Source organism: Schistocerca nitens, chromosome 3 (genome assembly GCF_023898315.1).
Source record: "Schistocerca nitens isolate TAMUIC-IGC-003100 chromosome 3, iqSchNite1.1, whole genome shotgun sequence".
NCBI lineage: Eukaryota > Metazoa > Arthropoda > Insecta > Orthoptera > Acrididae > Schistocerca > Schistocerca nitens.
The window spans coordinates 786,054,329-786,126,417 of record NC_064616.1 but is presented as its reverse complement, the minus strand read 5'-3'; positions in this window follow the sequence as shown (position 1 = coordinate 786,126,417).

The window sequence follows — 72,089 nt, the reverse complement described above, 5'->3', positions numbered from 1 at the left end:
CTCCTGCCCAAATCATGTATCATTTCAATTACACTCTCTCCCATATTTCGTGATAATACAAAACGTGCTGCCCTCTTTGAACTTTTTCGTTGTACTCCGTCAGTTCTATCTGGGAAGGATCCCATACCGCGCAGCAGTATTCTAAATGAGAACGGACAAGTGTAGTGTAAGCAGTCTCCTTAATAGATCTGTAAAATTTTCTAAGTGTCCTGACAATAAAAAGCAGCCTTTGGTTGGCCTTCCCCACAAAATGTGTTCTTTTCAATTTAAGTTCTTCATAATTGTAACTCCTAGGTATTTAGTTGAATTTACGGACTTTAGATTTGACTGATTTATCGCGTAACCGAAATTTATCGAATTCCTTTTATCACTCATGTGGATGACCTTACACTTTTCGTTATTTAGGGTCAACTGCCGTCTTTCACTTCATTCAGATATCTTTTCTAAGTCGTTTTCCAATTTGTTTTGATCTTCTGATGACTTCATTAGTCGATAAACCACAGCGTCACCTGAAAACAACCTAAGAGAGCTGCTCAAATTGTCTCCCAAATCGTTTATATAGATAAGGAACAGAAGAGGACCTATAACATTGCCGTGGGGAACGCCATAAATAAATTTTGTTTTGCTCGATGACTTTCCGTCAATTTTTAGAAACTGTGACCTCTCTGACAGGAAATCACGAATCCAGTCTCATAACTGAGACGATATTCCATAAGCACGCAATTTTACTAGAAGCCGCTTGTGTGGTACTGTGTCAAAAGCCTTCTGGAAATCCAGAAATACGGAATCGATCTGAAATCCCTTGTTAATAGTACTCAATACTTCATGCGAATAAAGAGCAAGTTGTGTTTCACAAGAACGATGTTTTCTAGAGCCATGTTCACTGTGTGTCAATAGACCGTTTTCGTGGAGGTAATTCATAATGTTTGAACACAATATATGTTCCAGAATCCTGCTGCATATCGACGTTAATGATATGGGCCTGTAATTAAGTGGATTACTCTTTCCACCTTTCTTGAATATTGGTGTGACCTGTGCAACTTTCCAGTCTTTGGGTACGGATCTTTCGTCGAGCGAACGGTTGTATATGGTTGTCAAGCATGGAGCTAATGCATCAGCATACTCTGAAAGGAACCTAATTGGTATACAGTCTTGACCAGAAGACTTGCTTTTATTAAGTGATTTAAGTTGCTTCACTACTCCGAGGATAATTACTTCTACGTTACTCATTTTGACAGCTGTTCTTGATTCGAATTCTGGAATACTTACTTCGTCTTCTTTTGTGAAGGCATTTCGGAAGGCTGTGTTTAGTAACTCTGCTTTGGCAACACTGTCTTCGATAGTATCTCCATTGCCATCGCGAAGGCATTGATTGTTTCTTGCCGCTAACATACTTCACAAACGACCAGAATCGCTTTGGTTTTTCTGCCAGGTTTCGAGACAAAGCTTCGTTGTGGAAACTGTTATAAGCATCTCGCGTTGAGGTCCGCGCTAAATTTCGAGTTCTGTAAAAGATCGCCAATCTTGGGGATTTTGCGTCTGTTTAAATTTGGCATGTTTGTTTCGTTGTTTCTGCAACAGTGTTCTGACCCGTTTAGTGTACCAAGGAGAATCAGCTCAGTCGTTTGTTAATTTATTTGGTATAAATCTCTCAATTGCTGCTAACATTATTTCTTTGAATTCAGGTCACATCTGGTCTACACTTATATTATTAATTTAGAAGGAGTGGAGATTTATCTCAGAAAGGCGTAAAGTGAATTTTTATCTGCTTTTCTGAATAGGTATACTTTTCGTTTATTTCTGGAGGATTTGTGGGTTATAATATTCAGTCTCGCTACGACAACCCTGTGTTCACTAATGCCTGTATCTGTTTTGATGCTCAGGATTATTTGTTGCTAAAAGGTCAAGTGTGTTTTCACAACCGTTTACTATTCGCGTGGGCTCATGAACTAACTGCTCGAAATTAATTTACCCTCGATTATGTTGGCGAAAATACATGTTTAATTCCAGAGGTACGCATAAAACATCATCCGAAATTGTGTTAAATGCATTCTCTGAAACCAAATATAATCGTATGCGTCGGGTACGTGTTTGAAATCAAACTCAAGTTTTCTTTGAACCTTTCAGCAACTGTATCATCTGAATTGGGAGGTCGGTAAAAGGATCCAATTATTATTTAATTCCGGTTGCCAACAATGACCTCTGCCCATACTAACTCACAGGAGCTATCTACTTCAATTTCGCTACAAGATAAACTACTTCTAACAGCAACAAACACGCCACCGGCAACCGCGTGTAGCCTATCCTTTCGGAACACCGTTAGGTTCTTAGCAAAAATTTCGGCTGAGCTTATCTCCGGCTTTAGCTACCTTTCAGTGCCTATAACGATTTGAGCATCAGTGCTTTCTATTAGCGCTTGGAGCTCTGGTACTTTCCCAACACAGCTATGACAATTTACAACTGTTTACCGATGGTTCCAGTATCTATGTTCTTCCTGTGTTCGGCCTGCACCATTTGTGACTGAATTCCTTCTTGTGTTTGCAGGCCGGCGTGGCCGAGCGGTTCTAGGCGTTACAGTCTGGAACTGGCGGCCGCTACGGTCGCAGGTTTGAATCCTGCCTCGGGCATGGATGTGTGTGATGTCCTTAGGTTAGTTAGTTTTAAGTAGTTCTAAGTTCTAGGGGACTGCTGACCCAGATATTAAGTCCCATAGTTCTCAGAGCCATTTTGAACCTTCTTGTGTTTTCCCGAGACCATCTAACCTAACAAACCGACTAGTCCACGCCACACAGCCCCTGCTACCCGTGTAGCCGCCTCTTACGTATAGTGGACACCTGAACTATTCAGCGGAACCCGAAACCCAACCACCCTTTGTCGCAAGTTGAGGAATTTGCAGCCTACACGGTCGCAGAACTGTCTAAGCCTCAAATTCAGACCCTCCACTCGGCTCTGCACCAGAGGTCCGAAATCGGTCCTGTCGACTATGCTGCAAATGGTCAACTCTGCTTTCACCTTGCAAGCAAGACTGGTAGCCTTTACCACTTCTTCTATCCGCTCGAAACCAGAAAGAATCTCTTCTGATCCAAAGTGACATCATTGGTACCGACGTGAGCAACCACCTGCAGTTGACTCGACCCTGTTCTCTTCATGGCATCCGGGAGCAGCCGTTCCACATCTTTAATAACTCCACCCGGTATGCACACGGAGTGCACATTGGTTTTCTTTCCCTTCTTGGCAACCATGTCCCTAAGGAGCCCCATAACGCTCCCAACTATCAATAATCCCACCCTCTGGGTTAATTCATGTTTGATCTGCACATCCGAGTTTGACCTCCAGCTTTTTTAAATTTTTTACAGAAGTGCGGGTTGTGTAGGGAAAGTCGCCCAATACCCAGCATAGTAGCCAGTCAGTGCGTTGGGTCAGATACACGCACAGTGGTAGCGGAGCAACTACGAAGTAATGCCCGAGCTGTTACCTCCTCGTGCAAGCCGAGGATTAGGTCCAGGGGTCCAATGCTATGGTTTGTTAGGAAGAGACTTGGATCGGAAGAGGCGCCTTTACGGCGGATATTTCGCACTGTGAGAAATGTAAGTTATCAGCCGTTGGCCGGAGGCTCTGGCAACCTCTCCAGACAGACCTGACAATTTCCATGCAGATAGCTATGAACGTGAGAATTTTCCTCCATTAGCAACGCCATTTGAGGAAAACAAAGTGAGGTCATCAGTCCCCTAGAACTTAGAACTATTTAAACGTAACTAACCTAAGGACATCACACACTTCCACTCTCGAGACAGGATTCGAACCTGCGACCGTAGCGGTCGCGCGGTTCCAGACTGAAGCGCCTAGAACCGCTCGGCCGGCCCGGCCTGCGACGGAGGTTCCTTTCTCAATACTAAGCCTATAATATTTAACATGTACAGGGAAAAATCTCTACCCTCAATAAACTACAAATTGGTTGGATAATGATGTGCTTCCGGGCATACAGTCCAGTTGTTTCCATTTCATGCGCAGAATTTAGGCTAGCGACCCAGCCATCTCCTTCAGGTCCGAGTCTTGCTGGAGTGTGTACTCACTCTCTGGACGCCAACTAGCAAGACTCACAGCGCCTGAAGATGATTGGGTCCATCGTCGAAATTTTGTCCATAAAATGGAAACAATGACTCGGCTTTCTACGCTTAAGCACACCATTAATCATTCACGCGGAGGAAATCTAAAATATTACACAGTGGTTCTGTTGCAATTATAGTAGCAGCTTCTACTCTGTCCGAGCGCCAACCTCTTGCAAGAAACATGGTTACATATCTGTAACTATAACGCCCCATAAGAATCAGAACATGGCAAAGGATTTCATTTTTCACTGATACTTAATGCTGCGGACGGATGAGGAAACAAGTGCAAACTCAATGAAGTGATAGGCCAATTTCGTGCGTCATGTATGTCGAAGCACACGAGACAACACGGTTGACACCGGAGCTTTCATCCTCGCTTTTGAGGGGCATTCGCTTTCTGAGAAAGTTAAAATAATGATATACCATTGCGCTGTGAAGGCGATAATTTCCACCCTCGATGCGGTTCTTTAAAGACCAATGTTTCAAGTGTATGCCCTCCCGTCGGACAAATAACCCAATTTATGGCCGTCTGTTTCACGAAAACCGCCATCAACAGCAGAGACGATTCCTCACCCCACTCCTAATTCCCGAAGTATGCTAACTTAATTACGGAATGTAAAACCTAGGAATTTAATGACTCCGATTGTCTCACACTTTGAAATTCGAAAAATGTGTGATCGCTTGTATCCGGTCCCAATGGATTAGGTTTTTCCCATTTCCGTTGCCAGGCAGCGGCATACCTCGAGTACGTTCCTCCATTCTCTCGCCGTCGACATCTAGTAGTCAACAAGTATGTTATCCCATGGTGAAGATTGGTCCTCCCCTCTTCTTATTCCTGCAGCGACACCTTTGGGGACATCGACCCTGTCCGTGGCCTGAAAAGTAGCTCATACCAGTGAGTCGGCTCAATTTAGGGAACCGTCTGTCCGAAATCTACATATCAGTGATCCAACACCATCCAGTGGCTGAAGGAACCACAGACTGCGGGTCACAGGGCTACTCGCTCCTCTTCAGTTTCGTCCTCACCGTGGATAAGCCCTCACAAGAGTCTCTACACTCTAAAGTACGAGGTTTACTTTCTTTTCAACCTTCAATGGTCGCGAAATGGAAACCACAACGTAAATCAAAAATGTTTTATTTGTAACATTTAGCTAGACCTTCCAGCTACGTCTCTACACAGTTGCCGCTCCCACTTAAGGAATTTGTCGTAGCGTGGTACCAACTTTCCGATAGCCTCGCCATAGAAGGCAGCCACCTGAGATTTCCCCTACGCCAGTCTGCCACTCATTGTCTGTGCCAAAACGCTGCCCTCGTGTGAGCGAAGAGATGAAAATCATAGGGAGCCAAGTCCGGGCTGTATGATGAGTGATCAAAGACTTCCTAACGAAATCGCTGCAAGAGCGTCTTCATTGCACCTGCCGTGTGCTGGGAATTGACATGAAGAAGGAAACGCCTGACAGTTACGTTATGTTGTCTGCATGAAATCAGGCAAAACCCCTCAGAAGGCACTTCACAGTTGGAGGGAGACATCATTGTTGTAGGCCTCCTTACATGCTCGCTGTGCGCTCGGAACAGGACGTGATAGACGGGCATACTAGAGACGCTGCCTATGCAACACATCTGCAAAGTGCTTCGCCAGATTCTGAATGCAGTTTTTATTCGCGACCGGTCGGAGATTGAAAAAAAAATATAAAGTCAAGAAGGAAAAGTATAAATATCAGGAAAAAGCTACTCCGTTGACTCTGGAGGCGCCAGATCTCCTCACGTGGTAATTCAATGGAACTTCGCGAGTATTACTGTCACCTAACAGAAGTGCAACAAGTGCTGTTCCGAGAACTGCGTTGTTCTACAAGAAACGCATTTCCCTGATTACTGTTCTCCAATGCATCTAGATTACCGTGCCTTCTGTCTGAACTCTACTGGTGAAGAGAGAGCCTCTGAAGTGGTCTGTATGTTGGTTCGCACAAATGTCGTCAGTGAGTGGATTCCCCTGCATACTACATAGGAAACGATGGCAAAGCGAGTGCGAACGCCCCCAGCGATTACTATCTGCGATATTTGTTTAACCATGAGTAGGGCACTTACGTATATTGACATGGATACCTTAATGCGACAACTCCTTCTCTCCCCTTTCTCCTAGACGGGGATTTCAATGCAATGGGGAGTACCACGCTGTCTGATAGGGGCTTTACGATTGACCAACTTTTTTACGATCTTGATCTTTGTGTTCTCAATTACGGTACCCCTACCCAGTTTAGTGCCACCTATGGAACCTTTTAGGCTCTTGATCTTACGATCTATTCCCCCAATCTCGTAGTTACACGATAATGGTCGCTATACCATGATCTTTGAGACAGTAATCACTTTTCGGTGATCCTCTCACTTATTTTTCACCGCTCGACGTACTAATTGATACGTTGTGTTCTTCGAAAGGTCATCTGGCAGTTGTATATCTATTATGTCATTTCCGTCCCCTTCCCATCTGATTGTATCGACGAGGCTGTTGGCGACGTCTCCACCACTATCACCCGCGTCGCTAGGACTACTATCCCTCTTTCTAAGGACCAACTCTACCGGCGGCCAGTACCTTTATGGACCAAGGCATTGCAGTAGCTACTCAGGTCAATCGAAGTGCCCTGAAACGTCTCAAGCGACAGCCATCACTTTAAAGTGGGTTCCTGTAAAGGCTCACTATCTAATTAAATATAGTAAGAAAAAACCCTGGGTGCACTTTGTCTTCTCCTTGAGATCTTATGTCTATTCATACCATGTACGGGCCAAACTCTGTAGTCCATTGGGCCAGCAAAGATGAACAATTGGCCGGCCGCGGTGGCCGAGCGGTTCTAGGGGCTTCAATCTGGAACCACGCGACCGCTACGGTCGCAGGTTCGAATCCTGCCTCGGGCATAGATGTGTGTGATGTCCTTAGGTTAGTTAGGTTTAAGTAGTTCTAAGTTCTAGGGGACTGATGACCTCAGATGTTGAGTACCATAGTGCTCGGAGCCATTTGAACCAAGATCAACAATTGTTTTAGGTCTCCTTCTTCATGGAGAAATTTTTACTGATGCACCAATCCTTTCTGAACACCTCGCAACCAATTTTGCGACGGCGTCCTCTTCTTACATGGCTACCTTCCGAACAGCGAAGGAGAAGTTATCCTCATAAGCGTTACTCCCCATAACCCTGTATTATATAATGAACTTTTCACTGACAATCAGCTGCTTCAGCTTCTTGACTCGTCTCATGATATGACCCCATGTTCTAATTTGATTCATAGACACATGGGCCAATATCTGAATGCGACTCAGACTAAATTTACTCTCAGAATCTCCAACTCCATTTGGATAGAAAGTGTATTGCTATGGAGAGATAGTGTCACCATCCAAATCCTTAACCCAGGCCAAAGTACGATGTCCGTGGACAGCTACAGATAGATTAGCCTCATAAACGTGCTCTGAAAAGTACTTGAAAGGATGATAGCCTGACGATTATGCTGGTTTCTCGTCACAGTGCCTTTTGTCCTCCTATCAATAGGGTTTCCGGTATGGACAATCTACAACCTACTACCTGTGTAGATTGGAACCAGAAATCCGGCAGCTTTATGTAAATGCTAACATCTCATTGCAAACTTTTTGACTCTTGTTAGACATATCACACCGCTTGACGTTATCAAATGTTACTCATCCTCCATGATAGTGCTTTCGTCAGTTTCATCCTCCCCATAGTTTCTATCCCTCAGAGTTCCGTACTGAGTGTTTCACTCGTTCTAATCGCTACCAGTGAGCTAATGACGCCCGTCTGACAGTGAATATCCATGCGCTGCTAGTCGATGACTTTCGCATTTGCTATAGCTCTCCATTTGTAGCACTGGAAGAATGCCAGCATCAAGGAGCCATCAGAAGGGCCTCTGCTTCGAACATTTGCCATGGCTTCCAATTTGCTCACACGAAAAGTGGATTTTGCTTTCCTGTATACCACGATTAATCCCGATCCGGAATTCTACTTGGAAACCCAGCTCTTGGATGTTGTTACGCTGATTTGATTTGATAAAAAGCTGACATGGCTGCCTCACACTCGTCAACTCAAGTCAAGCTGCATGTGAAAGCTCAACGCTCTCTACTTCCTTGCCCGCACTTTTTGGGCCCAGATTGCGCTACTCCATTCCATATTCACGGGGCCGTAGTCTCCGCGCGACTGAACTACGGGTGCAATGTTCAAGGCTAAGCGGCAATTTTGGATTGGTACATCTCCGTGGTGTGGCTACCGTTATTTAAATTACTTGAAACCATGGATCGAATGGAATATTCTCTTCAAAAAATGGCTCTAAGCACTATGGGACTTAATATCTGAGGTCATCAGTCCCCTAGACTTAGAACTACTTAAACCTAACTAACCTAAGGACACCACACATCCATGCCCGAGGCAGGATTCGAACCAGCGACCGTAGCAGCAGCGCGGTTCGGGACTGAAGCGCCTAGAACCACTCGGCCACAGCGGCCGGCGAATATTCTCTTATATTTCCCGCCGGCCAGGAACAGCATTCGTCGCTGGGGACAAGTAATGTTTTTATGGAGGAACTGATAGCCATTAGAAGAGCGCGGCCATTTATTAAGCACATCTGCTAAGACCATATTTCAGGTTAATGATCAATCTTGCTCTTCTAACGCTGTGGTATCTGCTACTCAAAATCTTCTCTCTGACTTTAGTTGTACTATCTGCTCAGCTGTCTCTCTCTGGGTTCAAGTCATTTGTCTATCCAGGGAAACGAACTGGCCAACCGTTTAGCTATAGAAGTGATTACTCACCCAACGTTCGCTTTAACAATACCAGGTGCGGATTTTGGTGTGCAGATAAAGCCTCTAGTCAGTCAATGATGGAACAACATTTGGTGGGCCACTGGCTTCTATAATCTACTCCGCACTACGAAGACCACGACTGCATGGCGTTCCTGCTTCCGTTCCTCTCGGAAGGAATCCACCGTTCTCTGTCACCTCCATACGTTGTGGTTGCGGAGCCTTACAGACATTACTTCACATCCTGGTGGAATGTCCCTTCCTTCTGTCTCTTCACTTGCATGGTCTATCGGATTGTGTGCCTCCAGTGTTGGTGAACGACGAATGGACTGTTGAACTGGTTCTTCGTTTCCTCCGAGAAGGTAGTTTTTGTTCTAAGATACAACGTTTCAAACTGCTCTAGAGGCTGTGTCAGAGACATTTGGATTGGGGTGCCTCGCACCACATACTGAGCCATAAGGCCCTCTAACCTACCTCCGCCCTCGACATCCCTTTTTTACGATGTTTTTTAATTGCTTTTAGATGCGATTAGTATTACTCTGTCACACACTACTTTACTTTTATAGTAGTGCCTCTTCACACCCTCCTACGATGAATGTAAGACCCTAAGGATTCTTTATCCCTGATATTTGCCGATGTTGAAGAACAGTGGAACAGATTTTTAAGCTTTTTCCTAAAGAGTAGGTTCTTTTCCCGTCTTCAACACTTTGAATATATTGGGTCGGGTATGGGGTGCTTACAGGAGGAACACCTCTTGTCGCATGCAGATCCCTGAGGGACGTTCAACTGTACCCACTCATCTATTGACCTGATTATTTACCTCACCTAGTTTTAAAATTGTCGCTCCTGCTGGTACTGCGTCGAGTCAGCGAATGATCAGACCAGGCTGAGATGCATTTCGTCACAGATGAGCCGCGGGAGCCCTCATCTCCTCTCTACATAGTCTCAGATACTTCCATCGGACGTACAACAAATTTTCTTCGTTGGCATCAACGTTGCTTTTAACGTCTCGATTTTAGCTCTCAGAATTCGACCATATTGCGGGCTGATGTCACCAACTCCAAACGGACAATCTCGTGAAGAGGGGAATGATGACCTCGCTGTTTAGTTCCTAAACCTCCAAATAACCATCCGTAGTCATAACCGAGCTTCTTACTGGCCACCGTATCAATGATTTACCGTGAGTTTCATATGAAACATTTTCCTTGCCAGAGTCAACAGCTGAGGGTTATGTGTGGGTAAAAGTTGCTGCCATCAACTAGCTCAGATTTTTACAGTTTAGGAGGGTCATAGAACAGTAGATTAATTGTTAGTACGAAGTTCCACATCAAAAACACATAGATAATCGTACAATTGTACTTATTATTTACAGTCCGCAGCTCGTGGTCTTGCGGTAGCGTTCTAGCTTCCTGCGCACGGGGTCCCGGGTTCGATTCCCGGCGGGGTCAGGGATTTTCTCTACCTCGTGATGACTGGGTGTTGTGTGTTCTACATCATCATTGACTTGCAAGTCGCCGAAGTGGCGTCAATTAAAAAGGACTTGCAATACGGCGGCCGAACTTCCCCGCAAGGGGCCTCCCGGCCAACACTGCCATACGATCATTTTTTATTATTTATACAACGTACAAACCACTGCCTTGCGCCAGTACTTCAATTAAAGGTATTTCATAGGACACAGAGTTTATTAGGCAAGTAGAGACTCTTAGACAGGTGCTTTTAGGGTAGGAAATGATCACTTGAACTGATGAACCGTCATAAATGTCGTTGAAATGAGAAATGTTGGCTATGGTTTCGTCGAAATCCTCTTGTTATTAGAATCCCATGCAGACGTGCTACCGCATAATGTATATCTTCTCTCGCCTGCACAATACATCTGCAAACTTTTAAATTCATAAGACAATACGTCACCACCTCTCTCCCAGTGGTTCGATGGATGCAACGTGGACATGATGGAATTTTGCTAGTCCATAAATTCAAGAAATCTCCATCGTCTTAAAAAAAAGCGATGCGAGTGGTTTAAAACTCACTGCTACAAGTCTTCTTGTGAGCAGGTGTTAAGTGACAGGCGAGGAGCATGGCTCGCCAACGTAGCTATCGGCTTACCGAAGTCATGCCACTATAATTTATCGATATCACCGCTTTGGAAAACTCTGCTGAAAGCCTAGCTGCAGATAATGAATTTATGTTCGAACTTAAAACATATTTGGAAAGTACGGCGGCGTGCAGAAAAGTAATGCCTCCAAATTTTTTATTCTCTTATCAATATTGGCTGAGATATTACAATTTTTTATTCTCTTATCAATATTGGTTGAGATATTACATGACATGCATATTACTTGGTCGACTTTTCAGCTTCGCTGGTGCAATTTGCCACCTTCCGCCAGTAGAGGGCTCCGTATTGTAGCGTGTAACATCGTAACTATGTCGGTGCGTGAGAAACAAACTGCTGTAATCCCTCAGCAAACTGAAAGCACGAATTCGAAAAATTTATCCACGCATGGAGCACGTTCTCCTTCAGCACAACAATGCCAGGCCACACACGAGTGCTGCCACATCTGCATCAATCTGACGCCTTGGGTTCGCTGTCATCGATCACCCTCCATACAGTCCCGATTGGCCCCATCCGATTCTCATATGTTTCAAAACTTAAAGAACAGCTTCGAGGACTTCTCCTTGATAGTGATAAGGAGGGGCAACCAGAGTTGAGGTTCTGGCTCCGTCAACAAAGGTAAACACTCAACAGAGATGGTATTACAGACTGGGCGCTCCTTGGGAGAAATGTGTTCCTTTTTTCTTTATATGTTGTGTCTGTTCTTCCGGATATATCCAAAAGAACAGACAGCACATATAAATAGAAAAATATACGCTTCGACTGCCATTAAGATCATTTCCATGTGGATGCACTTTCTGTTGCGAGCTCTTGCGGGAATCGGATTGAGGTAGCGAGCAATGAGTATGGTGGGCGGGTGGCGCTAAGTAAGTACTGTGCGAAAAATTGGGGTTGGACGGGAGGTGTGCTCGTATAGCCGAAGACGTTAAAGCGACCGGTCACGTGGGAAATCCAGGTTCGAATCCGGTCCGGTTCAACTTTTCACTTGTCACGATTGAATTCATTTCAATGCCCCATTGCGACCGACGTCGCAATTTCTATTTCACTTCATCAAGGAATGTGTTCGTCGCCAGGGTGACTATGTTAAGAAATAACTATGTAAGCATGAAGAATAAAGATGTGGAACGTTAACAAAGTTTTCTTTATATTAAAATCATTAAGTTTCCACATAAAGAATTCGAAGGTACTACATTTCAGTAAGCTCTCGTACAAAATACGCCGTCAGACATAACACTAAGTGTTCTTATCGTTAATAAAAATATGGCACAGTCAACGAAACGTAGTACGATTGCGTTTGAAAGCTTTATCTGTTCTAAACGTCACTATCTTGAGACTCCGTGGCCGTGGTGGTCTAGCGGGTATAGCACTAGCCCCGTGCCCTGAAGGCCCAGAGTTCAACAACAGGTAGGGGCTGGATGTTTTTCTCGTTCCAGTCTCTCCACGTCCGGAAGAACGGCTGTGCTCTGCCTGTAGTTGAGCTAATAGCCCGGTCACAGGCTTGTGGCATAGACTTTGCTTTACCTTTATCTTAAGAAGTCATATTCTGTACAACCATCTGGGAAGGATGGCTGCAAGGAGCACTACTGTTCCCAATAACATGGCAAACACGTGCTAAATTGTTGAAAATATCCGTCCAAAAGGCGGGACGTGAAAGGTCGAACATTGCTGTGTAATCGAATAAAATTGTCAAGTGAGGACATATATGCACATGAGGTATGTTGTCTTTATAGACCTGAAGAGTTAACGTTCTACGCGAAGAAATAAGAACGTCGATGCGACCAATTAAGGATGCAGCACACAATACGGGTGGCTATAATTAAACTTCCGATACTTCAGAGGGCCCCATGAAAAACGAGTGATCGTAGGACAATGAAACTTCGTCGAAACATTTGTAAGGACGAGCAGAAAATATATAACGAATAAACCAGTGAAAGAAACGCATTTTAATTTCCAAATGAGTGGGTAACATTTGTTAACTGGATATCTTCGTTAATTTGTGGCGCAGTTGGCCTTCGACCTATCCCAGGAACAATCCCAAATCGTCAATTAATTCGAACTTCCGAATCACGTTCTTCAATATTCTATTGTTTTGATAAAACACTTTTATGAGTAAATCCTTGCTCACCCTGTCCAGACCCGTCTTGACTGTCTGCAGATGTAATGCACTGATGCTTGGGTTACAACCCTACTTCGCCCTACCAGTATCGCCCCTAGAGGCAAATCATGACACTAATACTACTAAAACGTAAACCTTGCAGTGTACACACTGAAAACTATTCCTAGAAAGCTGGGTACCGACGGGTAAATAGTTTTCCGTCTTCACAGGCTGAAATAGCGACAGTTTGATTACGGATCAGTATCCAACTTCTCGCAACATCAAAACACGGTTGTCATTTTGCAGACTAAATGGAGTTTCATAACTGTAGATAACGATCTACAGTCGAATGTATAGTTTCGCACGCTCACAGAAAATGCCCCCTGTTTGACGAGAGTGAGTAGTACACACTTAACTAGTCGCTTCCCACAAATTTCTTCGAAAAGCTTTCCAGTCACATCACTCGATGCTATCACTCTTCCAGTGGCTGCAACAAGGGCCGACAGTAACTGGGATCGGTTGACTTCTTACTTACTCCTGTGTGTACTTAATAGCAAACAACCATCATCGACATACGTTTGTTTGTATCTCTTTTGTGCCGACAGGTATTTCGAAATTACTGCCACTTTCGAACAATCTAAAGACGAACTTTTAAGCACGTTTGTTAGCTCTGAGTTTCATCCACCACCACTTGATAATGGTCCTTCATCATGATTCGTCCAGTAAATGTGTCGACACCATTCGACTAAGCTGTTTATCGCAGCTGTTTTCTCTCGCTCTCGCAGCATTAACTGCCGTACTTCTCACAAACATGCAGCGGTCTGCTGTTTGCAGATGACGCAAGCAGACTGCCTTTTTAAGGACTTGATATTTTGGACTTCACCGATGGGGTAACTCAAGTCTCGGCAAAATTGCTTTTTCTTTAATTGAGTTACGCCGGTTTTTCTTTTTTATTTCTCTATCATTCCCATAAAGCAGTTTATTTGTCTTTCAGAAATATCATTTTAACGAAAGCTTAAATGTTTGATTAACGGATTATTGCTGTAAGCCTTCTTCGATGCAGGCTAACGTACTGCGTGGGAGAGACCCCCACAAAACATCTTCACGAGATTGTAAACCGGCTCTGGCAGAAGTTCCGTAACTTCCTCTAGTTCTAAAGTGCCGTAGTCTAGGAAGCAGACTAAGTGTTCTAGTGTACAGGAGCGTACGTAGGTGGGCAGCTTTCCATACTAGTAGAAGGAAACTCTAATCTAGAATACAAGCCACACCCACACAATCATCACTTTCAATCCGTTATCCATTATGGGGTAGAATCTGAATCTAAACACCGAAAACAAAGCAACACTTGCCTTGTATTATAAAACAGTTTGGCTCTTTATTGTTTCTATCCACGATGCAGGGTGTATCACAAATAACAGCGAAAACCGACGGGTGTAAATATAAACGATAACAGAACCAAAAACGTTGCCGTAAATATGGGTCAACAAATGAAACATTTGCGAAATAATTACGGATTTGTGTCTACGATCCACCACTGAATTCAGTATTTCAAACGAAAACTTTTCAATTAAGTTCCCATCTCATCGCACGCCAATTTCACTGATGGCGTAGCTTCACGAGAAATTCAATATTACTCCAGCACGTTACATGTCATAATTTACTGTACAAACATACCTAATAAAAGAGGTATTTGAACTCTTGTTCTCGAATTTGGGTGGACCTTTCCAATTAGTTTCGTATACCCCGGATCATATCGTAAGTCTTGAAAAAACTGTACAATTCTCAGCTCCATTCTTCAACAGTATCAACGAGAGTGCTGGACATTTCACTTTTGAGATGATCTCAGATAAAAAACATGCAGATGAGTGAAGTCAGGTGATCTTAGAAGCGACGGTACAGGCCCTGCTCAACCGACCCATCTTGGACCATACTGTGCGTACACCAGACTATGCGTAAACCAGTTCTGGATGACCGGGTTCTATATATCCTGTAGAACCCGTTCTCCAAGTCTGGTGTACGCTCATTCCGCCGCCTCCCAGCACATAAGTCTGTCTGAAAGGACTCATGATCACACAAACGGCCAAAAAAGGCTTGAAACGTTGTGTGATGTGGTTGGTGTCTGTGAGGTACTTGTTTTGGTATAACCGTGCTGCCTCTCGACCGTTTCCATCTGTTTGGCTGCAAACAAACACCATCTCAGCTTGTTCCCGACATGAAACTGCACCATTCTGCTATCTACGCTGCGTTGCGTCAACCACACGGCCTAAAACACACACAGGGAGCACACGGCACGTCAGAGGAACTTTCAGTCATCAGCTCCACCTGTCGTGGCAACGATGCATATCCGGGCACATGTTCATACGATCGTTTTTCCTCCATTACCTGTTAGGAATCCGTCGCTACAGTTCGTCGGTTTTATTAATGTTCACAATGTAGTTATGAAAGCTGTAAGTCTCGTGAAAACCTGTACATTTATATACTAGTAGAACGTGCTGTTTTAAAAAGCATAAAGACGTAGAAGCAAAACCTTTTGCTTCACTTACGTGTCTGGAAACGAGAAGGGTGAGGGAATTTATTTTTGATGAATGTAAAACTTTCAGCACTTGCAGCAAATAATGAAGGCACTAAAAATAGACACGTTAATTCACCGGCGCCCTCAGAAATGTTCTAAAATTATTTTGAGTGCTTTAAGTATTGTAGTACGTATAACACTGTTTTATTTTTATCGAATTCAAGCCACATAATGCTTCGATGTAATCTTATAGTGTCAGCAGATCAAAATGTTCCCAGAATGAAATTTTCACTCTGCAGCGGAATGTACGCTGATACGAAACTTAGTAGCAGATTAAAACTGTGTGCCGGATCGAGACTCGGACTCGGGACCTATTGCCTTTCACGGGCAAGTGCTCTACCATCTGAGCTACCCAAGCACGATTCACGACCCGTCCTTACAGCTTCAATTCCGCCAGTACCTCGTCTCCTACCTTCCAAACTTCACAGAAGCTCTCTTGCATCCCGAGTTCGAGTCTCGGTCCAGCACACAGTTTTAATCTGCCAAGAAGTTTCAGATAAAAACGTTGTCGTTCTCGTCATGTTAGTGTATGACAAGCCTTGGAAACAACTGAGATTCGACGTGACGCGTGTTGCACAAAATTCTTGAAATCTACCAACCTCTGCAGCACCACCTCACAAAAGTTGTTTATTGAGCGCTTGCACTCCCTGAAGTTTGAAATATTATTCTTGGGCGTCCCTGAGACTTCAAATCCTGGAACATTTCGGGTCACTCTGAATGTCTTAATTACTCCTGAATGTTCCTCATGCACGGTCATTACTTTTGAACCCAGTGGTCACGAAATTGTCAACGTGTGTAACACGTTCTCGCTGAGATGATGGGCAGCAGCAAACATGGTTGCCCCACTATCGACTCACTCAAGCCAGTCTGACTTAAAGTCTCTCTCTCACTTCAACTATACGACGCATTTTCGTGGAATCAAAATATCACGGGAACATTAGGGTGTTCTCTAGCTAGCGTGAAGTCTACCTATGTAGATCTAAAACGGTGCTAATCACACAGAGAAACATGATTTGTTCGACTAGATAACACGCTAAGTCTTCTGAATTCTACCGTTGGTGCATCTTTACTTCCTGTAATCAGGTAACGTCGCGAGCAGTGAGTGAATGAAGTTCTCTTTTGAGCAACTCTGCTCCTTTCGGACGTCCTGCAGCAATTCCTGCCTCGTAGTGAAGTGGTTTTAGCCACAAGCCAGGACAACAGCGAGATGTTCTGGTCCGTCGTGGTTCTGGTTCTGACGCAGTTTCCTTGAAGATCCGTGTTTCTCCAACTTCTGCTAAGCCCGTAGGACAGTAGTCAGCAATATATTTGAGAAATCCGCCTTTTGCATCACAGGATAATCATAGATTGCCGGAAACAAACTATTATTTTGGCCATTCCATCGCATCGGTCTAAAATCACATATACACAAAGCGAAAAAGACGAGTGCAGCGTAATACGACTTTCTTGAACACTGAAAAATAGTCTACTCGAACGGAGCAGTGATCTCCAGCTCCATCTCGTTTCACATCAGTTGCAATCGCTTACGGAAGTCACTAGTTTCGGCAATAGGCTGAATAATTTTGTTTCTGTGGTCAGCTTATGGTGATGCTCTATTGCACGAAAACATATGAGTGAACATTCTAATCAGAATACTCAGTGTTCAACGTTATTATATACTGCGGATACAGAGCTCACTTTTAGGGTGATTTCTTGTGACGTTCGTAATTCAACGAGTCTGTCCCTCCTGTCTTTGTCTAACAACTTTCTACGAATGAAAAAAAAATATTTGTAGCCCTGAAAAAAATCAGCCAGTCTGCTTTCTACGAAGGGTAACTGACCAGAATTTTGCTGCAAATTGTTCGTGCATATTTTATAAGAATTTTGCTAGAAATTGTGCTTATTTTATCCGACTTAACGACTTTCATCATGATTTGAACTTTTTTCGTGCAATAATGCTCTGGTAACGTTGCCAACTAATGATGAACCCGTTGAGGCTAGAAATCTAACTGTTGGACAAGTACACATTTCGAGCATACATGGTTAGTAGGTCCAACGTCTTAAAGAACTATCTGTTTTACATTTGGACAATTCACCATTTACTTAAATTAATATCTAGGAGAAATATACTCATTTATGTTAATGCAAGCATTTTTCTGCATGAAGATTAATAAACATTCAAAAAGCAGGCTGAGGGAAAGATGCGGCGAATAAATTCATAGAGTGTGACGACACAGTGCGTAAGTGGAGACTCCACCCGAGAATTTAATATTCTTCTACTTTGCCAGATACAACCAAATTTTAAGATCCTGTATACCATGTAAAGATGTGACAATACCCAACTTTTGAAGTCCAGAACTTTATCGAGTTTTGAGTTTTCAATTTTAATATGATTTTGAACGATATTCTTGAAAACCAACTTTTGCTGTTGACTCCTCAATTTCCAAATTCCAAATTTTATGTGAATTCACAAGACATAATTCAACAGTTCTATACATTCATTTTATGAAAAACGTTAGTAATTTATTTTCAGTACTTTTTCAAGTTTCGGACTTAGATTTTCTTTAACTGTCGGTACATAAACGTAGTAACAAAACATACAAAGTATGTTTTCGATAACATTAATGCATAGAAGTATGGAAATACCTCAAGACTACTTCCTGCAAAAATTTCGTTGAAATTAGTTAGTGTTTAGCGTAAAAAGTTGGCATTGAACTTAGAAAAACAAACTTAGCGGAAAATGACTTGATAGAAGACGCACCCATTTAAATTCACCAGCACGATACGTTCTCCCTTCGTGGTCCTGTAAGTTTTCTTCTTATTGTAATTTCAAAATCGCGGAAGCCTTTTTCTTGAATTTTTCCCTCTCCAGGCAGCTTCTTGTGGTCTGCAAATCTTCTTCTGGTGTGATGATAAAGGAGTGCTGGGACTCTTGCACTCTACAGTCTTCAAACATCCCATACTGAACTGAGAAACAGCTTCTATAAGACCCAAAAGTAACTTCTGTTTAGATACTAAAAGTTATAGACAGGTACTATCTTCACCACAAAATCCGTACTATGAGGGGTGTGAATTTTATCACTGTGACCTCTCCGGCTCTGAGCACTATGGGACTCAACTGCTGAGGTCATTAGTCCCCTAGAACTTAGAACTAGTTAAACCTAACTAACCTAAGGACATCACAAACATCCATGCCCGAGGCAGGATTCGAACCTGCGACCGTAGAGGTCTCGCGGTTCCAGACTGCAGCGCCAGAACCGCGCGGCCACTTCGGCCGGCTTATCACTGTGAGTTCCTGGTACTTCACCTAGTTCTTGCAATTCGAATACTGCCAAATATGTTGGCATCTAAGAGTAAACCTACAAAGGTGTGTAATACTCATTAAATTATTCTGAAAAGAAATTTAAGTTTTGAGGTGGAGTCTCCTCTTAGGGCACTGAGCTCGCACTGTGTAGGAGCGCATCTCAAATTCCAGTCCAGCCAGTCCATGGTCGCACCTAATTACTTTAGACATGATATTTCTGAAGAAGTCAATCTATTTCCTGTTCTCAAATACGAGCCTATGTCTCATAGCTAGTGACATTGAAGGCCGGCCGCGGTGGTCTAGCGGTTCTAGGCGCTCAGTCCGGAACCGCGAGACTGCTACGGTCGCAGGTTCGAATCCTGCCTCGGGCATGGATGTGTGTGATGTCCTTAGGTTAGTTAGGTTTAAGTAGTTCTAAGTTCTAGGGGACTGATGACCACAGATGTTAAGTCCCATAATGAAAAAAAAAATGGCACTGAAGTTGGAATGTTAAGCAATGACCTCCCTTCTTCGTAGGAGTTCGCCTCTGAAAACACATGTCTTTACCAATACATAGGTGATCGTTAACAATTATGTTACGTGTGGGGCTGAACTGAAAGGTATCTGCTTTATATGCCACTTTGTTTGGTTGCCCCCAGTAAGATCAAACCTGTGTGGTTTTTAATTTATGGGACAAGAAGTCACTCTGCTGTACCAACGTGGCCGGCCGCGGTGGTCTAGCGATTCTGGCGCTGCAGTCCGGAACCGTGGGACTGCTACGGTCGCAGGTTCGAATCCTGCCTCGGGCATGGGTGTGTGTGATGTCCTTAGGTTAGTTAGGTTTAAGTAGTTCTAAGTTCTAGGGGACTTATGACCTAAGATGTTGAGTCCCATAGTGCTCAGAGCCATTTGAACCATTTTTTTTTGTACCAACGTGATCGCAAACACCTCGGCGTACAAGCAGGAACAGTACTTTATGCAATCAGTTCCTTTTACTGCCAATTAAAATAGTCTCTTAAACTACACTATATTAACATGGCCACATGTTTAAATTACAGAGAAATCATGCTAGACTCACATTTACCCACAAAGGGGGTAGCTTAGAAAACACTCGTACGGCTGATACTTGATTATTGCTCGACAGTCTGGAACCATTTCAAAATGGGATTGAAATGGAGAAGTTCCATAGAAGAGGAAGCGCATTTCATCACAGGCTCCTTTATTAAGGATACAGGGTGCTTATAAATGGTGGAAAACTCGAAATTTTTTAATGAATTTGTTAAATTCTATAGTCTTTCCTGATTACATTGATATAGAAATTATAGGATTTCAAATGAAAAATGGCCTATATATACAAAATTTTAAAGTTACAGTCATGTATGCTGCCACTCCCTCTTTATTTCTGTCAGAGAAACCAGTATTATTTCGAAAATAACTGTGAACTTTCTGTTTCCAGCGATTGTACGTATGTTACAAGGTATATGTTGGTAACAGTGCAGGTTTCTAGTGTCTGTAAATGATTATCTACGCTAGTATTTACTTTTTTTTCGCTGAAGCAATTTGCCCTCGAGTTACTGAATGTTTGTTGCCCAAGTGCTACATATATTTCTGGAAGTACATATCCTCTAGTGTGCAATAAATACGAACTATGCCACGCATCAAGAAATTCAATAAAAGGAAATTTCGTGGTAACCAGTTAACAAACAAAGCAAGCCACATTGTTTAAAGTAACCTATGTATCAGTTCTTCATTGAAGAAACTCCCACATGGCACGCCACCTGGTGATTCAAATTTTTGTGTTAACAATGATGCTGTTTGTAGTAGATTTGTAGTTGTTGCTGTGGACATCTTATCTTCTTTGGTAAAGGAAGTGGCGAAATGTTAAACAATGTGATGGTGTAGGCTGTCTGGAAATAAATGAACAACAAAGTAGCAGGAAGGGTTTAGCGTCAAAATTAGTTGTTCCGTGCAGATGCTGCAATAAATATACTTCGAAAATGACTTCGAACATTGTGAATAATTCATATGATGTAAATTTGAAGTTACTGTATGCAATGCGTGCAGTAGGAAAAGGAAAAATGGCTGCTCAAACGTTTTGTGGTTTGATGGACCTTCCTCCTTCTCCCAGTAGGTTCAGCAAGTACATAAAAATACTTTAAGGTGCCTTGACGGTTGTGTCTAGAGTATCTATGAAACGTGCAATAGAGGAAACTATAAATATTAGTGGAACCAGGGGCACTGCTGTATCACTTGATAGGACATGGCAACGTAGAGGACATCGTTCCTTGAATGGTGTTTTAAGTGCTACTTCTCTAGAGAATGGAAAAGGTGTTGATGTTGATTGCTTATCTAAGCGCTGCCACACCTACCATGGTAACACTGAAGTACATATTGAACATCAGTGTTCTAAGAATTATAATGGTTACAGTGGAGGTATGGAATGTGATGGAGCTCTAAAAATATTTCAGAGGTCGGTGCCCGTTTATAACGTTGGATAAAGCTTTCAATAAAACTAATGAGTTCAACATTTATGGTGATACCTTGGTAACAAAATTGGAGTGTTGTGGACATGTGTAAAAGAGGATGGGTGCTAGATTGAGGAAGCTACGAAGAGAAATGAAAGTTGCATATCTGATGGAAAATCTCTGTCTGGCCGAAGCATATTGACAGAAACTGAAATAGACCTTCTTCAGAGTTATTATGGATTGGCCACTAGACGAACTGCACCTCTGAATGATGTTACAGCAATGAGATAAGCTGTATGAGCCATCATGCTTGGTGTGGTTTCAAAAAAGCAAAAGAATGTGGTCAAATATGCCATCATGAGTATTCTCTTCCTGAGTCTGTTATGAATGAAACAAAACTAATTTTTAGAAACCTGAGTGACCCTGTTTTGCTTAGTAAATGTCTTCATGGAGCCGGCCGCGGTGGTCTAGCGGTTCTGGCGCTGCAGTCCGGAGCCGCGGGACTGCTACGGTCGCGGGTTCGAATCCCGCCTCGGGCATGGGTGTGTGTGAAGTCCTTAGGTTAGTTAGGTTTAAGTAGTTCTAAGTTCTAGGGGACTTATGACCTAAGATGTTGAGTCCCATAGTGCTCAGAGCCATTTGAACCATTTGTCTTCATGGGCGCACTCAGAATACAAATGAAAGTTTCAACCATTGCATATGGGAAACATTACCCAAAAATGTTTTTTTTAGGACTAAATACATTAAAATTTGGTGTACTAGATGCAGTGATATGTTTCAGTGATGGAGTGATAGGAAGGTTGGAAGTCCTGAGAAATTTAGGCATAAAATGTGGCTCTAATATGGAAGATCAATAGCTTGCGTGTGACAGACAACGGGTGCATGAAGCTGAAAGATTCGCTCTTCAAGTTACCAAAGAAGCAAGAAGTACTAAATGGAATGCCAAAAGGAAGCTTGAAGATGAAGAAATGCTGCAGGATGAAGACTATGCTTCAGGAACGTTCTGAGGCCCAGTTTAATGGCACTCGTATCTTCATTCCCAATTTTCCACAAGTTGTATTTTTCAGAATTCAGGTTTTTCCTAAAGTTTATAAAGCATTGCTCTATTTTTTTCTGTAACTTGAAACAGACTATCCTTATGCATTAGACCAAAGCTTTATTGCAGAATCAACAAAATTATAGAAAAAATAACATTTTTCTAGGAAAAAAAATTATAAAAATTAAAATGTAAGATGCGATATATTTTTATCCTTGTAATATACATAATAGGTGGAATCAAACAGGTCTAGTACCTCAGCCATCATGTCATGCATATCTGGTAAAAATTTGGTCTCCTTCAAATGTACAACATTGGATGAAATGGTACCTCAATTTGAGAAAGCATTTTGGAAAAAAATTGCATCAATTTGTTTGTAACTTTTTAAAATAACTCTTAGCAGGTTCAAAAATAATGAAAATACTTCTAATTTGTTTAGAAAGTGTGCTGCATTACCTGATATCAACAAAAAATCTGTAAAACATATACATTATAAACAGTGCCTGAAAGAAATAAGTGTAGATTTTTACATAATATTGAGCCAGAAAAATACCCTATATCCTTAAGCACGAAAGTGTCCTGCAGATGCCCACCCAACTCCAGTTGCCAACACTAAAAGCGGCGGTGTGCATCATTGTGTAGTTTATTGTACAAATTCCGAGAGCGTTCGTCGCTAGAAGTCAACCAACACACATTGAGAAGTCTTGAAGTTTTAATTACCAGTTACTAAAAAATAAAGCAACGTGATTTCTTTTAGTTTGTTTGTAGGTACGTTTCTGTAAGCGTAGTGCACACTGAAATCCCCGCGGCACAGTACCGCAGCACGCCGCTAGAGGACCCAAAACAAAATGGCGTAGCCAATTGACTGAGGGGTAACCTACAGTTCACAAGGCCTCGTGCAAACGTGACGTCATTTTGACCTCACACGCACTTATCGGAGACCGCAGAAACTGCTGTCGACTTTCGTTTGGCAAACAAAATATTGGATTCCGTAATTTTGAATCACAACTTGGTTGTTATGAAAGCATGCCGTTTCAAGGTAATGTCACATTGAAGATTTATAAAAACACGTCATTCTTGGTACGGTTGGTTGTAATTAAACGCCACAGAGTGACGTATTGGCCGTTAAAGCTTTCATGAGATCGAAGAAAGGCAAGATTACGCTACTTCGTCGTGTAGTCCAGTGAAACTGTTTGAAAAAAAGCCTGTACCTTGCAAAAGGTGGGGTAGAAGATTTTATTTTTTTAACTCGTTCATATTGTTGGAGAGGTTAGAAAACCAAGTTTTGTCAACAAAATTTCTCTTGGGAAAACTTTCTGCAGTCAAAAAACTTCGAAAATTTCGGACTTTCTTCAGTTTTTTCAAAATATCTCAGTTTCATTTGCTCCTGTCGCTTTGACGTCTATTTTCTTTTTTAAAGAGCACAAAATTCTCTACAAATTTGATTTTTATCATTTTTTTCTACTCCCAATATCTAAGGCGCTACAATTTTTCAAATTTCGAGTAAAGTGGCAAATTACCTAATTTTTGAACACTGTTACTTCAGTTTCTATTTGTGTGGTATAAACATTTTACTCATCATGTTATTCATTGGAATTTACCATCTTACTCTGCTGCGGGGCCAGGGCAAACAGCATCATATTCAGTAACTACGAACACATTCACGTCGGATTGCGTGAAGTTTATTTGTGTTACAATATGTAATACGATTGCATGCCGGTGCCGTACATTTTCTACAGTTGATTGACGTTAATGATCAGTTATAAGAAAAAGTATGTAGGAATTGTTCTTTAGCGGACAAAAGCGTATTTATTCTTTGGCGGGCGGAAGGCGATTATCTCTAGTGATTGGTCACAGCGCGCTGACAGCTATTAGCACACAACAATAAGGGTCCTACAGTTTGGAGTCGCTTCCATTCAGTATATGTTGTGGTGCTGAAAATGAGTATGTCTGACATGAATTTGTGTTTCATTTGCGAAAAAACTGTGGTGGGTGGTGGATGCAATGTGAAAAAGAAAGGACTGAGCACACTTATCGATTGTAGTGCTAAACGCAGGGAGTCTGCTCACACCCGTTTTTCGAAAACGCTCAGTGAAGTGATGGTGCATGAAGCATGCTACAAGAAGTACATTAATGAGAGAATGATAGCAGCTAGCCTTCGACATCCTCAGGAACCAACAGGCGTGCTACGTCGGTCGCAGGAAAAAGGTCAGTTCAAGTTCAAAGAGAAATGCTTCTTATGTGCAAAAGGGAATTCTGATGACTTTTTAACCAAGCAGTTAAGACTGCCATATGCCAAACGAAATTTTGATGGAGGGTACCTTATCCACAAAGTGACTTGGACTCGAAATGTTTGTATCCCAAAGCTATGTTTCTTATCTGCAACGTCAATTTGGATCTCAATTTGCTATTGTATTTGATGGATATCCATGTGAGGGAGACAAATGTAGCACAAAGAGTGCTGAGAGGATTCGTAGGTCCGAAAAACATTCTTCGGTTGACGTTGTGGTTGAATCAGAGATGGTGAACCAAGTCCCTCAGGACAAGTTCTTGTACAACGAACGAAACAAGATACGTTTGATCACACTTCTTAAAAAGGAATTTCTGGAGTGTAGCGTTGAAGTGCACCAGCCACAAGAAGATGCTGACGTTATGATTGTAACATCTGTCATTCCAAGAACCAAAGATTTTGGAAGTGTTGTCATTGTAGGAGAAGATGTTGACCTGCTTGTGCTCATGACCGATTTGGGGCAAGGCAATGAAAACTTATTTTTCTTAAAGCCAGGAAGAGGAAATGCAGAAGACAAGTGGTTTTCCACTGCATCTTACAAGTTTGACAGCGAATATATTCTGCTCACTCACGCCTTTAGCGGATGTGATACAACATCCGCTTTTTTTGGTCAAGGAAAAATTAAGTGCTACAATATTGTTGCGAAAAATGAACACCTAACCTCAGCACTTTGCACGTTCAATAAACCACATGCTACCCGTGAAGAAATAATAACAGCAACAAAACAGGTTACTATCGCATTGTATAGTGGAGGTGTCAGCAGTTCCCACACACTAGACCATTTGCGGTACCAGCTATTCCCCAAGTCTGCCACAAAAAGCAAACTGAATCTTGCACGGTTGCCACCTACACTCGATGCTACACAACATCATTCGTTGCGGACTTACCAACAAGTCCAAAGTGGGATGGGAAACTGGAAACCTCCTGAGAAATGGGGCTGGAATCACAGTGACTACGGTCCAATACCCGTTATAATGAGCCAAGATCCAGCACCTGAAGCACTTCTTCACATTGTTTCATGCTCATGCAAGCTGAACTGTGGCGGAGCGTGCTCCTGCAGAAAAGCGGGTTTGAAATGTTCTTCAATTTGCAAGAAATGTATTGGGGTCAACTGTGAAAACGTGCCAAAATTTTTATATGAAGACAGTGAAGAAGATGTTATGGAGGATGTTGAGGAAACCGCTGACGAAATCAACGAACTTGCTGAGGCTGACTCGCTGTTTAAAGAAGAGGTCAATCTGGGATCAACTCTAGGTACAGACTCTGAATCCGTAACTCAAGGTATTTCTGGTGACACTGAGGAACCTGGCCCATCAAAACGTTGGAAGTGATGCTCATATCTATCTCAAGTGCGCTAATGTGCGATATTACAAGTATTACACACCCAGAACTGTCAACATTTTTTAGTAACTGACAATGCATTTTAATTGTAATAAATCTACTTATTTTTAATGTCAGCTGTGTGGCTTTTATACATAAGAATAATTACCTACCTAATTAGGTTGCCTATTGCAGCTAATAATAGTTCAGTTTCCTGAGACAATTTATTTTGTGTGTGTGTGTGTGTGTGTGTGTGTCTTAATGATGTATTTTTATATTTATAGTTTTACAAATACCAGGTTTGAGGTGGCCCATAGTGAACTTCAGGTAGTGATGTAAGAATGACAATAGTTGGGTGCCCAGCAATTCTCATGTTGCATACAGAGAAATTGAATACTTGAAAATGAGGTGGTAAATTCCAACATATAACATGATGTATAATGTATTTATACTACACAAACAGAAAATGAAAAAATAGTGTTCAAAAATAAGGTATCTTGCCACTATGCTCAAAATTTGAAAAATTGGTATTTTTTGAGGCGCTGTAGCGCCTTAGATATTGGGAGTAGAAAAAAATGCCAAGAATCAAATTTGCAGAGAAGTCTGTGCTCTTTAAAAAAGAAAATAGACGTTAAAGCGATAGGAGCAAATAAAACTGAGATATTTTGAAAAAACGGAAAAAAGGCCGAAATTTTCCAAGTTTTTTGACTGCAGAAAGTTTTCCCAAGCGAAATTTTGTTGGCAAAACTCGGTTTTCTAATATTTCCAACCATATGAACGAGTTGAAAAAATAAACTCTTCTACCCCACCTTTTGCAAGGTATTTCTGCAATTTGACTGGACTAGTGGTGTAGTGGGCATAAGAGTTAAGTAAGGAAGGGAGTGTACAAACTGCCTGCTCGCTTCTATCTCGGGTTCTTCCGGCCGAAGTTCGTCTGATGATTTCTCTGACGTTTCGCCAGCACGAGTGGCTGGCATTGTCGAAGTTTCACCCTCCATTGCTGGTGGTGGACTGTAGCCGAACTCGCGGCCGCACACTATATGTACCTGGCGCGCCAACGTCCAAGGGCGGTCATTTTCGGGGCGGTTGTCTTGCTACCGGCGACGATCGTTCGCTGCACCAATAGTTCAGTGGTTGTGCTCTTGCACACCAAGTTTACTTTAGTACGGTCTTCCTGGTCCATGTTCCGGAACTTTGCGCCGGTTTAAGTTTTGATGCCTCGCCCACGTGCGCGCAAATTGTAGAGAACCAACGAGGCCCTGGAGTGGCCCCTCGTGTCGCTAGCGGACGTCCGTGGGCTGTTGCGCCTTTAGCGTCCAGACACTAATCTGCACACTCTACTCAAGCCTTACAGCTTTTGTAAGACATTTCCAGCGGAAATGTTCAAGCAGGACGTTGCCTTGAAAGAGTGAAGGGGAAAGTCGCATTAGGCGTGTCAGGTCTTCCCTCTATGTGGAGACAAAGCGCTGAGCAGCAGAAATGAGATCGAAATACTTCCAAGTTACGAAATTTTTGAAGAAATCCTTACCTCGCCGTGCATCGTTTTTTCATAAAATACAGTTAAATTCCATATTTTTTGAGTGACTCAAGTTTTCGCCTAAACCAAAGTGAATATTATTTTCAGGTCAACATTTAGATTGTGTTTTGCACTCTTAGTAGGAACGTTCAATTTTTTTTATATCACGTTCGTCAGTAAATTCCACTATGGTGCTTCTAGAATTACTGGAAGATGCCTGAATTCTATAATACGTATGGACGCGGACGGACCGGTAGCATAAATGTTTCTTAACTTAGTATCAAAGAACGGCGATCGCACAAATGTAAACAACTATTTTGAAAGGCATCTATCGGATGTCAGTAGCTGTGGGAATGAAGGGTGCCAAACCTAGGTCCCATTAACATAATACCCAGAAATATTCTGAAAAGTAAAAGAAATACTTGTAACTAAATGCAATGAAAAATCTGAATTGCTAGTGTACCTCTCTGTGAATAATGTGTAGGAAGTTATTAAAGAGCGAAAAGAGAAATTCTGCAGCAAAAACGAGAACACAGGAAGTACCTCCAACAAAGTAAAGGAAATCGAATTGACTCCGTAATGAAGAGTGATACGTCACTCCGAAGCGGCAACAGGAGGAGCAGGGGTTTCTCTGATGAAGTTATTCTTCAGCTGAATAGGTTCCGCTGTCCGCGCCAAATGAGCCACTTACAGCCATTTCATCTACCTGTGAACAGCAAAGCGACTCTCTGGGCAACGAGCACGACACTAAGTACGCAAGCTTCACCGTATTTAACCGAACAGTACAAATGAATTTCGCGTTCATGATCGTGAACCAGCGGGCTTATTGTAAAAGAGACTCTGGAATTTAATCGAACTTAAATACACAACTAATGAATATCTGTAACTCTTAGTAGCATGCCCATTTTAAAATGAGGTTGTCTGTTCACAGAACTAACTCTGTCTAATAGAAAACTCTCAGTTACTGTTACACTGACAGAAAAAAGTCGCAACACAAAAAAATTAATGTAGCGTAATGACATTTTTGGAATACATTTGTCTAGGTAACATGTTTAAGTGATTAACATTACAAGATCATATAAGATAAGCCACTGCAAACGTGAAATGGTGATGCATTAATGACCGGTGTAACCGGCAGGGTATTGAATGCACGCATGCAGACGTGCATGCATTGTGTTGTACAGCTGCCGCATGTCAGCTTGTGCGACGGAGTTCCACGACTGCTGCACTTCGTTAGTCAGTGCAGGGACTGTTAAGGCTGGCTGTGAATGACGGTGGAGTTGTCCACCTCCGATGATGTCCCATATGTGCTCGATTGCAGACGGATCTGGGGATCGTGCCGGCTAAGGCAGTATACCGGCACTCTCTAGAGCATGTTGGGTTACAACAGCGGTATGTGGGCGAGCGTTATACTGTTGGAAAACACCTCTTGGAACGCTGTACACGAATGTAAGCACAACAGGTCGAATCACCAGATTGACGTACATACACTACTGGCCATTAAAATTGCTACACCAAGAAGTAATGCAGATGATAAACGGGTATTCATTGGACAAAGATATTATACTAGAACTGACAAGTGATTACATTTTCACGCAGTTTGGGTGCATAGATCCTGAGAAATCAGTACCCAGAACAACCACCTCTGGCCATAATAACGGCCTTGATACGCCTGGGCATTGAGTCAAACAGAGCTTGGATGGCGTGTACAGGTACAATTGCCCATGCAGCTTCAACACGATACCACAGTTCATCGAGAGTAGTGACTGGCATATTGTGTCGAGCCAGTTGCTCGGCCACCATTGACCAGACGTTATCAGTTGGTGAGAGATCTGGAGAATGTGCTGGCCAGGGCAGCAGTCGAACATTTTCTGTATGCAGAAAGGCCCGTACAGGACCTGTAACATGCGGTCGTGCATTATCCTCCTGAAATGCAGATTTTCGCAGGGATCGAATGAAGGGTAGAACCACGAGTCGTAACACATCTGAAATGTTTAAAGTGCCGTCAATGCGAACAAGAGGTGACCGAGACGTGTAACCAATGGCACGCCATAATATCACGCCGGGGGATACGTCAGTATGGCGATGACGAATACACGCTTCCAATGTGCGTTCACCGCGATGTCGCCAAACACGAATGCGACCATCACGATTCTGTAAACAGAACCTGGATTCATCCGAAAAAATGACATTTTGCCTTTCGTGACCCAGGTTCGTCGTTGAGTACACCATCGCAGGCGCTCCTGTCTGTGATGCAGCGTCAAGGGTAACCGCAGCCATGGTCTCCGAGCTCATAGTCCATGCTGCTGCAAACGTCGTCGAACTATTCGTGCAGCTGGTTGTTGTCTTGCAAACGTCCCCATCTGTTGACTTAGGGATCGTGACGTGGCTGCACGATCCGTTACAGACATGCGGATAAGAAGCCTGTCATCTCAACTGCTAGTGATACGAGGCCGCTGGGATCCAGCACGGCGTTCCGTATTACCCTCCTGAACCCACCGATTCCATATTCTGCTAACAGTCATTGGATCTCGACCAACGCTAGCAGAAATGTCGCGATACGATAAACCGCAATCGCGATAGGCTACAATCCGACCTTTATCAAAGTCGGAAACGTGATGGTACGCATTTCTCCTCCTTACACGAGGCATCATAACAACGTCTCACCAGGCAACGCCGGTCAGCTGCTGTTTGTGTATGAGAAATCGGTTGGAAACGTTCCTGATGTCAGCACGTTGTAGGCGTCGCCACCGGCGCCAACCTTGTGTGAATGCTCGGAAAAGCTAATCATTTGCATATCACAGCATCTTCTTCCTGTCAGTTAACGTTCACGTCTGTAGCACATCTTCGTGGTGTAGCAATTTTAATGGCCAGTACTGTATTTACAGTCAGAGTGTGTGGCATAAATACGAGAGTGCACCTGCTGTCATACGAAATCGCAACCCAGACGACAACTCCCAGTGTGTCTAGCATGCAGAAAAATTGGTTGGGGACCCTCAACTTCCCGCCTTCTGACCAACACACGGCCATCATTGGCACCAAGGCAGAATCAGTTTCCAATATAAAACAAAACATACCTCCACTTTGCTCTCCAGTGAGCTCTCACTTGACTCGACTGAAGTCGCAAATGTCAGTGGTTTGTGTTCAGTGGAATGCACGCTCTAGGGCGTCTGGGTCGGAGACGTCCTCGAAATAACAGGTTTGTAACAGTTCATTATGTCGGTGTAGCGTGAACTGCTGCTCAGATTCCGGCTGCAGATTCAGTACAATGCATTAGACACATACGCCACTTCCTTCTAGGTAGTGCCATGTTTCCGTCTGGAGCCCGGTCTTCTTGCGACAGTATGTTCCCGTGGCGCCCGCTGCCAGCAATCGAGTACAGTGGCTACGTTCCTGCCTAGTCTTTCTGCAGTATCGCAGAAGAAACATCTAGCTACTAGTAGCACGACCTCCATCAAACTTCGTGAGGTGCTGTTAATGGTGGCTTTGTTGCCTTAACGGCATTCTTGGCTAGCATCAACTCACCACGTCCAATATCAAAAGTAGCTAACGCTCACGACCTTAAAGCAAATCAGATTTTCATCCTCATAGCGGCGCTAGTAGCGCCACTCTTATGCAACCGGTGCGAAATTTGAATAGACATCATTTTTTACATGTAGAAACAGGTCTACCAACTCTCGTTTGTGTCGCACAACTCCTTCTAGGTGTTGCGATTTTCTTTTTCCGTCACTGTATTTTTTTAGCACACGGAAACTTCATGCAACACTGAATCGTACGGCACAGTCAAACTGTTTGTTTACAGAAAAAATAGTGACTACGGATTTTTAAGAGTTTCCTGCTGTAACAGTTACTGTGATAGTCTATGTCAGTGTTTAAAATTTTCTGTTACTGTTATTTTGCTTTACAGTGGAATTTGAGCGAATATATTGTATTTTGTGTGATTTATCCTAGAAGACGATTTCTTTTTTGCACTGACTTGTTAGCGTCCAGCACTTGACCACGACTGTTCTTGGTTTCCGTTTACAAATTTTACCCTATTGCCATTTTCTTGAGTTCTACTGCCGAACGAGGTAGCACAATAGTTAAGATATCGCACTCATTTTCGGGATTGTCTAGCTATTCTGATTGACGATTTTCGTTATTTCTCTAAGTCACTTGCGGAAAGTGCTGGGACGGTTTAATTAAGAATAATGACCATTTTTATCCCATTTTCGTTCTCATAATTTAGTACTTTTGATGTAGTGACCCACCGAGAACGTTTGTGTTGTGGTTATGGCACTGCATTCGCATTAGGGAGGAACAGGGTCCAACTCTCTAGATTTACGTTTCTGCAAATTCACTGGTTCACTGAAGATGAATGCTGTGTTGATCCTTTAAAAAAGACGCGGATGATTTCTTTCTCCATACGTATACAGTGAGTGTTTCTGATCCATCCCTAATGACTTCGTTGTGGATGCAATACTATGCTTTAACCATCCTTTTACGTTTCTGTAATCACTGCTTAACAATTAACTTGTTCTCACTGATTTATATCCTTCCGCTGATGCCCACAGGAAGTCACGGATATGTTAAAAATTTGATTACTCTGAAGCTCTCGATATATATTGTAGATACCTTTCAACCAATATTCTCAGCAAAGAAACGCCTTATTCACATTTTTTCTCTTTCTACATTTCCTTGGGTTGCTCAAGTTCAGGTATAATAGACAACCCCCTAGTGTTTACATCACACACATTACGTTCCCAACACGTATCTTGGGCTTTTATACAAATATTTTAAATAACTTATAGACAACAGGTTGTTAATACGATCAACCTCGTATGTCATTGGTTTACATTTGAGATGCAAGATGACTGGAGGTACAAGTATTCAGTAATTAGGTACCCACAGAAGGTATTAAATGTCCACTCACAAATAAATCAATACAAATGGATTAGAAGAAGGTGGTCAATCAGAGATGAGATGGTACTCAGTTACATCCAAATTGTGTTCAGGAGGGTTGACGTTTGACGACATTTTGACAATAACGTTGAGTGGTTGCTGCTTATACCACTGTTGTTGTTGTGGTCTTCAGACCAGAGACTGGTTTGAAGCAGTTCTCCGTGCTACTCTATCCTGTGCAAGCTTCTTCATCTCCCAGTACCTACTGCAACCTACATCCTTCTGAATCTGCTTAGTGTATTCATCTCTTGGTCTTCCCCTACTATTTTACCCTCCACGCTGCCCTCCAGTACTAAGTTGATGATCCCCTGATGCCTCATAACATGTCCTACCAACCGATCCCTCTTCTAGTCAAGTTGTACCACAAATTTCTCTTCTCCCCAATCCTATTCAGTACCTCCTCATTAGTTATGTGATCTACCCATCTAATCTTCAGCATTCTTCTGTAGCACCACATTTCGAAAGCTTGTATTCTCTCCTTGTCTAAACTATTTATTGTCCATGTTTCACTTCCATACATGGCTACACTCCATACAAATTCTTTAGAAACGCTTTCCTTGCCATTGCCAGTCTACATTTTATATCCTCTCGACTTCACTATCATCAGTTATTTTGCTCCCCAAATAGCAAAACTCCTTTACTACTTTAAGTGTCTCATTTCCTAATCTAATTTCCTCAGCATCACCCGATTTAATTCGACTACATTCCATTATCCTCGTTTTGCTTTTGTTGATGTTCATCTTATATCTACTTTTCAAGACACTGTCCATTCCGTTCAACATCTCTTCCAAGTCCTTTGCTGTCTCTGACAGAATTACAATGTCATCGGCGAACCTCAAAGTTTTTATTTCTTCTCCATGGATTTTAATGCCTACTCCGAATTTTTCTTTTGTTTCCTTTACTGCTTGCTCAATATACAGATTGAACAACAGGGGGGATAGGCTACAACCCTGTCACACTCCCTTCCCAACCACTCCTTCCCTTTCATGCCCCTCGACTCTTATAACTGCCATCTGGTTTCTGTTCAAATTGTTAATAGCCTTTCGCTACCTGTATTTGACCCCTGCAACCTTCAGAATTTGAAAGAGAGTATTCCAGTCAACATTGTGAAAAGCTACAAATGCTAGAGCCGTATGTTTACCTTTCCTTAACCTGTCTTCTAAGATAAGACATAGGGTCAGTATTGCCTCACGTGTTCCAAGATTTCTACGGAATCCTAACTGATCTACCCCGAGGTTGGCTTCTACCAGTTTTTCCATTCTCCTGTAAAGAATTCGTATTTGTACTTCGCAGCCGTGAAATATTAAACTTTTCTCCAGGGGCTTGTTTCGACTTAAGTCTTTCAGTGCTCTTTCAAACTCTTCGCGCAGTATCATATCTCCCATTTCATCTTCATCTACATCCTCTTCCATTTCCATAATATTTTCCTCAAGTATATCGTGCTTGTATAGACCCTCTATGTACTCCTTCCACCTTTCTGCTTTCCCCTCTTTGCTTAGAACTGGGTTCCCATCTGACCCCTTTAATCCTGGTTCCTAAATCTCTGTCTTAACATTATATAATCTATAAGAAACCTTCCATTATCTCCGTGCATCTTCCATTTATACAACCTTCTTTCATGATTCTTGAACCAAGTGTTAGCTATGATTAAGTTATGCTCTGTGCAAAATTCTACGAGGCGGCTTCCTCTTTCATTCCTTACCCCCATTCCTTATTCACCTACTACGTTTCCTTCTCTTCCTTTTCCTGCTATCGAATTCCAGTTACCCATGACTATTAAATTTTCGTCTCCCTTCATTGTCTGAATAATTTCTTTTATCTCATCATACATTTCATCAATCTCTTCGTCATCTGCGGAGCTAGTTGGCATGTAAACTTGTACTACTGTGGTAGGCGTGGGCTTCATATCTATCTTGGCCACAATAATGCGTTCACTATGCTGTTTGTAGTAGCTTACCCGCGCTCATATTTTTTTATTCATTATAAAACCGACTCCTGCACTACACCTATTTGATTTTGTACTTGTAACCCTGTATTCACCTGACCAGAAGTCTTGTTCATCCGGCCACCGAACTTCACGAATTCCCACTATATCTAACTTTAACCTATCCATTTCCCTTTTTAAATTTTCTAACCTACATGTCCCAGTAAGGGATCTGACATTCCACGCTCCGATACGTAGAACGCCAGTTTTCTTTCTCCTGATAACGACATCCTCCTGAGTAGTCCCCGCCCGGAGATCCGAATGGGGGACTATTTTACCTCCGGAATATTTTACCCAAGAGGACGCCATCATCATTTAACCATACAGTAAAGCTGCATACCCTCGGGAAAAATTACGGCTGTAGTTTCCCCTTGATTTCAGCAGTTCGCAGTACCGGCACAGCAAGGCCGTTTTGGTTAGTGTTACAAAAACCAGATCACTCAATCAACCAGACTGTTGCCCCTGTAACTACTGAAAAGGCTGCTGCTCCTCTTCAGGAACCATACTTTTGTCTGGCGTCTCAACAGATACCCCTCCGTTGTGGTTGCAACTACGGTACGGCTATCTGTATCGCCGAGGCACGCAAGCCTCCCCATCAACGGAGAGGACCATAGTTCAAGGGGGAGGCTTATACCATTAAACATGGTTTTCATCTTGTATGGTAGGCTATTGTTCTAACAGTTCTACATGTCTGGTTGGGAAAAAAGCAGCGACGACAATGTAAATGGTCCGTAATAAATAAAGTTGCCATAATCTATAGCTGCATCGTGGAAGGACATAGAAAAGGAAAATACGTTCTGCACGGCTAGACGTAGTACATAAAGCAATAGAAATCACAAAATGTGTGATTAACAGTCTTACACCACTCAAAAAATCTTTATGGAATTATGTTCAATTTAGCAGTTCACATTCCAGTGAACTCCCTATTAGAAGAACTCCACAAAATGACTCTGCGAAAAGATTAACGTGTTTGTTAGACTTGTTCCAACTGTTTCCTTATCTCAGTCTGTCCTTTATTAAAGTTGCATGAAATCATGAACATGAAGTCTGCTAGTTGTCTATTCCTGTTGAGTACCATATACGTTTCCAGCGCGTCAGATACCCTACAAGTGACCTGTCCCTACAGGTCATTCTCCCAGTACATCGCGCGTTACAACAATGTGTATGATCTTACGAAGTTTTCTCGTAAGTTCGGAGTTTAGCAGTGCAACTAGGTGTCTAGGTTGGTTAGGTGTGGGCGGTGATTCTCTGCCAAAGATGGGTACAAGTGCAGCAGAGAAGGCAGATCATGTAAACAAGAAACCCTGTACTGCTGTTAAATAAAATTCATTAACCGTTTATGCTGTTAGTGTCGATGGCGAGCGCAGCAAATGCGCCGTCACGGCGTCTCTCCTTGCGCCGATCTCCGGCTCCGCCTTGAAGGTGATAGCTACGAGTTACTGCCTAGCTGTTCGACTACCACCTCCTGGGCAAGAGCTGCTCATGGCTGAATTTGCAGAAGAGGTCAAATTTGTGTGTCACGCGGGAATATCTCGAGCACAGGCCGATGACCGAGGTCCAGTGTCGTCACGCGGTAGTCAGTCAAGCTGTAGGAACTTCTTAAACGTGGATCAGCATCCCAGGCCATTGACACATGGAAGTCTGACGACATGGAAGCGTCTTTCACTTGCTGAAGTCGCTGAACAAGCAGGCAGCCGTCTGATGGCGGACAATGATCGCAGCCTGGCGCTCTGTCTCCAGCTCTAACACTTATATGACCTATCTCGTTACATTCCTGCGCCCACCCCCTCTCCCCTGGCCCCCTAAGAAAAATCTGGCTCTCTGGATTCCTGTTGAAAACAAGCTGTATGGTATCACGGATTCATTTACAAGTATTTACACTTAACTTCACTTCCAGTGATACTTGGTCAAAAATCAAAATGTTCAAATGTTTGTGAAATCTTATGGGACTTAACTGCTAAGGTCATCAGTCCCTAAGCTTACACACTACCTAACCTTACCCTATTTACACTTCTTTTGCGGCTTAACTAGCACTTGGCGCACACACTGTGTTTTTACATTAAATGAATTCGTAATTGCGAATGAGGACAACCATCAGCTGTAGAATGGATTGAAGCCGAGAGTCGAACCTGTATTTCCCTTTTATGGCGAACGGTTGCCTTACAGTTTGGCTATCCGTGCACGACTCACATCCAGGCCCAAACTTCCATATGTTGTCAACCAAGCGTCTGCGACCTGTACTCGTACGTCCATTACGTGTATTCCCGTACAGGTCGCTCGGCCGGTATCGGCAGATAAACACGATACTGCAGCGCCTGTGTTATTCTGATTACGATGCAAAGTTACTTTGGACATGCATAAGGATCTTTGCATCGCAATCAGAACAACACAAGCACTGCAGTATGGTATCACTGTGTTTATGGTTCATTATTGATTCTGTCCTTTGTCAGACCGTTCCTCGTTGTTTCTGTCATTACTGGTATAAACCAGCAGGTTGAACTTTCACAAAGATGGAATTTGTGCAGTTTTCTGCTTGTGCTGCTTGTAAGCAACAACTGTTATGGGCAAAATCACGCAAACATCTGCCACAGTTTTAAGTTGGTGATGATATTCTGTTCCATACTTTCTTACATGCTCCTTGACGCTGCTCCATTGATATGTGGACATTTTGCGTAGCTAACATCTGATCTATGTAGGCTAACCGTGTCGAGTCTAAATTGCTATTCAAATAAGTCAGGTTTTCAGAGGGTAGGCTCTCCAACAGCAGGTCTGGTAGGTATATTAATGTGTGGGTGATATTTAGGGTGGTGCTGCCAGTGATGGTGACAAGTAATCGTAAAGTTCGTCTGGAAATATTGCATAGGGTGCTATTGATCACTAAACCTAGATCTTGCTGTTCTACACACTGCGCACCACTGTAACTTCCTTTCTCCTAGTAAGCAAAATGGTTATCTCTGGGTTTTCCACAGAGGATAATCAATGTAATCCTATCCTTTGGAAAAAATCATTTTATGTGTGATAATCTCTTTAGGACATTCCGTCACAGATTTCTGGGAGTGGAACGAGGTAAACTCACACGACCTGGGAATGGTATAATAGAGATGGGGCCCCTCCACGCCCGCACCAACGTGGTGACCAAACCAAAAGTTCTACTGTCACCTCCGTAAACATGTTAGTTGTCTAGTAAGTGGATCACAGGATGCTGGGCTGTGATGTTGTCCGTGCGTCTGGGTAAGGCTACGCATTAACACGGTCCATCAGGTGATATATAGTGGACGAAACGCGAGTGAGGGTAGCGATTTGAAGAGCAGAGGGAAAAAAGTGCCATGGCTCGTGCCGTGGGAAAAAAACCTCTGCGACAGTGGGATGGGTAGTAAGAGCAGTAGTGGCTTACTAGCTGCGATAGCTCATGCAAGGTTGGATTTGTTAGTATAGGTATCATGCACCATTACCGTGACAAGCGATGGCGATGTGTCCCAGTTGCTGCAGCTGCTACATTCCTGGAACAATCAAGATCGTTATACAGTAGTGGGAGATCGGCCATAGATCATCTCACTGTGTGGGGGATGTGTGGCGCTTGCTTGCATGCAGTGTACGGTACGGCTTCCCTGTGTGGTGCCAGTTATTCGGCAGTGTATTTCAGCTGGATATCCAGTAATGGCGTCTGATTAACAGGGGCTCGCCTGTGCCGTTATGTTTGCGTATGCTTGGCCATAGATGTTATGTCCTTACAAGTATGTCTTTTGGTCTTTTATGTTTGCGTCTATGGTTGTGGTCGTAGTTCCCCAGATTCAGAATAAACGGGTTCTGCGAATGTCTGGAGTTTCTGTATAGTCTTGTGGTGAGTTTGTGGATTACCTCCGTGAGAGTCTGAAGTCGGTATTCCCGGTGAAGGTCCGCGATGCGTGTGTATCGTGGAGCATTGCTTATGATTTTGAGTACTTTGTTTTGTATGAGCTGCAGACGGCGCAGGCGTGTAGGCGCAGCGTATCCCCAGACAGGAGCTGCGTACGTCATCAGGGGTCGGATAAGTGTCATGTACATGGACCTCGACACCCTTCTGTTCAGTGTGCTACGCCTGTTGAGCATAGGATAGAGCTGTTTGAGCCTCGCGCTAGCTCGGTTGGTCATGTGTTGTATGTGGTCCCCCCAGAGTAATTTCCGGTCCAGCCAGACACCGAGGTATTTGACTTTCTCGCGGAAACGTATTGGACGTGCATGTAGAGTTATTGGTCTGCAGTAACGGCGTTTGCGCAGTTGCTTCGGTCTTCTAGTGAACAGAACGGCTTCGCACTTGTCGACGTTTACTCTAACACGCCATTTCTCCAACCAAGGCTCGGCCACTCTGAGTGCAGTCTGTAGGCGTGACGTAATGTTTGATGGTTTCCAATCTTGCGCAAGGATGGCTGTGTCATCCGCGTAGATTGCCATCATTGTGTTGTGTGTGGTTGGGAGATCGTTTATGTAGAGGTTAAACAGTAGGGGCCCTAGGATGCTTCCCTGGGGTACTCCCGCGTGTATACCGTGTCGTGTTGATTGTTTTCCTTGCACGTCAGTGTTGAAACTCCTGTCTGTGAGGTATGAGTGTATTAGACGCAGCAGCCCGTCGGGGAATCCCGCGTCGCTGAGTTTGCGGATGAGGCCGTTGTGCCATAGACGGTCGAAAGCCTTTTAGATGTCCAGGAACACTGCCCCTGTAGCTTTGTTTATGTTGAAGCCATGTGTTATATGTTCAACGACCCGTAGGAGTTGTTGTGTTGTGGAGTGGTGATTCCTGAAGCCGAATTGCTCCGGTCTCAGGATGTCATTTGTTATGCAGTGCCTAGTGATGCGTTTGAGAATCACCTTCTCAACAATCTTACTGAGCGAGCTCAGAAGGGTGATGGGTCGGTAATTTTGTGGGAGGCTGTGGTCTTTCCCCGGCTTCCTGAACATCAGGACCTTGGCCGTCTTCCAAAAGGCGGGGAAGTGTTGGTGCTTTAGTATGGCATTCGTTAGGACCTTCTCAACAGTACGGTGATACCTGAGTGGAAGGCATTGTGTAGAGCTCTCTGGCTAATATTATCCATCATCTTTCTTGATGAAACTAATACAGAAAAAAAATCTTTTCCCTTGAAGCTAAAGGCTCACGAGTAATGCACACTCGAGTTCAGTGTCAACGTACGTACTGTTACAAGCCTGCAACGAATGGTACTACTTTCACGTCAAACAGCACTGATGTTCTCTTGCCAGCCAAAGCACTAAGTTCTACTACCGTTAACGACATTGCAATTAAAGATGTTGCTGAAAAGATCCTTCGCCTAGTACATGAACAAAATGTTCCCTTTACACTTACTTGACAGCCTCTTTCATAAAAACTTAGTAATAATGAGTAATAATTAGGACATTAGCAGTCGACGTGTTCTATGTTAACATTCACTTCTACTACTGAAGCTGCCGCAATGTCTCCGCTATGTAATACATTGGAATTTGTGGCATGGTGAACAATAGGAAGGATAAAAGTGGAAAAGTCACAACGTGATGTAGTCTATATCACTGGATGCATGTACAACTTCTTGAGTATTCTTATCTCTTGACAGCAATTAATTATATATTAACTACTACAAACCATGCAAAACGTGGAATGGTGCAGCTTATCATCCAAACTGCCCGCAGTCAGCCAATGGTTCAAATGGCTCTGAGCACTATGGGACTTAACATCTATGGTCATCAGTCCCCTAGAACTTAGAACTACTTAAACCTAACTAACCTAAGGACATCACACACATCCATGCCCGAGGCAGGATTCGAACCTGCGACCGTAGCAGCTGCGCTGTTCCGGACTGAAGCGCCTAGAACCGATCGGCAACAGAGGGCCGGCAGTGTGTGTCATTAGCGACAAATACTATAATCGCTGGAGATGCTGAGCAGAAGAAAATCATAGATGAGGATACACCCTATAGATACTTGATTATTTTTCTCTGACGAGTAGCTATTTGGGGTCAAACCTGTAAGTAGACATTACCACGTCTGAAGAACACGTGGAAGCGTATCTATGTTTTCCCGCGTATCATCGCATTGCAGAGGTAGTGGACTGTTTATTTGCACGCAGGTAAACGTTTGTGGACATGTATGTATTCATGTGAACAATTTTAAGGGTTGGAAGCGTAGGGATGAGACACACGAACGTTCTTATCTACCATTGCTGGTACCACTGACGGCTCTTCCCTTTTTACGGACTGCAGTGTTTGTCTCCACGAATCTTAGTTCTGCGTCCCACAAACTTAACATTTTCTATTTATGGGGTTTCAATTTTTGGGATACCTATTTCTTTAGCTTCTCTGAATACTTGTAGTGTCCCGAGACTATTAGCGACACTCTTTGTCTCTGATCACTGGTCCAATGCACGTACAACAGCGGTTTAAAAAATGTGTTCTGTGGTACACCATATGTTTATTATGTCATTACAAAAGTTGCATTTTGTCCCTTTTCATATGACGGGCGAACGCGGGAGAGTGAGCGACGATTTTGAAGGCCAACCGCGCTGCCCAATAGCTGGTCGCTAGCCGCCACTTGCCGAAGTCCGACGCCCACCAGAGTTACGTTCACATATTGTCTGCGTTTGGTCCATGTAAATTATTCACTGAATTTTATATCTTGTTGCCAGTTACGATGAATGATACCTGATCACATTTTTTGCAGATGTGAGAAAGGTTACATCCATTTTACTAATAAACGCCCGAGTTTCAACGTGAGTAAATGCTTCTTATTAACGTCACCATTTAATCTTTTTGACACATAATACTACGATTTATTTTCACGACGAATGTGGAATGTTTCAAAAAATGTGTTTTAATTTTGCACCAAGAGAAGAAAGTGAAGGTAGAGTGATGGAAAAGTTTCCAGCATTAATAAATAATGAATATACAGTAACGTATTTACGGAATATATTTGCTTAGGTAACATATTTAGGCGATTAACGATGCAAGTTCACAAATTAATGTAAGCGCGACGAAAGCCAGTGCAAATGTGAAATTCTGGTACATTAATATGCTGTGTAACCGCCAGAATGTCGAATGCAAGCATGGAAACGTGCATGCTTTGTAGTACAGGCGCCGGATGTCAGTTTGTGAGATGAAGTTCCATGCCTGTTGAACTTGGTCGGTCAGTACAGGGACGGTTAATGCTGCCTGTGTCTGACGCTGGAGTTGCCCAACGACGTCCCGTACGTGTTCGATTGGAGGCGGATCTAGTGATCGCGCAGGCCAATGCAACATGTCGATACACTGTACAGCATGTTGGGTTACACTTGTGGTATGTGGGCGAGCGTTATCGTGTTGGGAACAAAGCTCTGGAATGCTGTTCGTGAATGGCAGCACAACAAACTGGTGTGCAAATTTGCTGACAAGGTGTGTGGGATAACCACTTGAGTGCTCGTGCTGTCATACGAAATCGCACTCCAGACCATAACTCCAAGTGTTGGTTCAGTGTGTCTAGGCCGCAGGCAGGCTGATTGCAAGAGCTCACCTGGCGGCCTTCCAACCAACACACAGCCATCAATGGCACCGCCGTAGAGCCCACTTTCATCAGAAAACTTTACTAACCTCCTCTCCGTTCTCCAATGAGCTATTTCTTGACACCACTGAAGTCGGAAACAGCGGTAGTTTGGAGTCAGTGGAATATACGCTACATGGCGTGGTGTTTGGCTCGGAGCTGTCCTAAAAGTAAGCAATTTACAACGGTACGTTGTGTCAGCGTGGTGCCAACTGCTGTTCGAACGGCTGTTGCAGAAGCAGTGCGATGCGACAGAGCCATTTCCCGAACACGATGGCCTTCCCTCTCGGTAGTACCATGTGGCCGTCCGGATCCTGGTCTTCTGACCGTACCTTCGCGAGACCTGCCAACAATCATATATACTCCAGCCAAGTCTTCTTGCAGTCTCGCGCATGGAACATCCATACTCTCCTAGCCCTATTACACGACATCATTAAAATTCAGTGAGCTGCTGCTAATGACGTCTTCGTCGTCTTACAGCCACTCTTGACTATCATCAACTCACTACGTCGGATCTCAAAGGTTTACGTCGTACAACTCCTCCTTGGTTTTGGGATTTCTTTTTTTCTCTCTCATTGAATTTACAGCCTTTTTATGCTGAAGTGGAGTTTATTGAATAAGTGCAAACTTGATCTGTATGAAGGAACGAAGGATTTAATAATTCTGAACATTACATCTACATCTGTATATACATCGATATTCCGCAAGCCACCTTTCGGTGTGTCACTTCCCCCTTTTCCTGTTCTAGTAGTGTCTGATTCGCGGGAAGAGCGAGTCTTGGTAAGCCTCTGTGTACGATCAAATCTCTCTAATTTTATCTTCATGGTTTTTTTCGAGAGATATACGTAGGAGTAGACAATACATTGGCTGACTCTTCTAGGAATGCGCACTCTCGGAATTTTAACAGTACATCATACCGCGGTGCAGACGAGTCTCTCGCAGTGTCTGCCACTGCAGGTGACTTACGCATCTCTGTGACACTTCCGCGCTTACTAAACGAACCTGTAACGAAACTTGCTGCTGTTCTTTGTATCTTCTCTATTTCCTCTGAAGTGTCGGCAGAAGTGCCAACACCGTGTTGTTTGAGGAAGCCGAAATGCACGCTATAAAATCACGCAGGCTGGCGTGAGGTCTGAAACAGGATACGTAATGAATGCTATAAAGAAAAGTACGTAGCTTCTGGAAGACTTAACTTTAATCCATAATTGGTGAACATTGGTCTTGTTACTGTACATGCTTCATTAGATACATAGCAAAGGAGAAATGGCGCCTTGCTAGGTCGTAGCAATTGACTTAGCTGAAGGCTATGCTAACTATCGTCTCGGCAAATGAGAGCGTAATTCTCAGTGAACCTTTCCTAGCAACGTCGGCTGTACAACTGGGGCGAGTGCTAGTAAGTCTCTCTAGACCTGCCGTGTGGCGGCGCTCGGTCTGCAATTACTGACAGTGGCGACACGCGGGTCCGACGTGTACTAATGGACCGCGGCCGATTTAAAAGCTACCACCTAGCAAGTGTGGTGTCTGGCGGTGACACCACATCCTCTATCAATCCAATTTGCTAGGGACTCAAGACTGACGAGCGATACTGAAGTATTTGTCGAACGACTGTTCTATAAGCTACTTATCGTTCCGTACCCATTATTCCTACATATTTTATGGAAGTAACTGCATTCAGTGATTTTTCTGCGAAAGTGTAATCGTACAGTAAAGGGTATTTCTGTCTATGTATTCGTAGTATGTTCATTTGCTTATGTTGAGCGTTAGCTGCCATACTCTGCACGAGACATCGATCCTCTGCAGGCCTTTCTGTATTTCGCTATTATATTGAAGTTATGCGCTACTAAGCATCGACTGTAATATTTGAATGTACTTGACGACTGTTGATGAAGAACATTAGCTACAGTCGTCATCATTCGTTTAATTCTCGTAGCATTTCGGTAGTTTCTCATGCATTTAAACGCCGTATCTGTACCTTGAAACTGAAATATAAAATTACGTTCGCACCACAGAGGTGACGCTTTTGAGACGAAGAGGAGGCAACGGCTCATACTGGAGTGCATATACTGAGTATTGTCAACATTCAATGATAATGTGCCTTGAACCATGTACTGATGTTTTCTAATGTATCATCAACTGCCTCTTCAGTGCGGGGATTGGTACAGTTTTTTTATTCCTGTACTTGTTTCATCTGCAAAACGCATAAAATTTGCATATTTTTAAACTATAAGAAGAAGGCCACTTACGTGTATCAGAATCAGCAGAGGACCCAAAATCTAACTTTGTGCTACACCATGTGTGATTACTTCAAACTGTGAGTGCCTAGCGCTATGTGATTGACATGAAACTGTTACACATTGCTTTCTGTCATTCAGAAGAATAAACGCCATTAACCTGCTGTGCCTACTATTCTGATCTGTAATATCTTAACTTTTGCATTAGGATATCATGGTTCGTACTATCAACAGCACGTTTAAGACACTCTGGGAGAAGACCACTGTGATGTGATTCATTGCATAAGTAACTCAATATATTATTTATTTCAGCTGAACAACCTTTCATTAATTTGCTACCGATTTCATCATAATCTACTTGAACATTGATATTTAAAGAAGTTGGTAAGATTAAAAAATTATTTTGGAGATGTAGGATGAAGTTTAATTTTATCATATTTTGGAAGGCTTTTCTTACGAATATAGGCTATCTGCTAAGGAAGTGTTCCAACTTTAATTATCTGCTAATGACAGAAGTAAGTTATTAATTTTCTACAATTTTTGGGCTACCTTTGATCAGTTCATTATCTACATTTACAGAAACTTGTTTACTTTCTTGGCACGTTTTTCTGTCTCGTTTTTATTATGTTGCTAATAGTTTTTCTATCGTTTCTGGAGGAGCTTATTTTTCCTTGAATACTTATACATGTTGATGTTCTGATGACTTTGGTTGGAATTTTACAGTACAGATGATAATTTGATTTTAACTTGTTATCGTCGATGCCCCTGACGCCAAATAGAACAATATTTTTGTATGATATCATGATCCCACTTGTAATCCAGCGCTTAGGTGGATTTACTCTGCTATCACTGAAAAATTTCTTAGGAAAATAGTTTCCAAAGTAGCCTATGATTATGTTACAGGATACATTATGGTTTTCATTTACACCAGGGGTGTTTCCGACACCTTATCAGCCTGCATTTTGCCAATTCTTTTTAATTCCTCAATGCCTATTCATTTGTCATCCTTGCAGTTTTCCAGCTGTTTCTCTTTATGTCATGCAACCCGAGATTGGAGGTCAGTAGTTGACGATCTTGGTCTGAAAGGCCATGAACTATGGGAATTCCACTATGAGTTTGCAATCTAGTTGTATCTATAAAAATGATGTCAATAACGGTGCTGCTGGATCCCATAGATCTTGATGCAAACTGTAGGATGGGAGCTAGATTATATGACATGACAAATGTCATCACATTTAGCTCTAGAACAGATACGCTAAAAAATTAAATTAATATCTGCAGTGAATATTCGCTCATTCTGCTTGGAGCTCACGAAGTTTAATATTTCATTAAGCTATTTTATAAATAATTCAGAGTAACGAGATGGAGTTATGTATATTGTGACTATTGTTAGTAACGTTCCAAGAATAACTACTTCTGCTACACAAGCTTCAAAATGATTATCACAGCAAAATATATGTATCAATATTTTTGCATTTGTATTTCTTCTTAATGTGAGAAATTCTCCATTCTCCACACCTAACATGTGGTAATTGGTAGCTATATTAAACCCATCCGTCAGTATTCAAACGATGTTCAGAAACGCATTGCATCTACATGACTTACAGGCTGCAGTTTAGCTAAACAAATTGGATATCCATTGATTTATTTTTCAACTCCCTAATATTTTGATGCAATGACTTTACTTTAACCTACTTTTTATCTGTAGGCATTTCAGGTAGAAACGTTTCTATTGTATTTACTTCCTTTGATACTGATGGCCTGAAATCTGAGTTTGTCTTATAATAGCTGCTTCCCTTACTCCAGTGACTGCAGGGTTGCATCAAAATATTAGAGAGTTAAAAGATCAAATAATTCTGATTTGTTTAACTAAATTTAGCTACGAATTGCGTAGATGTAATTGGCGTTTCTGACCATTCTTTGAATATTGATGGATGGGTTTAATGTACGACCTGTTACTGACCCATGATCAGGCACTTTCCAAAATCTTTGTACAAATTTCCTCGTTGCTCTACCACTTAGCTAAGACTTACACCTGTCTTAGAAAAATTTGTGACCTTGTACTTGTTTGTTAGTTCTTCCTGTAACGACTGGCCTTCACCTCTCTTCCGACTGCTAACTAACAGCAGGACTTCCCTCTTCTTTCCTGCCTTTTCTGTAAACTTTGGTTTCCTGTTGAAACCCTGTTGTGTCTAGGCTACATGTACATTCACCCGACACTCTACCTAAGTGAGATAGCAGGGCAAAACTACTTTTTATGACAGTGACAGAACTGTCAGATAATGTTCTCTTTCTGTGGCCCTCATTTTCTGCTATCATCTTCAACTTCTCGTTACCCTCTACCCATTAACCTTTCCAATTTTTTCCTAGTACTGTAAAGCTCTACCATAAGCTCCCTAATTTTTCGCTCCTGTTCAACTTTTATGCCGTGTTGTACACAGACTATGAAATAACATTGGTGAGCCTCATATCACTAGTTCATTTCCTCCAATGAAACAATCTATTACAATAACTACATTGCACCCCAGCACTATCTTTCCCATGGCGGCTCAAACACTTCGGTCTCAAGTTTGTTTACAAACAATATTGAAAATGGTTCTAACGGCTCTGAGCACTATGGGATTTAACATCTATGGTCATCAGTCCCCTAGAACTTAGAACCACTTAAACCTAACTAACCTAAGGACATCACACAACACCCAGTCATCACGACGCAGAGAAAATCCCTGACCCCGCCGGGAATCGAACCCGGGAACCCGGACGCGGGAAGCGAGAACGCTACCGCACGACCACGAGCTGCGGACCAATATTGAAACCAATGCCTTTTAATGAATGTAAAATCCTAAACACTACAATGATGTACCTGAGCTATGTAGTAGAGAATAGTGTTGTATTTTGGTACACTTTGCAGACTCTCGCCTCTGGCCAGCCCTATAACAGAAGTTTAATAAACTTTCTTTCTCCATTTTTAAATGATGACATCCACTTTTATGTACCACTGTCTTTTTCTGGTATCACAAAAATTACTACAGAAAAGTAACGTCTTTCCGTATGTGAAAATATGTTCATAGGTACAACGTGGTCATGTACGTGGGTTCAAACATTCTATTGAAATTCAAAAACGTTGCAGTCGGGAAAATCGTGTCAGTATTGTATTTAGTCTTCTATCTGTCACATTATTACTGTACTACACACTAATAATCAATAAGTCAAACCGAAGTAAACAAAAGTATTATCAAAATCCAGTTACAAGTTAAACACGGTTTGAAACTGAAACTACTGGCTAACAGTATGGCAGTCTCTAGTGCACATTCTTCATGTGATTCTTAAATCAGTCACTAGACTGAAGTACCAGTCCAGAAGCACAGAGTATTCCTTGGTACACTATTATCTAGGTGCTACACTCACCACTACGCTACGTGTACGGTTATCATGTCACCACGAAAATAAAACTCAGATATATGGAAATCATCGATCTCTGGACAGTGAAAATTTGTGCTTAGACACATGCATACGCGACACGAAATTTAAAAGTATTTTTTTCTTTTTCTTGTTTTTCCATCAGTCGTTTGGTTAGTTTGATGCAGGCCCCACGAGTTTCTCTCTAGCACTAACCTCTTTGCTCCAGAGTAGCACTTGCAACCGACGTCCTCATTTATTTGTTGGGTGTATTCCATTCTCTGTCCTCCTCCCCATTCCTTACCTTTGACGGCTCCGTCTAGCACCACGGAAGCTATTCCTTGATGTCGTAACACATCTGTCATATTTTCCATCCTTATCAATATTTTTCACGTGTACCTCCGGTCGCTGATTCTGCTGAGAATCTTCTCATTTCTTATCTTATCAATCCACCTAATTTTCAACATCTTTCTACAGCACCGCATCTCTAACACATCGATTCTCTTCTTTTCAGGTTTTCCTGCAGAGCATGATTCACCTCCATACAAGTCTGTGTTAATCTCATTTCCGCTACTCCTCTTTACTTTCGCCTTTCTTCGATTTATCTCAATCCATTGTGCGTGCTTATTAGACTGTTCATTCCATTAACCAGTTCCAGAAATTCTTTCTCGCATACAGTAAGGACAGAAATGGAATCGGCGAATCTTATCAGTAATACTGTATAACTCTGGTACAACTATGCACTTTACGTTTGGCACAATATACAGGGTCATTTTTCCACTCTGTACAGACTCAAGGCACCGATCGATGAGAGGATACGGAACAAAAAAGGTCTAATGAACTTACGTCCGGAAATACATGGTTTTCATGCTAGAAACCATATATTCAATCATACTTTGTTATAGAGAATGCGGTTTAATACGTTCTGTACCATGCAGCCACAATTACAATATGCATGGTTTCCTCCTAAAAGGTGGTACTGTTCCTCATACGTCATCTCCTAGAGTCCTCTCCTGCCTTAATAATTGGTAATGTTGTGTCCGATACACTTCCCATGCTGGCTCATCTTGTAGTGGATGTGCTACAGCGTTGTACACAATGGCCCCGTATTCGAATGGAGAGATTGCCGTCATGGTGTTTACCTACAGAAACGCAAATGGTAACGGGCGGCGGGCAGTAAGGTTGTATCAGTAGTGCTATCCCCGCCGACAATAGCCACAGCATTCAATGTTCGCAGCAGTGTTTCGTCGTTTCTCTGAAACAGGGTCATTTCAGGAAGCAGGAAATCATGAAGGACATACCCAAAATTTTCTGACATCAGACTTGGAGAGAAGTGTGATTAACCCTGTGGAAGGCGACCGCCGTGTCAGCACCAGGCAGTTGGCCTGCCAGTACAGGGTAAGCCAAACGACCGTGTGGAACATTCTCCATGAGAATTGTTACTACTCTTATCACTTACAGTGTGTGCAGGGGTTACAATCGACAGATTCCCCACATCGGGTGCAGTTTTATAACTGGTTTTGTCACCAGACAATCACGATTCCGGGATCTGTGTCATCCATCCTATTCACAGATGATGCCACCTTTACCCGGAGTAGTATCTCCAGTTTCCATAACAGTCATCTGTGGGATAGTATGCAGAACCCCCATGGTATAATGACAGTGAATCATCAGCAGTGGTGTAGCCGGGATGTGTGACCGGGATAATTGGTGACGGTATTTTGGGCCCAGTCTTCAAATGGCTCTGAACACTATGGGACTTAACACCTGAGGTCATCAGGCCCCTAGAACTTAGAGCTACTTAAACCTAACTAACCTAAGGACATCACACACATCCATGCCCGAGGCAGGATTCGAACCTGCGACCGTAGCGGTCTCGCGGTTCCAGACTGAAGCGCCTAGAACCGCTCGGCCACACCGGCCGGCTGGGCCCAGTCTTCCTTCCAGTCGCCTAACAGGTCGAAACTATGGGCGTTTCTTGCGGATGACTTTGCCTCCCATGTTGGAAGACATGCCACTGATGATTCAAAGGATTGTGTCGCTGCTGCTTGATTGTGCTTCAGCCCACTTGGCCGCATCCCAGTCGTGTCTTCCCTGGTCAATCGATCGGACGTTGTGGCCCAGTTGCATGGCCTGTTCGTTCACTGGATCTCAACCCATGCGATTTCTGGTTATGGGGTCATCTCAAAAGTATCGTGTATGCAGAGCCCATTCCAGATGTGGAGACACAGGAGCAGCATATTTATGCTGCCTTTGACACTGATCGGATGCAGACTGGCCGATGTGAACGTATGAGACAGAACGTGCTACGACGCGTACACGCTTGCTTTGAGGCACATGGAAATGATTTTCAACACATACTGTAACTGTGACTGCATGGTATAGCGCGCATTAGACTGCAGTCTCTGTAACAATGTATGATTGAATAAATGGTCTCTAGCTTGGAAACCATGAATTTCCAGACATGGGTTCATTAGAACTTTTTTGTTCCGTATCCTCTCATCGATTAATCCCTAGAGTTTGTACACGGCGGAAAAAAATCACTCTGTATTTGAAAAAAAAAGGCTTCGAATTGTTTTAACTCTGAAAACTATAATTCTAAGTAAGTTCTTCATATCAAATGGTTCATCATACTGAAATCTACAGCTTGGTATTTACCATTTGCCAAAGTACTGTTATAACTGAGTTACCGCAATGTATGTAGCGTCGAGAGCGTATCATCATACGTCAGCAATATGGCTTTGGTGTTGATTATACATGTAACTGTTCACTCGTGTTCGCAGTTGCATTGTGATCAGAGTATAATCTCTTGATTAAGTTTTATTGCAACGCCACAAAGATATCAGTTGTATCCCATTTTTGACCGTAGATTATTGAGGACCTTGACAAAGAATGGACATATACTGCAGACTCGGCAAAGTTTTATTTGCCACGAAGTGTCATTTCAAGGCTTTGTGACTGACATTTATTTGTGTGAACATTTATGTATAATCTTGCGTCCGCTCTCTTGGTGGAGTGGGCAGCAAGTCTGACTGCCATGCAGCGGGCCCGGCTTCGATTCCCGGCCGTCTCGGAGATTTTCTCCGCTCGGGGGACTGACGTCGCCGTCAGAAACATGCAAGTCGCCCAATGTGGCTTCAACTAAAGACTTGCACCTCGGTGGCCGAACTTCCCAGCTGTCAGTGTTGTCGGAGTGTTGGCTTGTTTATGTGCAATTACGTGAAAGTTTAACCAAGTGTCAACAGCCATTATTCGCAAATATGTATTACATGAACCTGTTTCTGGGCTTGGAGTAATTTCTCACGATGGCAAGTCAATAGCGGTGTCGTCGCAAATAGCTTGCAGGAACTTCCGCTGATATTTGCTAATATCGTGAACTGATAACTTCCATTTGCTCTGAGGTTTGTCCCACACTACATTCGTTTTTGAAAACACCTCTCTCATCGTGACCGGCATACCAGCTTTAACAGCTTCGAAACGGAGCCGAATCTCACAGGCAGGGCGTTTTAATTTATTACATCTTTACTATATTTTCACCAAATTCTCTAGACAGTATCCCCATATACTACTGAATGTACTTGAAAAATTATACAATTTTACAACATATTGTTGAGGAGATATGACTCCTGTGGCTATAGACAAGAAATCTCGGAAGTGTTAATCGTTATAGATACGTATCAATAGCCACTACTCCGTTATGTTTCCTTTGTTTCAGCGCAACTAAATCGTAATGGCGTGTTATTACTTGCAGATACAGCAGAGAAATTTCTCAAACCTCGATTCTGCGTTACGTTATAGTCTTCTTTAGGTCTTCAACGGAGCTGTAAGTTAACGCCATGTGGAAAAAAGGTGGAAACACCAACAACTCATCACATTAAGATACCTAATACATCTACATCTACATCTACATGGATACTCTGCAAATCACATTTAAGTACCTGGCAGAGGGTTCATCGAACCACATAGCGCGCGGGAAGAATGAACACCTATACCTTACCGTACGAGCTCTGATTTCCCTTATTTTACCATGGTGATCGTTCCTCCCTATGAAAGTCGGTGACAACAAAATATTTTCGCATTCGGAGGAGAAAGTTGGTGATTGGAATTTCGTGAGAAGATTCCGGTGTAGGAAAACTAATCAAAACAGCTTCCAGTCGTCTCAGAATGGATACATACAGGATCTGTATGGTTTTCAAGGAAACATTACATCATTCTTTCTGGAAAGTAGTGTCAAGGTGAGGTAACGATGATGAACGTGGACAACGACCACGCGCCCTTCTCTCCAAAGTAGACCACAAAGGCTCAATAATATTGAGATCTGGTAACTTTGGTGGTTAAAGGACATTCGACAATTCATCCGCGTGATCAAAAAACAAGTCATGGACAATTGTAATTGTGTCGTCTTGAAACACAGCATCATCAGTTGGGAACAAATACTGTACCATGGGATGCACCTGATCAGCCAAAATAATGCTCTTGGCAGTAATGTGGCCTCGTACAGTCACAAACGGGCCCATGGAATACCAAGATATGGCTACCCAAATCATCACCGAACCCCCGCCGTGTATTACTCTTGGGACATACAATCGGCCACGAGTTGGAAACACTGTGAAACAAAACTCATCCCACAAAGTAAATTTCTTCCATTGCTCCATGGTCCAGGTTTTATGGCTTCGACACCATCTTACCCTGTTACGGGTATTTGCTTCACTGATGAGTTGTTTTTTAATCCCGACTAGTCCTGCAATTCACTGGCTATGGAGCTCCATTCGTATTGTTTTGGTGGCGACAGGGTTAGCGAGTGCGACATTCATTCTGCAGCGACTTTTGCAGCTGTTATCTTCATATTTTTCGCCTTAGTCCTCTTAAATTACCGTCCGGCACGACCACTGGACACACACTTTCGTTCGCGTTATGACTAAGCGGATGATATTTTTCGGCTTTCCCTGTATACGGTATAAATCTTCGACAGGTTGCCTCTTGAAATATCAAACACTCCGGCTACCTTGATTACGGAAGCACTCGTCATATGAGCATCTGCAATTTGCCCATGTTCGAATTCACGTAGCTCCAACATAATGCGCTCCAAACTACACGGAATACTGTTCTGAACACGACTGATACTTGCAACGTATTAAGGACATTGCACAGGTGCCGTTCGTGCTCGCCGGCCGCTGTGGCCGAGCGGTTCTAGGCGCTTCAGTCTGAAACCGCGCGACCGCTATGGTCACAGTTTCGAATCCTGCCTCGGGATTGAATGTGTGTGATGTCCTTAGGTTAGTTAGGTTTAAGTAGTTCTATGTTCTAGGGGACTGATGACCTCAGATGTTAAGTCCCATAGTGCTCACAGCCATTTGAACCAATTTGAACGTTCGTGCTCAAAAACAACAACACAAACTGCACGCTTTGCTAGTATCTACATTCAAGTTCAGGCAGGCGTTTCTCGCTGTGTTTCTCGCAGGTGTTTGTCCACCCTCATAAGTCTGGAAGAATAAAATGCTATTAAGATTTCTTTCGGCAGAAATTTCGTCAATATGTCACTCTCTGAAATATAAGATGAAAATTTGGAAAATACGAAGTATTTTTTTGTTAAAATGAGTACGAACTCCTCGTTGCTGCCCTCAGGACCATGCTATGGGAACGACTGTTATGTCATCCTCAGCCTATGGCGTAATTTCGATGCAGTTTGGAAGGACATGTGGTCAGCTCGTCGCTCTCCCTGTAATTTTCAGCGTTACAGCCACTGGAACTGCTATTTCTCGTTCCTCAGTTGGAATCAGCTGGCTGGTTGTAACCCATTTCATTCCTTCCACTAAGGAAAAATCCCAGGCAGTACCAGAAATGGAACACGGGTATGGTTGTCAGATTTTCTGAACTCCCAGCCGCAGAGGCGGACCTTATTCAAATGATTGCTTGTCATTATTCCTGTAGCTTCATAGAAGATAGCTCCGTCTACTCAAAATTCAGTCGCAGGGACATACCCGTTATGATGTTGCTGTAACTAACACTGTCACGTGAATAAGGAATATTCTAATATTTAATAAACTACTACAACAAAAATCCGTACTTCTACCACTGCTACTCTTTGGCATTGTAATCGACGCAAAATTTTAAATGTGATGGTGAGTTGTGCTTGCAAAATATTGTGCGAATTGCAAAGTTGGAAATCACAAAATATTTTTAAATACAAACAACAATTTTCCGATTTAGATTTGTAGTAACTTACAATGGACAACCACCGGTAAGTACTCTGTGCATATCTGCCGAGAGCCTTACAGTGGATAGACCACCTCAAAGGCGTCACCTCTGTGGTGTGGACGCAATTTTATAGTTCAGTTTCACGGTACAGATACGGCGTTTAAATTCAATAGAAACTACCGAAATGCTAGGAGAATTAAACGAACGATGACGACTGTAGGTAATGTTCTTCATCAACAGTCGTCAAGTAAATTCAAATATTAGAGTCAATGCTTAGTAGTGCGTAACTTCAATATAATAGCGAAATACAGAAGGGCCTGCAGAGGATCGATGCCTCGTGCAGGGAGTGGCAGTTGACGCTCAACATAAGTAAATGAACGTATTGCGAATACATTGACAGAAATACCCTTTACTGTAAGATTACACTTTAGCAGAAAAATCACTGGAACCAGCTACTTCCATAAAATATCTAGGAATAAGGCGTACGGAACGATAAGTAGCTTACAGAATAGTCGATCGACGAGTACTTCAGTATCGCTCGTCAGTCTTGAATCCCCAGCAAATTGGATTGATAGATGAAATAGAGAAGATCCAGAGAACAGCAGCAAGTTTCGTTACAGGTTCGTTTAGCAAGTGCGGAAGTGTCACAGAGGTGCACAGTCACCTCCAGTGGCAGCCACTGGGAGAGAGTCATTCTGCACCACGGTATGATCTACTGTTAAATAAATGGAAATGATTGTATGGCATCGTTAGCCGGGAGGCCCCTATTCGGGGACCTTCAGCCGCCAAGTGCAAGAATTATTTCATTCGACACCACATTGGGCGACGTGCGCACCACTGATGAGGATGAAATGATGATGAGGACAACATAACACAATGTAGCCGAGCGGAGAAAATCTTCAACCTGGACGGGAATCGAACCCCGTCCCGCTTGCACGTGAGGCGAGCACGTTACCACACAGCTAAGCAGGCGGACATCTACTCTTAAAATTCGGAGAGTGTGCGTTCCTGGAAGAATCAATCAATATATTGCTTACTCCTACGTATATTTCGCGAAATAAACCATGAAGATAAAATTAGAGAGATTTGATCGTACACAGAGGCTTACCAAGACTCGCTCTTCGCGCGAATCAGACGCAACTAGAACAGGAAAAATGGGAAACAACACACAAAAAAATGGCTCTGAGCACTATGGGACTTAACTGCTGTGGTCATCAGTCCCCTAGAACTTAGAACTACTTAAACTTAACTAACCAAAGGACATCACACACACCCATGCCCGAGGCAGGATTCGAACCTGCGACCATAGCGGTCGCGCGGTTCCAGACTGTAAAACGACACACAATAAGGTGGCTTGAGGAATATCGATGTATATATAGGTGTAGATCTATTGTTCAGAATTATTAAATCCCTCGTTCCTGCATACAGATAAAGCTTGCACTCATTCAATAATCTTCACTTCAGCATAAATAGGCTGTAAATTCAATGACGAAAAAGAAATAAAGATCCCAAAAACAAGTAGTTGTACGACGTAAAACTTTGAAATCCGACGTAGTGAGCTGATGTTAGTCAAGAATGGCTACAAGAGGACGAAGACCCCATTATCAGCAGCTCACTGAATTTTAATGAGGGCTAGGAGAGGATTGATGTTCCAAGCGCGAGACTGCAGAAAGACTTGGCTCGACTTACATGATTGCTGGCAGTTCTTGGGAAGGTACGGTGAGAAGAAGACCAGCCTCTGGACGGTCACGTGGCACTACCGAGAGGGAAGGTCATCGTGTTCGGGAAGTGGCTCTGCCGCATCGCACTGCTTCTGCAGCAGCCGCTCGAGCAGCAGTTGGCACCACGCTGACACAACGTGCCGTTGTAAATTGGTTACTTTAAGGACAGCTCCGAGCCAGACTCCCTGTAGCGTATATTCCACTGACTGCAAACTACCGCTGTTTCTGACTTCAGTGGTGTCAAGAAAGAGCTCATTGGATGGCGGAGAGGATGTTAGTTAAGTTTTCTGATGAAAGTGGACTCTACGTCGGTGCCATTGATGGCTGTGTGTTGGTTGGAAGGCCGCCAGGTGAGCTCTTTCAATCAGCCTGCCTGCGGCCTAGACACACTGAACCAACACTTGGAGTTATGGTCTGCAGTGCGATTTCGTATGACAGCACGAGCACTCAAGTGGTTATCCCACACACCTTGTCTGAAAATTTTAACACCAGTCTGTTGTGCTGCCATTCATGAACAGCATTCCAGAGTTTTTTTTTCCAACAGGATAGGGCTCGCCCACATACCACTATTGAACCCCAACATGCTGTACAGTGTGTCGACATGTTGCATCGGCCTGCGCGATCACTAGATCCGCCTCCAATCGAACACGTACGGGACATTCACTCCTGGAAATTGAAATAAGAACACCGTGAATTCATTGTCCCAGGAAGGGGAAACTTTATTGACACATTCCTGGGGTCAGATACATCACATGATCACACTGACAGAACCACAGGCACATAGACACAGGCAACAGAGCATGCACAATGTCGGCACTAGTACAGTGTATATCCACCTTTCGCAGCAATGCAGGCTGCTATTCTCCCATCGAGACGATCGTAGAGATGCTGGATGTAGTCCTGTGGAACGGCTTGCCATGCCATTTCCACCTGGCGCCTCAGTTGGACCAGCGTTCGTGCTGGACGTGCAGACCGCGTGAGACGACGCTTCATCCAGTCCCAAACATGCTCAATGGGGGGCAGATCCGGAGATCTTGCTGGCCAGGGTAGTTGACTTACACCTTCTAGAGCACGTTGGGTGGCACGGGATACATGCGGACGTGCATTGTCCTGTTGGAACAGCAAGTTCCCTTGCCGGTCTAGGAATGGTAGAACGATGGGTTCGATGACGGTTTGGATGTACCGTGCACTATTCAGTGTCCCCTCGACGATCACCAGTGGTGTACGGCCAGTGTAGGAGATCGCTCCCCACACCATGATGCCGGGTGGTGGCCCTGTGTGCCTCGGTCGTATGCAGTCCTGATTGTGGCGCTCACCTGCACGGCGCCAAACACGCATACGACCATCATTGGCACCAAGGCAGAAGCGACTCTCATCGCTGAAGACGACACGTCTCCATTCGTCCCTCCATTCACGCCTGTCGCGACACCACTGGAGGCGGGCTGCACGATGTTGGGGCGTGAGCGGAAGACGGCCTAACGGTGTGCGGGACCGTAGCCCAGCTTCATAGAGACGGTTGCGAATGGTCCTCGCCGATACCCCAGGAGCAACAGTGTCCCTAATTTGCTGGGAAGTGGCGGTGCGGTCCCCTACGGCACTGCGTAGGATCCTACGGTCTTGGCGTGCATCCGTGCGTCGCTGCGGTCCGGTCCCAGGTCGACGGGCACGTGCACCTTCCGCCGACCACTGGCGACAACATCGATGTACTGTGGAGACCTCACGCCCCACGTGTTGAGCAATTCGGCGGTACGTCCACCCGGCCTCCCGCATGCCCACTATACGCCCTCGCTCAAAGTCCGTCAACTGCACATACGGTTCACGTCCACGCTGTCGCGGCATGCTACCAGTGTTAAAGACTGCGATGGAGCTGCGTATGCCACGGCAAACTGGCTGACACTGACGGCGGCGGTGCACAAATGCTGCGCAGCTAGCGCCATTCGACGGCCAACACCGCGGTTCCTGGTGTGTCCGCTGTGCCGTGCGTGTGATCATTGCTTGTACAGCCCTCTCGCAGTGTCCGGAGCAAGTATGGTGGGTCTGACACACCGGTGTCAATGTGTTCTTTTTTCCATTTCCAGGAGTGTAGTTGGGGTACTCCACCGTCATACACAGGCAGCGTTAACCGTCCCTTTATTCACCGACCAAGTGCAACAGGCATGGAAATTCATCTTACAAACTGACATCCGGTACCCGTACTACAAAGCATGCACGTTTCCATGCTTGCATTCGACATTCTGGCGGTTAACCGGATATTAATATACCAGAATTTCACATTTCCAATGGATATTCTCGCGCTTACATTAATTTGTGAACTTGCATCGTTAATCACCCAAACATATTACCTAGGGAAATACGAGGGCTATTCCGAAAGTAAGGTCCGATCGGTCACGAAATGGAAACGACTATGAAAATCCGATAAAGCTTTGCACAGATGGGTTGGGTAGTGTCTCTAGTATAACCCCAGTTAGCATCACGTCGCTCTTCTCATTTCTGAGCTCGCAGTGAGTGCGTAAAGATGTCTAGAAAATAGTGTCTGCCGCCAAGTACGGGGGCCTGGTGAGAAATTTCCCCTGAAGCTATGCAGCTAACATTACATAACTGTCGTGCTGTTTCGTCTTCAAGACAATTCGCAGCCGCATTCTGCAGGGGCAATGAAGATGCTCCTGCATCGTTTTGAAATGGAAATGTGAGATTACCCACAATACAGCCCGTAATTGTCTCCCTCTGAGTTTCAGCTCAGGTCACATGAACCGCTGGTTATGAAGACAACATTTCGGCACAAGACAACGAGCCGTAGGCCAGCGTAGAGAATTGGCGGAGAGCACTGGCGGCTGCCTTCTATAGCGAGGGTATGGGAAAGTTGGTACAGCGCTACGATACACGTCTAAGTCGGGTCGGCGACTATGGAGATAAGTAGCTGCAAGGTGTATCTAACTGTTGCAAATAAAACATTTTTGATTTTTACCGTGGTTTCCATTTCGCGACCTATCGGACCTTACTTTCGGAATAGCCCTCGTATATTACGTAAATTAAGTTAATGTGCATTCATTATTTATTAATACTGGGATTTTTTCCATCAGTCTACCTTCACTTTCTTCTCTTCATGCAAAATTAAAACATATTTCTTGAAACATTCCACAGTCGTTGTGGCAATAAATCGGAGTATTATTCGTCAAAAGGATTAAATGGTGACTTTTCAGTGCTTATTAATTTATTAATAAAATAGATGCAACCTTTCTCAGATCTGCAGAAATTGTGATCAACTGTCATACATCGTAACTGGCAACAAGACATAAAATTCAGTGAATAATGTACATGGAGCAAACGCAGACAATATGTGAACGTAACTTTAATGGGCGTCTGACTTCGGCAAGTGGCGGCTAGCGACCAGCTATTTATTTGACAGCGCGGTTGGCCTTCAAAATCGTCGCTCACTCCCCCACGTTCCTCCGTCATATGAAAAGGGACAAAATGCAACTTCTGTAATGGCATTAAAAACATATGTTCTAGTACATAACACATCTTTTTAAACCACCCTTGTACGTGCGTAGGACCAGTCATCACAGCCAAAGAGTGCCGCTAATAATCTAGAGACACTACAAGTGCTCATTGAACACCACAAGCTAAAAAATTAGGTATCCCAAAAACTGAAACCGAATAAGTAGAAAATGTTAAGTTTGTGGGACGCACAACTTGTAGTTCGCCGTTCACCGACTAAGATTCGTGGAGACAAACACTGCAGTCCATAAAAAGGAAGAGTCGTCACTGGTACCAGCAATGGCAGATAAAAACGTCGGTGTGTCTCATCCCTACGCTTTCAGCCCTTAAAGTTGTTCACATGAATACATACATGCCCACAAACGTTTACCTGCGTGCAAATCATCAGTACACTACCACTGTAATGCGAAGATACGCGGAGAAGTATAGATACGCCTCCACGAGTTCTTCAGACGTGGAAACTTGACCCCAAACAGCTACTCGTCAGAGAAAAATAATCAAGTATCTATAGGGTGAGTCCTCATCCATGATTTTCCTCTGCTCAGCATCTCCGGCCATTATTGTTGTGGCGTAACAAGACAGCCACGCCACTCGGAAGTAGCCGAAAGGCACGCGTTAACTCACGCAGGCTAGTAGATAGGTCTGAAACAGGATACGTAATGAATGCTATAAAGAAAAGTACGTAGCTCCTGGAATACTTAACTTAAATCCATCCTTGTGGTACATCGCTCTTGACGATACAAGTGAGACTTTTTAGATACAAGCTATGTAATGCTAATGGCGCCTTGCTAGGTCGTAGCCATTGACTTAGCTGAAGGCTATTCTAACTATCGGCTCTGCAAATGAGCGAGGCTTCGTCAGTGTGCATCGCTAGCTACGTCGTCCTGTACAACTGGGGCGAGTGCTAGTCCGTCTCTCGAGACCTGCCGTGTGGTGGCGCTCGGTCTGCGATCACTGACAGTGGCGACACGCGGGTCCGACATGTACTAATGGACCGCGGCCTATTTAAAGCTACCACCTAGCAAGTGTGGTGTCTGGCGGTGAAACCACAATTATGGTATTTGTTGTTAATGACACACACTGTACATATATGGGCAAGGAGAATATCTGCCTGAAGATGATATAAACAAGGAAACAGAAGTATTAGAGTTCGACAACGAGGTAATAAGAGACGAAATATGGCTCAGACAGGAGACGAACGAGGAAGTAAACCGGCAGTGCCGTTTTCAATAGAAGGATCCAGGAATTTGCCTTAATCCATTTGCAGGAAGCACGAAAATTCCGAAACTGGAGCGGTCGAATTGGGTTTGAGAGTGCTCCTCTCTCAAGTGAGGCTGACTGCGGACAGTTTGGATGATAAGCTGCACCATTCCACGCTGTGCATGATTTGTAGCAGTTAATATGTAAAGAGCTGGTCTCAAGAGATAAGCATACTCAAGAAGCTATACATGCATCAGTGATATTCACTACATCACGTTGTGACTTTGCAACCTTTAGCCGGCCACGGTGGTCTCGCGGTTCTAGGCGCTCAGTCCGGAACTGCGCGACTGCTACGGTCGCAGGTTCGAATCCTGCCTCGGGCACAGATGTGTGTGATGTCCTTAGGTTAGTTAGGTTTAAGTAGTTCTAAGTTCTAGGGACTGATGACCACAGATGTTAAGTCCCTTAGTGCTCAGAGCCATTTGAACCATTTTTTTGCAACTTTTATCCTTCCTATGGTTCACCATGCCACAAATTCCAATGTATTACATAGCGGAGACGTTGCGGCAGCTTTAATAGTAGAAGTGAATGTTAACATAGAACACGACGACTGCTAAAGGGAATTCTTACTCATTGTTACTAAGTGCTTGTAGCTCATGCTGACCAAAACACAAATTTGCTCTAGGATATAGTCGAATAGTTTGGTCATTCCCCTACATCTTTTGAGCAATGTGAGTTTTATAATTAATTGGAAGTATTTTCTGCATGAGATTTCGTATATTGTACAGTGCACAAAAAAAGGTATCCCTCTTTCGAAACTCCGAAATTGTCTTCCATTTGGACGCATAGGCTTTGAATTTCGCTCACAGGTGCATACAACAATCCTCAGTAATGATGCAAAAGCGTGGCGCCCTGCGACGTCATCCTGGGGCCTGGCGACGTTTCAAACAGCATGGTGTCGACATGCGAGAAAAAGGTCACAAGTTCATGTGAGGTGTATGGTGTAAGGTGAAAGCTGGCTTAATAATGTCACATTGGCAGCAAATCTCACCACAATTCTGCCCACGCCATCGTGGACATGTAATTCGATGAGAAGGTAATCAAACCTCCTTTTATGCACTTTCCACCGCTTGTTTTGACGCCTCTGCGATGGAGATCAGAACCGCGACAGATGGCGTCGAAATCACGTGGTTTTCTTATGGATGGTTCAGGAAAACATTTCAAAATTTCAGACACACTACCGCTCGGAATCGACACGAAAATCCCTCAGTAGGACTCATAAAGGGCGTCAATGTCCCTTGGGGCGTTGATTCCCACACGTTTGGGAGTCAATAAAGGCAGTTCGCAATGCGACGTTCACCATAGCGGCGTTATTGACAACCTTTCATAATGCTGAACCCCTGGACTATTCAATCCCATTCTAAGGACATCGTGGGACTGCAGCTCCATTGAACTTGAAATTACCCCATTGTAATGTACTTAGCAGGATACACTGCGGCGTATCTAATGCGCTACGACAAATTAAGGGGAGCATAGTTGTTTCACGACTACAGAGTTGAGTTAGTAGCAGAGACAGGAGGAAGAATACTTCGAGATACTACCGTGAGCAGCTTGAAGGGATATTTCAAAAACATGAGAAACCGGTAGAGAATTTTGTAGACTGCATTCGCAAAACTAATATCACTATATATGAGCTAACCGAGGATGAATATGCTAATAAGGCCATATTACAGGAAGCCGAGCAGAGAGCACTTGATACCTTTTATAATGTTTGCGCCAGAAATGTCGCATAGGGTTCGTATGGAATTCCCAAAACTCTGAACGAAGCAGCAGAAATCGCATCAGCCCACTTTCTGAAGTCGACAACGGGAAAAGGAATTGATATTTAACACAGATATCAGATGATTTAGATGTGGTCATAGCCGAGCGGTCTGAGGCGCTGCAGTCTTCGACTGTGCGGCTGGACCCGGCGAAGGTTCGAGTCCTCCCTCGGGCATGGGTGCGTGTGTTTGTCCTTAGGATAATTTAGGTTCAGTAGTGGGTAAGCTTAGGGACTGATGACCTTAGCAGTTAAGTCCCATAATATTTCACACACATTTGAACACTTATTTACATGTGGCCATTCATCTCACACGAGATGTAATTGCTGGGAACGACAGAGTTGGGGATGTAAACGCTTTGGAAATTTTATGATCAACCATTCACAGAAATGAGGAAGGTGGTCACAGTGTAGACTTTGTACCCCGGTGTTAAATGGGGTAGGAGCCGGTGTGTCCACTCTACAATGCACCGAGTGAGAATTAGCACAGGTCGCCTCTGTGCACAATCAGTGGTACACTTTTCTCTGACCGGTTAGGTGAAAGGGAATTCCATACATTTTTATTAGGTATAGGATCTCAAGTATCTGTAGCAAGTATGATGGAATAACCAGAACTGAACCCACCATATTGGAAATTTAAGCTGCATAGATGGGGGGGGGGGATATTGATTCACTAGGTTTGACTTGCTAAGATTCTGTGTGGAGGGAAGTAGCTTCGAGGTTAGTGTATAAGTTCTCCCAACTGTTGACAGTGGCTGTGAATTCATTCTCAGTTCAGATCTCCGCATTTCTCATCACGCTGAAGTTAGAAAGCATATAGTGGAACTAAATGGAAGACCATTTCAAAAATGGTTCAAATGGCTCTGAGCACTATGGGACTCAACTGCTGAGGTAATTAGTCCCCTAGAACTTAGAACTAGTTAAACCTAACTAACCTAAGGACATCACAAATATCCATGCCCGAGGCAGGATTCGAACCTGCGACCGTAGCGGTCTTGCGGTTCCAGACTGCAGCGCCTTTAACCGCACGGCCACTTCGGCCGGCGCAGACCATTTCATCATGTTTTTATTGCAGAAGTTCAGGACTGTCTGAGGGCTCACCACAAGACCATAAGCAGCTAGCTAAACTCTGTACAAGGCCCCTTAAAGTCAGTTTGAAGGATATCATACTGAAAGGTAATGGAAAATTAATGTGGTTTGAAGTAGGAGCTGGTCTGCCAGATATCTCTCTGAATAACTTGAGCCTTTACATGAGAATGAAGAATTAGAGAAATCACAATGTTTTACGTGGCATAGTTTGTCCTCTTAATGGGAAACTGATGATGGCAAAGCTGTGCCTGTCAGCATTGATGACTTTGGCTCTGAAGAGGTGAAGCTATCAAATAATACTCAGATAGTCAGTTGTGAAGCACTGAATGTCACTTTAATCACAGTGAGGAGGAAAGTTTCACATCTAGAGGAAAAGGGGTAGGAGCTTATGGAGAGGCTATTAGCAGAATATGCTGAGTTATTTGATGCTCCTGGATGCCACGCCACTAATTTATCGTCACATTCTCAACGGTAATGAGGTGCCTGTCTGTAAGAAACCGTATAGAGTTCTGCAAAATTTCTGCCGACCTCCCACACTTCGTGGAAGATACTCTTACTTACAACTTCCAGCCACTTCTCTACGCGCTCACTGTGTGCTCAGAACTGAGAAGAGCGACGTGACCTTACATACTGGCATAATAGAGACACTGCACAACACATCTGTGCAAAGTTTCATCGGATTTGCACCATGGTTTCCATTTCGTGAATGATCTTTGCTTACTTTCCGAATAGCCTTTGTACTTAAGGGTCATGAGGACTGGGGCTCGCCGGCCGCGGTGGTCTAGCGGTTCTAGGCGCTCAGTCCGGAACCGCGCGACTGCTACGGTCGCAGGTTCGAATCCTGCCTCGGGCATGGATGTGTGTGATGTCCTTAGGTTAGTTAGGTTTAAGTAGTTCTAAGTTCTAGGGGACTGATGACCACAGATGTTAAGTCCCATAGTGCTCAGAGCCATTTGAACCATTTTTGACTGGGACTCTCTACTCCCCTCGCATTCGGGAGGACGACGGTTCAATCCCGTCTCCAGCCATCCTGATTGAGGTTTTCCGTGATTTCCCTAAATCGTTTCAGGCAAATGCCGGGATGGTTCCTTTGACAGGGCACGGCCGATTTCCTTCCCCATCCTTCCCTAACCCGAGCTTTGCGCTCCGTCTCTAATGACCTCGTTGTCGACGGGACGTTAAAAAACACTAACCTAACCTCTCTACTCCCTTATGTAGTGGCGGCATATAACTCAAAAATTCCTGAGAGTACAGGCTTACCCCCCATGAGGTTGTTTTCAATCAGAAAATTCCGTCCTCTTTTGAGCTATGTCATACCCCTCCAGGATAAAATATGCCAGCAGAAAAAATTTTCTCGTAGAGTTTTAAAAATATCTGGCGCCAGATTAAAAAGATGAAGACTAAATCCTTGGAACGATAAAAAGCTACCCACATCGAAAAAGTAAATATCCTGTCAGACAGTGGATTATGCTAGGTAACCACTATGTACTAAATGGAAAGATTAAAAAAATTGTTATGTCTTACAAACATCACTATCAAATGACAGAAATGATGTCAGCTGTTGATATTAAAATACGACTTCCAAAACACTTCACAGTGGTCCACCTAAGTCACGTCCATCCTTTTAAAAATGGAACTGCAGTGGCGCTGCCTTCATTTCTGGCGGCAGCTTCAGGAGGAGGAGAGGTGGAGGGGAGGGTGGGAGGCAGTGCCTGGAAAAAAGGAAAAGAAGGGTAACATTAGGTAAGAAAAACTACTATAGTTATTCCGACAAATTGCTATGCGCTTAGGCCACAAGCATAAATAATAAGCTAGCAAGAAGTTTGCAAGATAATTGGAGACACAATTTGTATGTGAATTTATGTATTTACTATCTAGGGTTATGTGTGTATATGTGCTATGGTTATGTTTGTTTTTATGAAAGAGGCTGTCAAGTAAGTTTAAAGGGAACATTTTGTTTATGTACTAGGCGAAAGATCTTTTTAGAAAAATCTTTATTTGCAATGTCCTTAACGGGAGTAGAACTTAGTGCTTTGGCTGACAAGAGAACGACAGTGCTGCGTGGTACTACATATTTATTAATTTGTAAAGAGTATACTTCTGTTTGATGTGTAGGTAGTACCATTCGGTGCAGGTTTGTAACAGCACGTACGTTGCCACTGAACGCGAGTGTGTATATGTGTGTACATTAGGCGTGGGCCTTTAGCTTCAAAGGAAAAAGATTTTGTTGCTGTATTAGTTTCTTCAAGAAAGATGATGGCTAATATTAGCCAGAGAGGTCTACACACTGCTCTCCACTCAGTAATTTCCGCACTGTTGTGAAGGTCCTATCACCATCTGCCCAACACGATGGGTACCCACATTCCACAACCGCGACGGAATGTCCTAAGGAGATAATCACACATAAAAGGAATTTTTTCAAAGGATAGGATTACATTGATTATACTCTGTGGAAAATACATGACAACCATTTTTACTTACTAGGAGCAAGGACGCTACAGTGGTGCACAGAGAGTAGAACAGCAAGTTCTAGGTTTAGAGATCAATAGCACCCTATGCAATATTTCCAGACCAGCTTTACGATTACTTGCCACCATCACTGGAAGCACCACCCTAAATATCACCCACAGATTAATTTGCCTACCAGACCTGCTGTTGGAGATCCTACCCTCTGGAAACCTGACTAATATGAATAGCAATTTAGACACGACATCGTTCGCCTACGTAGATCGGATGTTAGCTATGCGAAATGTCCACATGTCAATGGAGCAACGTCAAGAGAATATAAAAAGGTATGGTACAGAATATTATTACCAACTTAAAACTATAGCAGATGTTTGCATGATTTTACCCATAACCGTTGTTACTTACAAGCGGCTCAAGCAGAAAACTGCACAAATTGCATCCCTGTGTTCGTTCAACCTACAGGATTATACCAGTAATGACTAATGACAGAAACAACGAGGAAAAGTCTGACGAATGACAGAATCAATAATGAACCATAAACACAGTGATACCATACAGCAGTGCCTGTTTCATTCTGATTGCGATGCAAAGTTCCTTATGCATGTCCATACGAACTTTGCATCGTAATCAGAATAACACAGGCACTACAGAATCGTGTTTATGTGCCGATACCGGCCGTAGCGACCTGTACGGGAATACACATAATGGACGTACGAGTAGAGGTCGCTGACGCTTGGTTGGCGACATATGGAAGTTTGGGCCTGGCTGTGAGTCGTGCACGGATAGCCAAATTGTAAGGCGACCGCTCACCATAAACGGGAAATCCAGGTTCGAGTCTCGCCTTCATTTCATTCTACAGCTGATTGAAGCCTCATTCGCAATTGCGAATTCATTTACTGTAAAAACACAGTGCGCGCGCCAAGTGCTAGTTAAATGGTTCAAATGGCTCTGAGCACTATGGAACTTAACTTCTGAGGTCATCAGTTCCCTAGAACTTAGAACTACTTAAACCTAAGTAACCTAAGGACATCACACATATCCATCCCCAAGGCAGGATTCGAACCTGCGACTGTAGCGCCTAGAACCGGTCTACCACCCTGGCCGGTCAAGTGCTAGTTAAGCTGCAAAAGAAGTGTAAATAGGGCAAACGACCAAGTGTCAATGGAAGTGAAGTAAAGTGTAAATACTTGTAAATGAATCCGTGCTTACCTTGTAGCTAGTTTTGAACAGGAATCCAGAGAGCCAGATTTTTCTTAGGGCGGCAGGGGAGAGGGGATGGGGGCGAGAGTGTAAAGGGATAGATCATTGCAGTTTTTGCAGCTGAAGACAGATCGCTAGGATGCGAACATTGACTGCCGTCAGACGGCTCCCTGCTTGTTCAGCAAGCTCAGCAAGTGAAAGACGCTTTCATGTCGTCAGACTTCCATGTGTCAATGGCCTGGGTTGCTGATCCACGTTCAGGAAGTTTCTACAGCTTAACTGACTACCGCGTGACAACACTGGACCTCGGTTATCGGGCTGTGTTCCAGACATTCCCAGGTGACACACAAATGTGACCTCTTCCTCAAACTCAGCCTTGAGCAGGTGTAGTTTAACTGTTTAACTCCTCTGGACCAGGAGGTGGTACTCGAACAAATAGGCAGTAACTCGTAGCTATCACCTTCAAGGCGGTGCCGCAGATCGGCGTAACGAGAGACGCCGTGACGCCGCGTTTGCTGCGCTCGCCATCGACACTAACAGCATAAACGGTTAATGAATTTTAATGAACAGCAGTACAGGGTTTCTTGTATCCACGATCTGCCTTCTCTGCTGCACTTGTACCCACCTTCGGCAGAGAATCACTGCCCACACCTAACCATGCTAGACGCCTAGTTGTACTACTAAACGCCGGCCGCGGTGGTCTAGCGGTTCTGGCGCTGCAGTCCGGAACCGCGGGACTGCTACGGTCGCAGGTTCGAATCCTGCCTCGGGCATGGGTGTGTGTGATGTCCTTAGGTTAGTTAGGTTTAAGTAGTTCTAAGTTCTAGGGGACTTATGACCTAAGATGTTGAGTCCCATAGTGCTCAGAGCCATTTTTTGTACTACTAAACTCCGAACTTACAAGAAAACGTCATAAGATGATCCACATTGTTGTAATGCGCCATGTTCTGGGAGAATGACCTGTAGGCATAGGTCACTTGTAGGGTATCCGACGCGGTGGAAAAGTTTATGGTAATCGACAGGAATAGACAACTTAGCAGACTTTATGTGCATGATTTCATGCAACTTTAATAAAGGACAGACTGAGATAAGGCAGCAATTGGAACAAGTCTAACAAACACGTTTAACTTTTCGCAGAGACCTTTTGTAGAGTTCTTCTACGAGGGAATTCACTGGAATGTGAACTGCTAATTTGAACATAATTTCATAAAGATTTTTTGAGTGGTGTGAGACTGTTAATCACACATTTGGTGATTTCTATTGCATTCCATACTACGTGTAGCCGTGCAGAACGTATTTTCCTTTTCTATGTCTTTCCAGGATGCAGCTAGAGATAATGACAACTTTATTACCGACTATTTACACTGTCGTGGCTGCTTTTGTCCCAAACAGACATGTAGCACTGTTAGAACAATAGCCTACCATACAAGATGAAAACCATGTTATAGTGATATAAACCTCCCCCCATCAACCATGGACCTTGCCTTTGGTGGGGAGGCTTGCGTGCCTCAGCGGTACAGAGAGCCGTACTGTAGGTGCAACCAAAATGGAGGGGTATCTGTTGAGAGGCCAGACAAACGTGTGATTCCTGAAGAGGGGCAGAGCCTTTCAGTAGTTGTAGGGGCAGCAATCTGGATGATTGACTGATCTGGCCTTGTAACACTAACCAAAACGGCTTTGCCGTGCTGGTACTGCGAACAGCTGAAAGCAAGAGGAAACTACAGCTGTAATTTTTCCCGAGGGCATGCAGCTTTACTGTACGGTTAAATGATGATGTCGTCATCTTGGGTAAAATATTCCGGAGGTAAAACAGTTCCCCAATCGGATCTCCTGGCGGGGACTACTCAGGAGGACGTCGTTATCAGGAGAAAGAAAACTGGCGTTCTACGGATCGGAGCGTTAAATGTCAGATCCCTTAATTGGGCAGGTAGGTTAGAAAATTTAAAAAGGGATATGGATAGTTTAAAGTTAGATATAGTGGGAATTAGTGAAGTTCGGTGGCAGGAGGAACAAGACTTCTGGTCAGGTGAATACAGGGTTATAAATACAAAATTAAATAGGGGTAATGCAGGAGTAGGTTTAATAATGAATAATAAAATAGGAATGCGGGTAGGCTACTACAAACAGCATAGTGAAAACGATGGACAAGTCTCTTCATTCCAAACGGGTGACTGTATGGCGTGCAATGTACAGTCACGATATATTTGGTTCGTGAAGGTTTTCGAAGATGATTTCATACCCATTATCCAAAGTTACCCTGATTTCGACAAGATGTGGTTCATGCAAGACGAAGCTCGACCCCATCGAAGCAGGAGAGTGTTTTATGTCGTGCAGGAGTACTTTGGGGAACGCCTCGATTGTCCGCCATATCTCCGAATTTGATGCGACTCCTTTTTGTTGGGCTATATTAAATACAAGGTGTAGAGCAATAACTCCAAAAACATTGCTAATCTGAAAACAACCATTCAGGAGGTCATCCACAGTATCGATGTTCCGACACTTCAGCGGGTCACGCACAATTTTGCTGCTATTCGTCTTCGTCACACCATCGTCATTGATAGCACGCATATCAAACATGTCATAACGTAAATCCGAATATCTGTAGTGACGCTGACATGTTGAATAAAATGTGTGCACGCCGTATTTTGTAATTAATTTACGTTTTTTTTCATGTAGTTCAATAATTGTCACTCTGTATCAATTACTTCATGATAATGTGATAAGCACCAATCAGTCTCGGGGTCTCGGCAGCACCTCTTACCTCCTCAGTTGTAACGAAGGCCACACAATCCCGTAAGTGGTCTACAGCGAACAGCGGACAATGAATAGCAGCCACTATGTTTGTAAACTAGAGCGTGAAATCTCTTGCTCGCATTACAGTGTCTGTAAAGTTCTATAGTTAAAATAAAACATGATACTTTCAATAGCTTACAGAAATAATTTACTTTCTGCTGTATATGGTTCGGAAAACGGAAGATAGATGGAAAGCACCATCTTTCAGACTTCTGTGACTGACGCAGTTTGCGAAATAACTTGCCTCGACAAGTTCCGAATATAGAAAATTATTTTTTATCTGTCAAAAACCTTCCCCCTAACTATTTTTCTGAAAGCTGTGGTTTTGAAAGAGGAAAACTGCGAATAAAAGCATGTTCATTATATTAGCACCACGCTGTGGACCCATTTATCAGGCAAGTGAACTGAGACACACAACCTCTAAAAATGTCTACGTACTTATGAAACGCAATATTGGTTCCTTTCTCGAATTTATTCGTGCAATTAAACGCTGCGCAGCTCCTCACCATTTTTCTTCACGTAAACTGTAATGTGGAGCCAGTACGATTACGACTAACAGATACTATGTATTCGCTCCAGTAAATATAAAATGTGCGATACGTGTTCTTACAACCTACAATACAGTTTTACTTACCAGACTCATATCACCACAATTGCGTTTAGCCGAAGGTTTAAAACTTCTCGCGACTGCAGCGCCCTCGGAGAGTCTAGTTCGTTCAAAATGGCTGTGAGCACTATGGGACTTAACATCTGAGGTCATCAGTCCCCTAGAACTTAGAACTACTTAAACCTACCTAACCTAAGGACATCACACACATCCATGCCCGAGGCAGGATTCGAACCTGTCACCGTAACGGTCGCGCGGTTCCAGACTGAAGCGCCTAGAACCGCTCGGCCACCACGGCCGGATTCTAGTTCGTTTTACAAGGTAACGCATGCAAGGATTTGTAATGTTACGTGTATGTACTCGAGCTAGTTGGCTGCCTAGAACTGGTACAAGCTAATGTGAATTTGCTGCCGGGTCGTGCGCGAGTCTATGGCACGAGGACGTCGAGCAGCCACCTCAGGCGAGCCAGGTGCCAGAGCGTCAGCAAAAGCCCGGATGTGAGGAAAATCCTGGTTACGGGGGATTTGGACTACACGTCGATCGCTTAAGAGGGCCAGCTATGGTCCCAGCAATGGCGGGCTTTCAGACAAACTGAAAGATGTCTTCAAACAGCCCTTTGAGAATCTTCAAACAGCTCCTGTAAAGCTGAATATATCGGCGGTCTAAAAATACTGAGGCATAGCCAATGGCACAACAACAGTATTAATATTTCATAGAAAATAAACGTTTAATCAATGAACCTCTGAATTAACAACTTTTAATCGCTTCACGTGATTTCAACATACGATGACTCAGATGATAGTATTGCACTATAGCTATCATCTCTGAAAGCTATGTATCTGTACCTATTTTATTTCTTGAGTTATTACACTACCGGCCATTAAAATTGCTATACCACGAAGATGACGTGATACAGACGCAAAATTTAACCGACAGGAAGAAGATGCTGTTGTAACCTCCCCCTCACTTATCGACCTTAATGACAGTGAAAAATTAAACCGCGTGTACCTAATGGAAATTTGGGAAAGCAATCGTCACCGAAGTTAATCTGTCGGTAAAGAGGTAGGAAAGGGTTACATCTAAATGAAAGGAAAAATGCAAATGAAACTGGTGTAAATTAATTTTGAAAAGGGGTAAAGTTAATAAAGGAAGTAAATGTGCGGCCGTTACGTTAACAATTAACTAGCGGTAATTAGATATTTGAGATTTGGGGGAAATCACGGTCGCCAGTCCTAAGGACAATTACTATAGTAACTGAAAAAGAATGGTTATTACACATATAATTAGCACTAGAAGCGTGGCAACTGAAGTGTAGTGTGAAAACTGAAAGTTTGTCAGAAGTAATAAATTTCGCTACACTCTGACTTAATTTAGCAAAAGAATTAATAAAACCGGAAAATCGAAAGTTAATTTAGTGACTGAAGTTAATAGTGAGCTTTCTTTCTGAAGCACATCGAAATCCAGTAAACTACGGTTAGTCTTGGACTACCTCAACAATCGTTTCAAAACCAACTTGACTCTACGCAATTTAGAAACAAGAGATTTAACTTTGAACTTGAATTAAATGATTCTGAACAATTAACAACAGTAAAATTTAGTACGTACCAAGCTGAGCTGCAGTCACAGGAAAGCTAAAATATGCTAACAAAACTCGCACTCTTAATTTGTGCTCGTGTAATCTAAATATTGTAGCCAGCTATGAATACTTTAACTGAACTTTGAAATTAAAGCAGTGAAATCTAATTATATTATTTTAATGCTGGCGTTTGAATTTCAACGACACTCGGGTACATTTCGGAAAAGGAAGGGATCCTGCTTGGCAATGCAATTGGGACAATGAAC